We start from the raw sequence: 70,776 nt of genomic DNA, 5'->3' as shown, positions 1-70,776 counted from the left end.
TTGGCACAAATGACTTCCGGTTATAAAATATCAAAAGAGCTTGTTGACCACATGATTACTCAGACCAAGGTCTTACCATCAATGGACAATAGAGTCATGTTTACACAGTCGATAGAAATTCTTGTCGACGACACAACTGTCCACAAAATGGTAATCCAAGATTAAAGAGCCCCATTTATAGAGTATCTCAATAATCCAGTCTCTACTAATAGAAATTTCAAAAGAAAAGCCTTCAATTATTTAATGATTGGAGACGAATTATATTGTAAGACTGTGGATGGACTATTGCTCAAGTGTTTGGGACGACAAGAATCTGTAATAGCAATGGCTGAGGTTCATGAAGGCATATGTGGGGCCCATCAATCAGGGATAAAAATGACGTGGTTACTCCGTCGATATGGTTATTTTTGGCCGACTATTACCTGAGACTGCATAAGTTATGCTAAGGGGTGTGAAGCTTGCCAAAAGTATGGACCTATTCAGCATGTTCCTGCAGCCGTAATGAAACCTATTATCAAACCTTGACCGTTCAGGGGCTGGGCTATGGATATAATAGGAAAAATCTACCCCCCTTCATCAAGAAAACATAGCTTCATTCTGGTTGCTATTGATTATTTCACCAAATGGGTTGAAGCGGCCTCGTATAAGAATATAACACAAAAAACAGTGAAGGAGTTCATCGAGGAGCGTATTATTCATCGATTTGGCATTCCAGAATCTATAACTACGGACCAATGCACGATTTTTACTGGGCAGGAGGTGATTAGTTTCGCCAAGTCTAGAGGCATTAAAATGATTCATTCAACTTCTTATTATGCCCAAGCCAATGGTCAAGCTGAAGCCTCCAACAAAGTTATCATTGCATTAATTAAACGACATCTGGAGGATAATCCCAGAGAGTGGGATGTGTTATTGTCAACTGTATTATGGGCCTATAGAACGTCCAAAAAGACCGCTACCGGAACTAGTCCATATATGCTTACTTATCGACAAGAAGCAGTCCTCCTTATTGAAATTACGATTCAGTCTTTACGAGTCAGACTTCAGAATGACTTGGCCAAAGAGGAGTATGACGAGTTAATGTTTGCCAACGTCGATGAATTGGGGGAAATACAAAGCCATTCATGTTTGAAGTATCCAAAAAGCGCCTGAAATGGTTCCAGAAACCTCGAACTTCATTGCTCGAGAGGCGTGGGCAAAGCCTCTATACAAAACTGCAAGAACAAGAGGGGCCAAGGCAAGACGTTGTCCCGTGGCTAGGGCCGTGGCAATTTGCAAATAGTCCTTGCAAACTTTAAGGGCAGGACTATAGAACACATATTTTGATAGCCAAAAGAGCAAGAAAAAGAAACGCTCGTCTTGAGTAACAGGACCCGAAGCTCGATAAAATCGGGACAAGAAATTGCTATATGCCAAAGCGTCCTCAGATATGAAAGGAGCGGACGGTACGGGCAAATCCTCAACGGCTTGACCAACCAATTCAAAGCCCGCTATGGCAAAGACATCGAGCATAGTGATGGACATGTGGCCCCAAGGGAAAAAGAAACAACTGCTGGAAGAGGATCAGAAAGTGATGGCAGAGCCCAATAATCCACGTTCTAGGTCATAAGATGACATACTGACCTCAAGAGCGATGTCGATTTCAGTAGCTGTCCATAAAAGTCGAGTTTCTTGGTCAGCCTTCAACCGAATAAACCATTTGTGAAAATCCTCTTCGTAAGAAGGGAAACTTCGAAATCGAGAAGACCCCGTGGACCACACATCCGTAATAGAAGAATGTTGCAATGCCAAGGTCTCACTGTGTTTATACGGGAAGTGGAATTGGAGATTCACAGGTATATTGAGATGGCCCATGAAACTGGGGCCTAGAGAGAAACAGTTGTATTCACCCTCAACAGCTTTCAGTAAATGAAAGAAGCAATTGCCAGCATGTGGATCGTCTTTAAACTTATCAAAAGCTGCGATGTAATCGCTGGATGAATATTCGGACTTTTTGGACGCCATGAGAAGCGATCGAAAATGTTCAAGAAAGGATTTTTAGGGTTGAAAGAAGAAGACGCGACGATGAAACAAGGTTTTTACAAAAATAAAAGATGAAGAAGACTATTGGAAAAGCCAAAACTTTTCAGGGAAGATACGAGGTGATGTGTCTAATGGATATTGGATGAGGAATTCGTATAGACTATTCGAAAGGACATCAAAGGACAGAAAGGCATGATCATCGCATAGGGATTCGTACACAGACAAGGTACACATTTAAAAGAAATAAATTCAAATTTATTCCTTTTAAAAGGGGGCATATGTTGACACCTAAAATTACCCCTGGTGGGAATGGGCCGTCCACAAGTTATAGAAGATGTAAAGTATGGCCCACATGGCGAAAAATATGAGAAAGGCCGCAAATCAGGCCCAAAGGCAGTTGTCGACAGGACACGTCATAAAAGTGTTGACAAGTTTAAAATCACGAGCTTTGCACATGATGTCGACAAATTTAAGCCTTGCACGTGACATCGACGAATCCTAGATCACGAGCTTTGCACGTGGCGTCGACAAAGTTCAAAATCGCGAATTTTGCGCGAAATCATGGTAATACGAGATGAAAGATTCATTTACACGTGTCAAAAGGTAAAGACACAACCGTGAGCATCAAGAATGACAAGAAATAAAGTGACACGTGGAAGAAAATTAGCTACTACGTGATGTCCAAGGAGCGTAAGCAATATCGACAAGTCAGGAAACAGTTAAAGCACGAAACGTAAGGAAGTGGAAAACGACTTTCAAGGAACGGTTGTCAAGCTGCTCTATAAACACTCAAGGACTTCCAACGTAGAGAGGACCCTTCTTCAACAACACAATGCATCCTTTATTTAGCCTTTATCTTTAAGCACATTAGGAGTAGTATTAGTCATAATCTTCAGATTCTGTGTCGTAGATTCAATTCCGACGAGGGTCTTTATCAGTTCAAGATTGTTGATTAAATTTCGTTGTTGAGCCACTAGCTCTGGTGTCGTCGATTAAATTCCGGCACCGTGTTTGGAGTATAGCTGTTGATTAGATTCCAGCCGTATTCATTCAAGTTACGTCATTGATTAAATTCTGACGTACTTTGAAGTTGTGTCGTCGATTAAATTCCGGCATAGCTTAATTTCAACATTTGCAAGCTGTCGTTTCATGGTTAGTATTGTCGAGTTCGACATCATATCGAGTCAGGGTGTAAGATCTACATTGGGATTAATAAACGCATTTGACATTCTCTGTCCAAGCTTGACTCAAGAGCCTAGTCTCCTCTAATAAAATCCGAAACGCAGCGTTCGGTGAAAGATTTTTCGATGGAGTAACAAACCGGCGAAACAACTGGATTGAGGGTGTCCACAGTAGTTGCGACCAGTACCTTGGGGAGTTCATACCCACCCTCAAGCGGTGCATTTGCTGACAAAGCTCGGGCCGACATGGTCGGAATCATAAACTTCTTATCAAATACTAGCTCGCCATTACTAGTTAATGTGTATCCCTATTTTGCATATGCCTCGGACCCAACTAATGTGAGATTAGATTACGCTTAATTCACTGCGACTGATCCAGTGGTGCAGGATGCAACTTGAGTTACTCAAATATCCTCGATGCAACAGTGGATGCTTTCTATTGGGCCATGGAGAAGGAAGGCATAAGCTACGTAGATGCAGTGGTTTCCGAGAGCGGTTGGCCATCGGCCGGAAATGGAAACTTCACCACTCCACAATTTGCGCAAACTTATAATCAAAATTTTGTGAAGAAGTTTCTTGCCAAGCAAGGAACTCCTAAGAGGCCTGACCACTACTTGGAAGGATTCATCTTTGCAATGTTTAATGAGGATCAAAAGCCTGCGGGCGTGGAGCAAAATTTCGGCTTGTTCAATCCGGATGGGACGCCGGTTTATCCCGTATTTTCACAGAGTTCTAAACTTTATCGAGAGACTTATGAATTGACAGCAATGATGTGTTATGAATAATGTATGTTTTCATATAAGAATTCCCAGTTTTGTTTTAACTTGTTCCGATTCATTCGCTTGGATCTAGAGTTTCAAGTTAACGAGTTGTTTAGATGAAGTTTCATGCAACTGGAATATGATAATTATTTATGTATTCATATAAGGAACAATTTATTGGATGTTCTAAATCCAAAGTATGGATTGCTATTAAGTCCTAGAATTTTTAATTGCTTCAATCAATAGTCCTAAATCTTTTTTTAAAAAGTGCGATCAAGTCCTTTCAATGAACAGTAGGCAAAATTGCTAGCACTAACAATTTGCTTATGTAGAAGCCATAAATTGCACTTTGCAATTTAAATTTAACCCTCAATTGCATTTTTTTTAAGAAATGTTTGGGAGTTAATTATATCAATTGATAGATTTAGATCTCGGCAGCATTTTAAAATATTTAGAATTGGATAGCACCAACTAAAAAGTTTGGAACTGGAATGTATTCCATACATAAGATTGGGGAGAAAGACACTAGAAGTGTCAAAAGTTGTGTACGGTGCTCACTTTAGTGCTAAAAGTTTATTTGGATCATTTAAGTGCCAAATTTTTTGAAAAACGATCTTTTCAGTGTCTACTCCTATCTGTTTGGCAGTAAATCCGACATGGCCTTTTTTTACTAATTTCTAAGCCGACGTGGCTCTCCGGAGGGTCGAGTCAGCATCTAAAGCCATAAATGACATCATATAGTAGCTTCCCCAAATAAGAACTCTAAGTCGCCAAATTGAGCGAAAACCCCAATTTCAAACCCTAATTGGCCATTGAACTAAAAAAGTTTATGTGCAGACTTGGTTCAATGATGAAAATAGCGCTCGACAAGCAACACGAGATTTGTAATAATTAGAGGTGATCAGTTCCCGGTCCGATCCAACCTAAGAACCGGGAGGAGCGGTTTCTAGTTTCTAGGACTGGGGACTGGACCGGCTAGTCTTGGGACCGTGGACCGGACCGGACCATCGGTCCGGTTCGGTTCCAATGGGATCAATCACTTATTGGTAAAGACGAGAGAGAATTGGAGAAATTAGATTAGGTTTTCTATTTTTTTTCAAAAATTTTAAAAAGTAAATAAATATATATATGAAAAAATTAGAAAAATATATATTTATCGGTCCAATTCCCACCCTAGAACCGGGAACCAGACCGCCCAGAAACCGATTTCACTTTTAGGAATTGGGAACCGGACTGATATTCCCGAGAACCGGACCAAATCGGTCAGTCCGGTCCGGTCCCGGTTCGGGCGATCTATCCTGCTCGCCCTTAGTAATAATGTGAATCGTGCCTATAAGCACTTTAGGACAAATGGAAATCAGCATCCTATGTACACAGGCTGACTTGGGCATATTATCAAACATGTGGTGAGCAAATGGACTAAGGAGAAGGTATTGGTCGTTTCAATACTCGAACTTAGATCTAGACCCAAACAATCATCTAGAAACATTCGAAATCGACCACGTCAGCTCACTTAAACCCACCACGCATATGGACTAACAAAAAGAACGAGTCTTCATTTTCGGTTGGACCAATACAAGGTGGAGCAGCATGGGTTCATGGGAACAATCATTTAATACGAAGACCCATGCCTAGCTTGAAGACGGCACGGCCATAGGGCGAGTTTGATAGTCGCACAACGGCTAGGCGCCTCTCAATGTCTCCAAGCCCGGGAGAAAACCCTTCTTGGAACGACAGTGACTCGGCGCTCCCTCTTCGTGCTAGGGGTGAGTGGGTCCAGGTTCTCTATAGGTTCCACTTGGAACCTCGAACCTACTCTCGGGTACAGGTTTTTCATTTTTTGGAATCTGGAACCTACCCGTTAGAATCTGGAATCTAGAATCTATCCTGTCACAGATTCCAAGGTAGTTTATAGGGTCTAATAGATTCTTTTTTTTTATTTTATTCCACGCAACAACACTAAACAAGCTTATTATTCACAAAAAAGAATACAAACGACTAGTTTTTATGGCATTATGATTCAAATAAATACAATTAAAATGAGAAGTCATTGTGTGAATCGATAGGGGTGAGTGGTTCCATGTTAAGTTCCTCATTTTTTGGAATCTGGAACCTATTCTATCACAGGTTTTAGGTTGGTTCTAAGGTCTATTCAGGTTCCATATGTATTATTAATTGAATAATTATAATGAATCATCACCTTTAATGACCACCACTTACTGTTATGATCCACTGACCACAACTTATATTTAGACACACGAAGAATATGAAACATTAATAAGTTATAAAATGAAAGCTTATACTGGTGGTTCTAAATTATAGACTCATCATCTAATGCTATGAAACACTACATGATCACGCGAAAACATAGACCAAGAAAAAACACAAAAAACTTGTTTAGGTTTCAGGTTTCAGGTTCCAGGTTCCACCTACCTAGAACCTGTAACCTATCTATAGAAATAGATTCCCCAATTTTTGGAACCTGGAATCTACTCTGCATATCTTGAAACCTGGAACTTACAGGTTCCCACTGGTTAGATTCTCAGATACAAGGGTAGAACCTGGAATCATGCTCACCCCTACTTCGTGCGACATCATTTTGCCCAAAGGAGAAAGATGGTGCGGCGTTATTTTGCTTGATCGAGCCACGTAGATTGTGCAACGTCGTTTTGGACGTTCATGTGGACAGGAGTTTTTTAAAAAATTGCTAAGTCATGTTATAATTTTAATTATAAATGCCACGTAATCAATTTGGCCGGAATTTCTCGCCGTTGGCACTAAAGTGATCGTTTTTCTCTGATTTGGTACTTAAGTGAGTTGGCAAAAAAATTTGGCAATAAAGTGAGCGCCGTACACAACTTTTAACACTTTTAGGGTCTGTTTAGTAACGTTTCTGTTTCTTTGTTTTTCTGTTTTTTTGTTCCCCGGAATAGAAAAAGAATAGAAATACGTTTAGTAAGGTCATTTAATTTTTTTGTTCCCCAAAATAGAAAAGTGGCCAAGGAATTGATTTGGAACAGAAACAAGAAGTAAAAAAAATCTACTTCTTGTTTCTGGAACAAAACTGCGAAACGATTTTTTTACAAAGTAAATAAGATAAGCTCTCTATCTTTCACAAGATATTCTCATACTAAACCCTAAACCCCAAACCTTAAAACACTAAAACCTTAAACCCCAAACCTCGAATCCCTAAAACCCTAACACCATCAACCCAAACCCTAAAACCCTAAACCGCAAAACCCCAAACCCTAAACCATAATCCCCAAAACCCAAAACTCTAAACCCTATACCCCAAACCCATAAACCAAAACCTGAATCCCTAAAACCCTAACCCCAAACCCCTAAAACCAAACCATAAAATCCCAAAACCCGAGATACTAAACCTTAAACCCCAAACCCTAAAACCATAAACCCCAAACCCTAAACCAAAAATCCTAAAATCCTAAACACTAAAACCCAAACCCCAAACCCCAAAATCCAAAATCTGAAACACTAAACACTAAAACCTAAGCCCTAAACCCAAACCCTAAAACCGCAAAACCCCGAACCTCAAACCCTAAACCCCAAATCCCAAACCCTATACCCCAAACCCTAAAACTTGAATCCCTAAAATCCTAACCCCAAAACCCAAACCCTAAAACCCCAAACCCAAAACCCGAAACATTAAACCCCAAAACCCTAAATTGCAATTTCCTCGACCACCACTTGGTATTTGCTTTGTCTATAAGGAGTAATTTTCTTTATGATTGTATTAAGGTCATCCAAGTCCATATCATAAAATATTTTGATTCTATTTCTAGTCTAGTTTTATCTAAATATGAATTGTTAAGTCTGCATTGACATTTTTATAATTAAATGAAAAAATTGGGAGTAGAAATTTTTAGGGTCGTACAAAACGCATTTATGTTCTTTTTCTATTCTGAGAATAGAAATTTTGTACAGTTATCAAACGCGTTCTTTTGCTCAGAAACTGGTTCAAGGAATAGAAATAGAAAAAACTATTTATAAACAGAAATTATTTTTGTGAACAAAAACGTTACTAAACAGAACCCTAGTGTCCTTCTTCCCATGAGATTGAGTATTTTCAGTGTAATATTCTCTTGATTTTATACGGATAAAGAAAAGAATGTGCTTTGGGGTTGACTCGGACAATATTTTGTTTCAATAAACTAATTAAATGCAATATGATGAGGTAATGACTCGAATGTATTCTCCTATGATTGAATGCATTCCATATATACGGCACAGAGTTTGCGCCAACTCGATAGGTGTTTGCTAATGAACCTTTATCAGAAAGCTATCACGAACTTCTTAAACGGAATGGAATATCCAAAATTTGGTAAGGTTGATTGTAGGCTCTTAACATTGATCTTTTTCTCTACCAAGTCCTCCAGTTTCTCATTTATCAAGAAGGTCCTTCGACTTGTGCAGGAAATGTAGATTTAGTCTTCCGTTGATCCTACTGTAATGATAAAGTCAAAGAGTTCATAATTTTCCTCACATTTTTTTATCTTTCAATATATATTATTCCCACCTTTTGAGGTTATCAATAAATCCTCACCAGTCGAAATCACATCAAATCTATCGCTGGATTCCCTCCAAAAATTACATTCAATTGCCTTTTTGCCCTCTTAAGCCTTACATATTTATGGCATTGCAACTAAGACTATGTTTTTTAGAATAGCCTGATTTTTCCTTTTATATTCATACAAAAAATTCCAAAAATAATTAATAAAATAAAAATGGCTGATATGCAGCCAAAGAAATACTATGCTATTGACAAAATAAATAAATATTTTCCCTTGAATTATACATCTGTTAAATTATTCTCCCTTGAATATCCTTTCTTGAATGATAAAATTAGATAATCTTCTTTCCTTTGTGACAGAATTGGAATTTGAGAAGAAATCTAAAAGGTTATGTGCTCTCACAGATGATGTTAAAGGGATTGGGATATATTTAAATTAAATTCGAAAGGTATTTTTTTATAAGATTAAAAAGGTAAGATCAAATTAAAAAATTAAGCTCATTCTATAGATCGAATTTGATATTGGCATCCAGGATTGATGCCCACTGACCAAGTCACCGGACCATGCAAAATGACCTTGAGCTCACTTCGTCATCCTCCTTCGCTTGGTCTCATCCCTGCCGTCGCCAACTTGGCAAAGACACGATTTGCCGCCGTTTGAAGCAATATCTAGGGTTCTTAACTCGCGAACAAACAAAACCCAATTCAATATCAACCCGCTTTTGATTTTCATTTTCTGGTTGTTTCCTTTCAGCTTTCCTTTTAATCTCTTTTAACTTTTTGTCTAAAATGGCTGACATTCGCCGGCTCTCTTTGAGGAAAACAATATAAAAATGCCACATTATCATTTTTCATTACTTAAATTGGATGGAATTAATAGAGTTACTCGATAGCATCAATTTGACAAATGTAGGGCTCGATTGCAGTTTTGCAAAACGTTTAAGCCTTTTGGTGCATTTTTCCTTAAAAAATGCAAAATGTCAAATTTTTCAACAAGAAAAATTATTGAATACACTCAATAAAAATTATTATGATTAAAATGTGCAATAATAAAGTCAGATACCAACATGTACCTCGTATGACAATTTCAAAACTTCGACTGTTATTTTTTCATTTAGAAAGATTTTGTCCGTGGTAATCTCAATAGCGGTATCTCTTTTAGCCAATGTCTAGTCTAATCAACATGTTTCAAGTTTCATATACTTGGATGGATGGTGAGTTGTTTAAATATCTCCTCATAAATCTTCATAGTACTCAATAAATTTGCTATAATAAAAAGTTTCAATTCCCCTGGCTAGCTGTATTTTATGGACAAAAGAACCAAAGTAATCAAGGATGATGGCTCCTTGGCCCAAAGCAAAAAGAAAAAAAAAATCAATGCCCATGGAAGAAGATGGCTCATCTACGTGTAGGACCCCACAAATACACCCAAGGGAATGCTCACTACTGAGCTTATGGCTTTTCTTTTCCTTCTTCCATTACATCTTTTCAAGACATTAAATATGATGAATCCTTTGATTGGTGCTTATGTGTCCTAAAATCTAGAGCCACACACACATTTTGCAATGGATAGTCATAACTACTGAACATCTAGAGATATGAATAGAAAGAGGGAGTGATTAAAGTGGTGGGATCATTGGGTAGGTGGGACAGAAGGATGAGATCTCATTGTCATCATTAAAATTGGATGCTACGTGTCCCCTTGGACACCCTACGAGCCCTGTTCATATTCCACTGAGTGAACTAAAGACATCCTCAGGTTCTAAGGTTGGTCTCAAACATGGACCCCAACATTGACCCGGTTTAGTTCGATAGATCCCCACTCGCCTTTACTTGTGGACTTATTTGAATTGTACAATCAAAAGTTTTCGTCGCCATTGCTTCTCCATAGAGACGAAACACAATTTCTTTCCTAGATAATTTCGTCGTCACAATCCAGTTTTCTTGTGGTGCGAGGCAAGGGGCTGTGGTCGTTACTTACCAGAATCATGTTAATAAATCAAAAATAAGTTGCTAATCACAAGTAACATGAAAAATCGATTGCATACATCTTACGACTCAGAGGAACTATTTGTAATAAAAAAAAAAAATCTCACATCAAAATAAGAAGATTACAAAATACATGGCACCCATGTTTTATAGAAACTTCTATTGACATTGCAATTCATGTAACTGAGTGGCATGGCATAATCAATAATGAATTGATGCTGAGTTGCTGGGCAATGACTCAACACCCAGAGGAGTCCTCTCCGGGCATTTTTAGTGGACCCCTAGATAAAAGCCGGGCCATAAATGTACAAATCATCAAGAGCTCTCGATATTGTTTTCTCAATCGATAGAAACTCTTATGGTCACGTCCAAATGTATTGCTATCAATTGGTCGCCATCTCTTTACGCTTTCATCTCACTAGGACTCCTCCTCGAAACTTAAATTCCAAATCGATTTTAGGTGCAACCTTTTACTACAGCCACCATCTCAACACCTAAATTCCTCTATCACCATAATGATTTCATTAAGAGGGTTTGACATTGGGTGCTCTGTTCCATCATCTATGGCAGCTAGAGGCTCCTCTCGAAGCCACATTTCATCAAACTCTTTGGTTTGTGTTGATTTAGCATTTGATATGTTAGAAATATATTACCTAGATTATGTGTATCGGATCGTAATCTTGTAAATCTGATCGATTGTAATTTGTATTGTAATATTATGTTACTAAATATAGCCATCCTATAAAGCATATAAATATCCTTATGTATTTTTAATTAGAATATACAGAAATTCCACAACTTTATTTTCTGCTTTATTCTTATCGTGATCGTTCATTCTTCCTCACATTTGAAGCTTTTCTGACGTCGAGTTTGTGTCTGGACCGTTCAATTAATAAGCCGTCACATTAGAGATCCACACGAAGCCATCACATTAGAGATCCACTTGTTTATTAGGGACCAAAGTCTATTGCGATGATCTCGAAGTTTTTGTCACTCCTTTTCAGATGTAGAATATCAATCGTCCTATCCACGTTATAGATTTACTAACCCCAGTCCGTTTAAGAACTTGACATGAGGCATGAATCAAAAGAATAAGATACGAGAGTCTCAGATTGCCATAAAATATCCTCGTCAACCTACGGCTACTTGCTTACATAAATCATCATCGTCAGCTCTGGTAAACTGTGTCCATTGGTGCCTCCCGCAGGACCAGTTGCCTCATTCCATGTATACATTATGTAGTATATACTATAGTTAAATAAGACCGATTCCAAATTCGTGACTTTATAATTGGGAATTTAGCGCATCTCTTATCAGTCGTTGGATTCGAACATTTGAATGTCAGCCCTCGGATTGTGTCATATTATCGGTGTTAAAGTATGTCACAACTTTGAGTTTGCAAAGATACTCTGGTCTGAATAGAAATCTAAGTCCGACCAGAACATGTAATTTGACGACTCAACAACAAGCAAAATTTTCATGTTAGGTCCAAGTCGAGGTGGGGTCGGTCAAAGAATTTCCTATATAAGAACATAAATATTTCATGTTCTGGAAATGTCCTTTTATGCTTGTTTTGTCGTACAAGAAGATTGGTCTTGGAGCCTTGTATGTGCATAAATTGTTTGCGTGAGATAAGAGAGTCCGTTTTTTTTAATTACACTCTAAAATAATAATAAAAAAATTAACTCAAGTAAACTGGCGGGTAAGATTTTATATATTGTTATGTAAGATTGGGAAAATTATATCACGAGAAAATGTGAAGGCTAAACATCCTATGAGTTATTTGATTAGAAAATGCTGAGAGCATTTAAATGACTTATGTGACATCCTCAATTCGGACCATATTTCGGCAAGAGAAGTGGCTTAAACTGTCAATACACTAAAAGCAGGGTTAGACCATGAGTCGATTCACGAATCGTACATGGGTCAACTATTCAATTAAGAAGGGCAATTGAGGGTCGCTCGACTAGAGTACTCGACCATGGAAAATAGCTTGACCATAAGGATCGATGCGGAACGATCTTATGACGTCACGGGTCAATCAGTGAAAGGTTAGGAATCGATTCGATGGAAGTATATATAGTCGGATTACGGGTGATTCCGCACGATCATTATACTAAACCCGAACGATCCTAAGCTAATTTCACAAGACTATGTGCCCCGGGTAAATAAGTCAATTTCGCATGATTACATGACAACCGAGAATGATCCACAGATTAACAAGACTCGAATATTGATTGATTGATGAATCAACCATAGGTCACGCAAGCGACACCCAAGAGGCCGCCTAACTCGAATAGGCCGTATTAGGGGCACTTCCCATTGAAGTATAGCCACGAGCCTTGGTCCGGTTATAGGTTTTCGATTAAGGATAGTTTAGAAACTTTCCTTTCCATGTTAGTCGAGGTAGACCCCGGAAATAGTTTTGGGCCTCAAAACTTTGGACAAAGGAATTATTGGGCCGAGAAAGGAAGCCCCCAAGTGGACCGAGTTGGGCCTCACGCCCAAGGTTAAAGCCTAATGGGCCCAAGGAAAGCCCATTAACCTTTTCAAGCTCATTTATCTTCAAATTGGGCCCGTTCAAGCCCAAGTTTGTTGGCCCAAGCCCAAGTTAATAGTGCTCGCGAATAGTGTCATGAATAGTGCCAAGGGCTGCAATTACTAAAATACCCCTTTCATATTGTCTTTATTACATTTTTGCCCTTGGATATTTGTGAAGCTTGCTTTGGAAGATTCATTTCTAGCCATTGATCTTGGCTTGTTAGGCAAGAAGTGATCTTGGCCCTCCACTTGTGCGCGCGCGCGCGTGTGTGCGTCTCTCTCTCTCTCTCTCTCTCTCTCTCTCTCTCTCTCTCTCTCTCTCTCTCTCTCTCTCTCTCTCTCTCTCCCCTTCGGCCGCCCAGTAGCACCGCCCCCTTGGCTGCCGTTTTGCTGCCATGGAACCACCTGCTGAGCGCCGTGACCATTTCCCCTGTCGTGCGCCGTCCGTCCGAGCCGTTTCCTCATTGGTTCACCTCCACCGCGAGCCAAACCAGCCCCACAGAACTACTAAGCTGTTGTCCATGCCATCGTCGCCACCTCGTGTCGTTTCCGGACTGAGCCACGCGTATCCCTTGCCACCGCCATCGTGCCCGTGTCGTCGGAATCGTTAACGGGTGAGTTAATGCTCTAATCATTTGATTAGTACGTTAAATTTGGTTAGGATTAGTTTATATTAAGTTAATTAGGTGGTTAGTGATTAATGGTGATAATTAGTTGATAGGTTATCAACTAGCGATAAGTTATCGGAAAGTTAGGCGATAAGCTATCGAAGTTTTGGTGATAAGCTATCGCCAAATAGGCGATAGGCTATCAAGGAAATGATGATAAGCTATCGTAAAAGAAAGATAAGCTATCGGCAAAATGGTGATAAGCTATCGTCAAAAGAATGATAAACTATCGTCAAAGGGATGATAAGCTATCACTAATTAGGTGATAAGCTATCGATAATTTAATGATAAGCTATCACCAAGAGACGATAAGCTATCAATATTTGGATGATAAGTTATCACAATTAGGACGATCAGTGGATTTTATATGGGTATTTTCTGCTTGATTTGAGGGTTGAATTATGCTCGTTTCATACTATTTATTGCTTGCTTTACCCTGAAAAATAATTGCCCTGTGTGAAACCTTGTTATTTAATTTTTAAAAGGGTTTTTGTGGACATATAAATAGTAAATCTCGAGGTGTCGGGTTTATATGTCAAGTTTTATAAGTTAAATAGGGTAATGATATTTAAAAAGGGAAGCATCCAAAGTTTGACGGTTTAATTGTGTGTATGTGATCACGTGTGAATTTATTACTGCATTTTTAGGCATGAAAGTTGCAGTATTTTGATGTGTAAGCACAACCACGTCTGCATTGATTAAATGAGGAGAAATGAAATTGGCTTAAGTGATTTAGGTGCTTGCGTGATCACATAATGAAAATCCTATACCCCCGTATGAGTGCGGGCGTGCCTTGAATGGCTGTGATGAGACCCCCGATGGATTTCGGGCGTGCCCTAAGTGGCCGTGATCAATATCCAGTTAAACCGAAAGACCCCTGTGTGAGGACGAGCGTGCCCTGAGCGGCCGTGATAGATGCCCGGTTATGCCGGAAGACCGCCAACCTGATATGATTAACGCGGGTTGTGCCGTAGCCCTGTGAGGTCATAGTAATCGGAACACGCGTGAAAGAGTGTGGATGCATTGTGCCTGATTATGAGATAAAATTGTGTGGCACGATATGGGACAGGCCAAAACGGTTTCACCTTATAATCGGGACTCGTGTAGATGCCTTGTGCATGAGAATTGCTAAGCGTGTTCTGATTCTATCATATGCTTGTTGCATTATGATTGCACATGATGATTTATAATGTGTAGGGCGTGTGTGCCAAAGTAAGATAAGAATGCCTACAATTGTTTAATGGCACGTTTGTTTATGCTGGGCTGGGTAGCCTGCTCGTGTGTATAGTTAAGGCAAAGCATGGGTTGCCTTGCTATTGATCTACCGTTGATGTGTTGCTGCGTGTTTAGGTGCGCCCGAAGCGAGTTGACTTCCTAACCGAGGCTTAGATCGTTAACTTACTGAGATTTATCTCACTCATTGTTGTTAACTATTTTTCAGGTGCTTGGGTATGAGTATGCGTTGCGTTCTATGGGAACTGGCTGTTTTGAGGGGAAACACCTTTTGAGGTTGTCCTCGTGGATAGAAAAGTTAGGTTAACCCCCGACCCATTTGGTTGTAATCGGGAAGGTTTGTGTGGCAAACTTGTAATATATTATTTCTCGATGTACTGCTGTTAATGTATGTATATATATTTGTTGTATGTTTTCCTGTCTATCCCTATTATTGTCGTCTGGAGATGTCGTGCTTCTGCATTTGCATAATTGAAAGTTCAAATGAATGGATCGGCGATGCGTCCTGGGACGTCACAATTCCACGACCAAGGAAGGATGTTTGCGAGCTTGAGGGATCGGGGCGTGACAACTTAAGTGTGATTATAATGCAAAAACATTTACTTCCATAATCTTCTAATTTCTCGAGCCATATGAGGAGAAACTTGAGTAAGCAGTAGATTTTTGGAGGTTTTTTTTATATTCGTTGTGTAGTATGTTTAGTAGTGGAATCTTGGAGCTGGTTATGGAGACAGAACCACATAAACCTTGTGGTAGATTTCTTGTTTTGCAATTATTGTGATTGAACGCTTGTTTTTCGCAATATTCAGTATTTAAATCAAATATTGTCAGTGTCAATCGATGAATTGAGTAGACACGCATGTTGTTACTCTCAAGCGTAACGAAGCATAACGAAAATGGCGGATAGATCCACATCTTGGCAAAGAAAGAAAACTTTCATGAACTAATCTAAAACTGACCACTTAAAGTGTTACTCTATTTAAATATTAAATTACATTTTTATCTAACATTTAGTACTATCTAGAGTATACCACAAAAATATCGAATCTCACGGTAGCGATGCTCAATGGCACTTGACAATATTGCGCTAGTGGTAGAGATTGATATTGGTTGCAACGATCACTGATCATTTTGGGAATTGTCGCAATGGTCGATGGTGGCATTGGTATATGGTGGTGGCTAAATAATTTAGTTCATTAGTTTAGCGAAAAAGTCAATTTCTCTTCTTTTATTTTTATTGTCTTCTTCAACCTTTAGCCATGGGGAGAGGGTTCGAGCTAGTCTTACCCTCCCTTCCCTCTCTTATTGATTTTGTTGGCCTAATTTCCTAAAAAACCCTCAACTTTAGCCTTTGTCCCAATTATATCCCAAACTTTTTTTTGTCTCGTAAAAAACCCCAAACTTTTATCCCAAATCTACTCAGTTAACTTTTCGTCCAATTTTTTAATATTATTTTTTATTTTTTCGATTTTTTTTATTTTTTCTTTTCTTTTCTTTTTCCTTTCCTTTTCTTTTTTTTTTGGTTCCACCTTCTGGCCGGTCGCCGGTCCGGCGACCGGCCACAAGAGAGGGCCGGCGAGGTCGGCCCCGCCGGCCGCTGGCGAGGCCGGAGTGGCCGAGTTCTCGCCAGATCTGGCGAGGCTCGGCCCCGCCGGCAACTGGCGAGGTCGGCCTCGCCAAAGAACCAGCGAGACTCGGCGCCTCGGCCAACCTCGCCGTTCTTTGGGCGAGGCCGACCTCGCCGCTGCCGACGGGGCCGAGCCTCGCCAGATCCGGGCGAGAACTCGGCCATGCCGGCCGCCGGCGAGGCCGACCTCGCCAATAGCCGGCGGGCCGAGCCTCGCCACCACCTGCGAGGCTCGGCCCGGCCGGCTATTGGCGAGGTCGGCCCCGCCGGCTATTAGCGAGGTCGGCCTCGCCCAACGCCGGCGAGGCCGAGCATCGCCAGCGGCCGAGCATCGCCAGCGGCCGGCGGGGCCGACCTTGCCGGCCAGAAGGTGAAACAAAAAAAAAAAGAAAAGGAAAGGAAAAAGAAAAGAAAAGAAAAGAAAAAATAAAAAAATTCGAAAAAATAAAAAATAATATTAAAAAATTGAACGAAAAGTTAACTGGGTAGATTTGGGACAAAAGTAAAAGTTTGGGGTTTTTTATGAGACAAAAAAAAATTTGGAATATAATTGAGACAAAGGCTAAAGTTGGGGGTTTTTTAGAGAATTGGGCCTGATTTTGTTTGTGTTTTATTGATATTTTCTTTTGTTTTTCTCTCCCGATTTAAATCCGAGAGCTCTTTTCTCCCAGTCTAGTTATAAATCTAAGAGTTTGAACTCTCCAATCTAATTTCATAACTGGGAGCTATCATCCATCGATATAGATTCACGAGTTTAATAAATATGCTTTTAGAGATTCGATACCCTTCTACTCTATCCGTGTACATATCCTATTCCAACTTCAATGGTGATTGTAGCATCTCTCTAAACTACACAAATTTGTTCTTCTAAATGTTATATATGTGTTTGTTCAACTTGTTTTGATTGTCTCCGTAAGGCGATGATATAGAGAAAGCCGAACCTAAGCACGCGCTGCCAACTGACAATGCCATAGTTATTGGAGAAAGAGTTTTCGACGTGTACTTATCATTGACGAAGATATGAGATCCGTTCTTGTATAACGAGTGTGTGTTTATCTTTACTTGTGCTCAATTGATCCCCCTTGTTTTCTAGATTTAACTTCATTTTACAGTATTTTGGGTTTTGCTCAATTTCGATTTGCTTTACCACGAAATCAATATACTTATCATTTATGTTTTTGAACAATGAATATAATTTTCTTTAAACCAAAAAAATGACTTATAATTTTTTAATTGGAAAATGAATTTATACAGTCAAATTCACTGAGTTGATATTGAAATTTTTTTTTAATAGTAGATACTTAATGGTGTGATTTATGAAGGGGAATCACCCAAACTACTGGACTATATGAGTTACAAATCACATAATTTTCCATATATAGTAAGCTCAATAGGAAAAAATTGACTATATATATTTTTATCTAGTTCACTAAAAATTCTTGCTCGATTCGTGGGCACTTTTCCCATCACAGCTAGCATCTCTTCATCAAATCACACAGAGAGAATAGGGAAAAAGTAGCTCCAAGTTCCAAGGGCGTCCCCTCAAATCGTACGTAGTCATTACATTCTCTTTTGCCCTGCAATGATAGACACACGAAGAAGCTCTCGCTTTAGTCAAGTCTCTATGGGCATTTCGAGTTAGATGACAAATTGGAAAAAGTAACGCGGCATGTTACATGTTAGAATTAAGGAAAAATTTTATATAGGAGTCCGAAATATTCTATTTTTTTAAATAAAGACCTGAAATATATATTATTTTTAAAATAATTAATATCACAAAAAATTTAAAACTGATATACCTGTAATAATTTTACTCAAAACTAATTTTTTGATCACCAAAAACCCCAAACTGATACACCTGTGACAAATTTACCATCCGTTAAATTTTACTGTCAAATTTTTAAGTTAGATGACACGTAACAATTAAAGGGTGTACCGATTTTGGGTTTTACCCCTCCATTATTCACAGGTTTATCAATTTGTGATTTTTCATGATATTAATTTAATTTAATGGAGGGTAAATTTGTCACAGATGTACCGGTTTATGATTTTTTGTGATCAAAAAAGTAGTTTGGGATAAATTTGTTATAAGTGTACCAGTTTAAAATTTTTCGTAATATTAACCCTTTTAAAAAAGGAGACGGAAGTGGTCATGCCAATCTAAAATAAGGGCTTGACTTCGCCGGCTTGCTAGTTAAGGGCATTTTCGTCCATTGACAATTATAATTTAAATTTTAATTAAAAAAATACAAATTCGAAATCGGCATGAATTTATATAAATATGATGTACATAAATTTCATATTTTCATTAACAAGTATATAAAATCTTTCGATGCTAAGACATGACATAATCATAGAAATCGATTGTGATACGTAAACATGAGATTGAGCTGGGAGACAAGGAAAGAGAGGGAAGACCATTGGTGTCAAAAGGACGTGTACTTATTCATCAAAAGAATTTGAAAATCCAGGAAAGCGTAGGGAGGACGAGACGTTTTAAAAGCAGGCTTTGTTTTTTGACCGCCAATGGGGTCACGAAATTCAGAAAAGAGTAGCAAGTGGGAATCAATCAAGCTCGCTCTACAACTTTTTGCATTAACTTTTTAATTGGCAATTATTGAGCACACTTAGTACGATAACCGTAAGTGAATGGAAACATGTAATTTTTCTAATATTGAAGTAAAGTATATTTAAATATCTTAAGTATAAAGGACCGACGTGTCAAGAAGAGCCATCTCGCTCGGTAGCAATTTAATTTCAACATGTGGAGCATCTCAAGTTTCTATAGAACGATATTATAAGGATTTTCTTCATAATATCTTAATTTTCCCTCTGTCTTTATAGTAACGGGGAACTTATCCTCTTCGTCAAAACACTAATACTAACCCCATGTGTCCTCAACAATGCGCACATCTTAATGCTTTCCAGACTATAAGAACATCCGTCATTAAATTCCTCCGACTTGAAATTCGTAGAGGCCATATATACTGTTGGCTAGATAATTTCTGAAAAAAAATCAAATCAACATAACAAGTTAAGGGCTTTGATATCAATTTGATAACGAGATCGTGAAGGGTGGACAAAACATAACGCAGAGGATTCCCATGATTTAACCCGGTTAGACCCGAGATTCTCCGAAGAGTGAAAAGAGTGCTCTCTCTGCCACGCAAAATATTCAATTAAGTCTATAATACAGTTAATTAGTCCAGGAAAGAAAGATTTACTGATTAACTTTTCCAATAGAGAGATCATTAATGGAATTTGTGCGTCTGTGCTTTTCAAAATTCTCTAACACTTTGGTGTTTGATTTTCAAACTCACACCTCAATGCTGCATTTACATTTTATCTCAATAGTATTTTCAATTTCACAACTTAGTGCTTTTCAAAATTATCGTCCAACTCCATGTCAGTATCACATTTTCTCCTCCGCGTCGTTATTTCATTGAAAGTTCCCCGTCATCCTTTGATAAGCTTTTTCAAAATTCTTTTACCAAAATAATTAACAAGTTGTAACATTTGGATTTAGTTTAGCATATATATGAATGTTAAATTCTGTTTTTTGTAGCACAAAGAAGAAAAACTTCTAACAGAGCAGCAAAATGTCCAAGTATGTGTACATTTAGGCCAAAATGGTATTTCTTTCGTCTTTGTAGCAAAATTCTCAACGAGCAATAGCAGAAAGAGGGGCAACTGCAAACACCTAATTTGTGACATGAGAGTTGAACAAAATTGATAGAAATTATGACTTATTTAAAGTTTGATCAAAGGGTACAATTGAGTTATACTCATCAACAGCTTTATGATGGTACCCGGTTTGTTCAAATTGGATGGTCAAATCTTAAGATACACATCTTTTGTTTATGGTCGTCCAAACGTGAGATGTTTGGAATTTTATGATTTTGCATGATTAAATCAATTCCGCCTCAAAGGATTAATTCATAAGCTTTTCAACGGCTGTAACCATTCGTTCGACCTGATTCCCGAAAACCCATGATCCTGACACTTTTTCCAAAGTTGAGCCTCATTTTCTAAAATTTCGGGTCATTATCTTTTCGTGGGCGTATCAGATAATCAGTTGTCGGACAGAAAGATTATGATCGGTCAAAATTTAGTAAAATTTCAGAAAAAATATTGCCTTTTTCAAAAAAGAAATTATGATGTCAGCATACCACTGACCGATAAGCGACCGCCATGTGCCACTTCCAGTGCCGGGCCGGCTTGATAGAGCACCAGCTCGGCTATGGACCAACGATGGCCCTCGGCTGGCCAAGTCGTGGGCTGGGCCACATGTAACCAGCGCAAGACTGGGCTCAACTACGGCGGGACATTTTATAATCGCTATAACGTAGACTTAAATAGTTTTTTGAAGACTTGGGTTAGATAAAAGTCAATTTGTAAGTGCTGCAAAATTTGAAAATACAAGTGAAACGTTAAAGTAAAAGTTCGAATAGATGAGGTTTTTATTGATCGGTTTATGTGTGCCAATGTATTTTCTTTTGATTGAAATTGAAAGATAGAGAAAAGAAAATTATATCCTATATTTTGGCCACAATAATATATCATAATGTTTGGATATATTATAAATGATATGTTTCATTTCTACAACGAATGAGGTAAAGCCTGACTCGTTGCTAGTTATCACTACAAGACGGACTGTCATCACCGTGATGGTGAGCTTAGTGGTGTAAGACATACTTTCAAGTAGACATAGATTCTCTAGGTTCGAATCCTCCGGCCGCTTCTCGACCTTCGGAAGCCTTGATTTGTCACTCCTTCGCCTAAGTAAGTCTTGGTTCGTCTACGACTTATACTCGATCGTGCCATGGCCTAAAATTTGGCGGGATTTACTCTCGCTAGCATCAAGATATGGCGACGTTGACGGACACACTCAAACTATGCCTCAAATTAAATAATCCATCACAATTATTGAAATTTCTATAAAAATATCGACCTCTCCATCGTTCCTTCCTTCGTTCCTTCCTTCGTCTTAGTTGCGCAAATCTGGGAGTAATTTTGGAATTCTCTCGTCGCTGTGTTTTCGTTGTTGAAGTAATAGCTTTTACTTGGCCAGTACAACAATAGCTGGCTCCCATGAAATGTCCTTTTACAAAAATAAGTACATAAACTATAATGCCGACCGTGCGCCGCCGCTTGGGAGGCGCCGTAGAAGAGGAAGAGGAGGAGGAGGCGATGCGATGCACATGTGTTGGGACTTGGAGTGATCACGAGAAAGATTTTCTTTTCCTCTTTCCATTATTGATTTCTAGGAGATGGGATGGCCTCGTTTGGAAGAGGAGAATAGGCTATAGGGTAAAAAAAACCCTTTGACAAGCAACAGTAGAGCTAAATTGAACAAAAATAAAATTCAGTTGAGATATAAACTGTAATATTTTCATATCATGTTGGGAGCTAATAGACATGCGATTCTACTAGTAAAGATATTGAGGGTGGATATGCAATTATCATAGGTATAAGGTTCAATTCCCGCGCTCTGTAAAAATAGAGCAAAAGTCAGAACGAGGAGAGTTAACAAATCACCACTTGAATATTCTTTTTCGGGGTTCCCACGCTATTACAGAAAATCCTCTTGCAGAAGAAAACAGCGCAATAAACGTTCATTCTTGTCATAAAATACTACTAATAACCAAGTTAAAAATGAGCTTATGAGCAAGACATTCACGTACTAGATCATAAGGAAATAAGAGGACTAATCTGTACACCAGCTCATCTGAGCGCAACATGCACGATCGACAAGGACATTGCTCATTGCATAGATGGATAGTCCCTTGCATAAGGCCATCTTTACGAATGCCAGTTGTTCATAGTCGACTTACTGATGATGTCAGAGGTTGCTGCTGATTATGGTTCATGTTAAGCACATATGTGCAAAAAGAGAAGGAACATGAACCTCATCGAAGCCGTATGCCTTCTTTTTTTTGGGTGCCGAGAGTGAAAACAAATTGTCGTTACCGTGCCACGCTGCCCGCGCATCCATTTTTGTGGCTTAGTCCTTCCATCAATGGATGAAAAGCGGGGGGAATAAGAGAACAGGAAAGATGAATCATCGAACAACCGCATCCGCGCTTTGGACAGAATTGCCCGACAGAGATGTCGGGGTCCAATTCTTACGCTCAAAGGCAAAAAAAGGTTCAGATTCTTGGTTTGCAAGGTAGAATCGGATGCTGCACTAAGCCATCGACTCGATCCCTATATAGGTTATGGTATGTGCATCATCACTTTCGGGTTAAAAGCGACAATATCTTTCACCTCTTGAGCTTTGCATCTTGTTCTTCTATATCCTTTGCTTTCTGTTGGCGCATCAAATAATCAAACGTCGGACAAAAAAAATATGACAAGTCAAAGTTTGGTCGAAATTTTACGATGTAAGACCGCCACCGACCAATAAGCGACCGCCACGTACCACTTCCAGTGCCGAAGCCGGTTTATTAGAGGGCCAGCTCAGCTGTGGACTGACGGCGGCCCTCGGCTGGCCTGGTCATGTGCTGGGCCACATGTAACCAGTGCAAGATTGGGCTCAAATTTAAATTAATTATGGGGACGAAAATATTTCCTCTTCGCCGAGTTACTCTTTCTTCTTCTCCTTAAATTTTCATTTTACGTGTAATTTAAGAAAAAACTGACAAACCACCCGCCTGGGTGGCGCTGCTGGAGCGCGCACTCTTCCTCTCGCAAAAGGTTGAGTGTTCGAATCCCGGGCGCCGCAGGGTGACTTAACCGGTGGCACGTGTGTGGTGGCTAGCACGTGTCGCCCCCAGGGTTTACTCCCCGGCTGTCGGCCGTGCGGGAGTTCCCTGGGTTACCAAAAAAAAAAAAAAAAAGAAAAAGCTGACAAACTTTACTCATACTATAACTTTACAAAGTAATCTCACAATAATCTTCGTTTAAAAACATTCGCATATATGAAAATTGACTTAAATTAATGCATTGAGAGAGAAAACAAATTCAAATATGTAAAATTAATATAGGAAAGAAATTTAAATGATTGTCATATGAGGGAGATTTGAATTCAATAATTGGAGCGGTTAAAATATATTGTGATGGCTCTATTGCTTTTTACATAATTAGCTTGTCTAAGTAAATTGGCAATTAAAACATATATAACAATCTTATCGATTCTTTTATAACATGTATGTTAACAATGCGTGTTCATAAAATTCAGTTATGAAAGTTTGAGACCGAAATAGAATGTGCAATTTTTTTGGTCGAAATAAAATTTAATTGCTCAAAAGAAAACATGAGAAGTACATAGACTTTCATGGCAGAGCAAATCGAAGCAGAGCAAAGCCCATAATACAACAAAACAAAGCCAAATCCAGAAAATAAGAACGATCAACAGAGCATCGGCAGGGTTAAGCACATACTCATTCCATAAAAATGGATCTATTAAGCAAAAGATTGGCAATCGATCATTAGATCTCGTAACATCATCAATAATGAGTACACGCCGAAAATTCCTTCTCCAATAACTACGGCATTGTCAGTTAGTGGTGTATGCCTAAGTTCGGCTTCCTCTACATTATCGTTGTACGGAGACAATCAAAACGGGTTGAAAAAATACAAATCTAACTTTTAAAAAGGCAAATCTTCATAATTCAACGAGATGTCAAAGCTCATGCGATCATCATTGAAACTGGAGGCAAAAACCTGTACACGAACAAAGCACAGGGGTATCGAATCCCGAAAACATTATTAAACTCTCAGATCTAAATTGGGAGAAAAAAGCTCCGAAGCCTACAACTAAATCGGGATAGTTCAAATTCTCATATCTAGAATTAGATCAGGAGAATAGAGCTCCCAAATCTAAATTGGGAGAGAAGAAAAAACAAGAAAAAAACAAAAAACTCAAACAAAATCAATAGGAAGAGAGGGTGAGACTAGCTCAAACCATCCCCTATGTCTAAAGCTTGAAGCAGACGATGGAGATAGAAGAGAGAGGGAGAGAAAAAAACTTTTCGGCTGCTCATAGAATGTGCAGTTTGATTGATTAATATCATTCTCGTGCTATTATTTACTTAAAATTTTAATATTTAAATGTCCTTACATAGATAATTAATCATTTCATATTTTGGTCAGGATAATATATCGTAATGTGTTTTTTTTACATTATAAATGAAAATTTTCATTTCTATGACAACCAAGGTAAACTCGGTTCTTTGCCAGTTATTACTAAAACACGGACTGACATCACCGTAATGGCGAGCTTAGTGGTGTAAGACATACTTTTGAGTAAACAAATATATCCAGGTTCGAATCCTCCGACCGCTTCTCAGCCTTAGGAAGTCTTGATTTGTCACTCCTCAGCCTAAGCAAATCTTGGTTCGTCTGCAACTTACACTCGATCGTGGCATGGCCTAAACTTTGGCAGTTACTCTCACTAGCACCAAGATGTGGCGACGTTGACAGACACGCTTGAACTATGCCTCAAATTAAATATTCCATCACAGTTGTTGAAATTTTTATAAAAACATCGACCTCCCAATCGATTCTTCCTTCATCATAGTTGAGAAAATGGGGGAGTAATTTTGGAATTCTCTCTTTGTTGTATTATCGTATGCGAAAGTTACAAAAAATTCCAAATTATATCTATTGCGACATATTTACTCTAAACTCTTTTTTTGTGATATCAAAAACCTAAAACTATGCCCATTGTGATACATTTATTATAAAATTTTTCTTGTCATATAAAAAACCTTAAATTTATATTTATGTGACACATTTATCCTCTATCAAAGTTTTATCAAATGATTTTTCAGTCAAAGTAATGTTTTTTTTTATTTCACTTTAACAATGTTTGCTTTCTAGCATCAATGTAAGCATATTGTTAAAGGTCTTCATTGATGAAACTTTTACGAAGAATAGATAGGTCATAAAGGTGCAAATTTGAAATTTTTTGTATCACAGCAAAAAAAATTAATATAAATATTATTTAGTAGATACAATTTAAAGTTTTTGATAACTTTTATCTTTTTGTTATTCAAGTAATAGCTTTCATTTTCCAGCACAACAATAGCTGTCTCCTGCGAAATGTCCTTTTGCAAAAATAAGTACATAAACTATAATGGCGACCGTGCGCCGCCGCTTGAGGGGCGCCCGTAGAATAGGAAGAGGAGGCGATGCACATGTGTTGGAACTTGAAGTGATCATCACCAGAAAGATTTTCTTTTCCTCTTTCCGTTATTGATTTTTAGTTTAGATGGGATGGCCTCGTTATGAAGAGGAGAATAGGTTAGGGTAGAAAACCCTTTGACAAGCAATAGTGGAGCTATATTGACTAAAAACAAAAAATACAGTTGAGCTACGAATTTTGGATAATGGCACGCACCCAGTGACGTGATTAGAGCAGATTCTTTGATATCGAGAACGAAAGAAAATATGGGTTATATTTTTTTGATTAATTGCTGTGGTCAAGCTTTTTATTTGTTGCTTGATTATGATTATAATCATGCTTAAATTCATAAGATATAAAAAAGAATACAATTTTCTTGTGGCTACGGCATATTAGGAAAGGAAGAAAATAGGGCTAGTATCATAGTCAACTTTGTCACTCATCTCTTCGTTATGATCGAAGTCAAGCTTAATTTGTTAAGAAATTGAAAAATTTATGGTTTTCTAGTGACTACGTGTCATCGACGGCGAGACTAAAACTTGATTGCACATATATGAAAAGGTTCCTAAGGCAATCGATGGAACAATTTAATCTCCAGGTATCAATTCATATCGCACTTATCTCTCTAAAAGAACCATCTACCTTGGAAACTTTGGATGATACTCTAAACTTCAACCTCTCCCACAGTGGACCGTGGTATGTACCCACTCGATAGGCAATCGATTAATGTTACCATTAAGTGTTGATGCGACCACTTGGAATTTGCCAACCACAAGCACAACATCCCAAAATAAAAACAAAATATCAATCCTGAATCTTAAAACATTCTATTTTACCATTCACTTCAATGTTGCCTTTGATAATTTCACTCCTTGATAACAGCTCTTATATAGTTGGATTATGAAGCCATTCTATATATAAACATATACGAGTTGTACTATTAGAGATGAACATTTTTTGGAGAAAGAATCTTGTGCAGTTGCCCTACCTAGGGGTGATCGGTTCCCGGTTCGGTTCGGTTCCAAGGTGGAACTGGGAACCGGACCGAGAGAACCGGTTTCCAATTTTGGGAACCGCGGACCGGACCGGTTGGTTTTAGGACCGGACCGGTTGGTTTTAGGACCGGGAACCGAACTGGATCGCCGGTCCGGTCCGGTCCAATAGAATCGGTCACTTAGAGTTTAGTTTTTTTTTTTTTGGCTAAACACTTTGGTTCATATTTTACTAATTTTTGTCAATGAATTTATGTCAATGAAGTTCACTTAGGGTTTAATTCACATTTTACTAATTTTTATCAATGAATTTATGATAATGAAATTCACTTAGAGTTTAGTTTACATTTTATCAATTTTTTTAAAGAAAAAAATAACAAAAATATATATTAAATAGTCGATCCGGTCCGGTTCCCCCTTGGAACCGGGAACCGGACCGCCCGGAAACCGGTTCGCTTTTAGGAACCGGGAACCGGACCAAACCCGTCGGGCCGGTCCGGTCCGGTCCCGGTTTGGGCGGTCCAAGTTGCTCACCCCTAGCCCTACCGTTACCCCGTGTCATGGATATATTAGAGGATTCTTGACATTTAAAGTACGGAAAATTCCATTTTTCGTCCATGAGCTAACGTAAGTTTTCAGTTTAATGCTTGAAATTTAAATTTATCCAATCAAATTCTTGAAATTGCATAACTTTTCTCATTAAGTCCGTTCGGTTTCAAATCTGGTCAATTGAAGTTGACGTGTTTGTTGGAATTCTCAAGAGTTTGACGTGAAAAGTTGGAGGAAAGCGCTCATAAGGAGAAATTTCATTATCATCGAGATTTGGTTGTGGTTAATTCTAAGAAAATTTTAGTTCCATGCATTAATTTATAGTTTATTGTGGCAAAAAAAAAATCACATTGGACTCTGGCTAGCTTTGAAGAACGCCTCAATGCTAATTAACCTGACATGGAGCGGGAAGGATCTGATTAGAAAATTTATGCGAATTTAAAGAACTTGACTAAAGAGATTGAAAGTTTGAGAACTTGGTTGAAACAAAATACATAAACTAAAGCGCCAACAGCCGAGATTTACCTTTTAAAGTACAAAAATCAATCCATGCTACAAGTCAAAATTTTCTTTTCTTTTTTCAAAAGCAAAATTAATTTCAACTATTTGAAGGACAAAAGGATTCAGGAGCTTAATATTGCAACATACTCATAAAACATAAGAATCTTGTGATTCGTAGGTGGCCAAATACGATGTGCAACCATTCTGGGCCACTTTAAGATTCAGACCTTGATCGTTTCCCCTCAACGTCATTGGTTAGGCCAAACAAATTCATCAGCTCTAAGGTCGATCCATTCAATGTGATTTCTCTCAACTTTATTAGTAATAGCATATGCATAGATTGATTCGACCGCCTTTCACAATAACTTTAAGAAAAATAGAAAAATTAAGACATAGTCTAAGCAAACCCAACTCAACTTGACTTACCTGTTTGACACCTCTACCATTGATCTATTGAGTGACGAATCTAATCAGAAGAAGAACTGTGGATCGTTTGCGGTTTGCATGCACAGAGCATGCTAAGTACATCAATCTACAACGGTTAACGCTGAAGAAGGCGGGGAATGTTGTACCGAATGTACGTAGGTCGGGGAAAGATAGCTTACCATTTAGGTGATACATAAGTAGAGATCAATCCTCACAGCCCGCCACTTGAATATTCTTTTTTGGGGTTCCCACGTTATTACAGCAAAGCTTCTTGCAAAAGAAAACAGCGCAGAACACCTCCATTCTTGTCATAAATTACTTGGAATAACCAAGTCAAAAATGAGCATATGGGCAAGAGATTCACGTACTAGATCATAAGGAAATAAGAGGACTAATCTGTACACCAGCTCATCTGAGTGCAACAGGCACGATCGACAAGGACATTGCTCATTGCATAGATGGATAGTCCCTTGCATAAGGCCATCTTTGCGAATGCCAGTTGTTCATAGTCGACTTACTGAGAATGTCAGAGTTTGCTGCTGATTATGGTTCATGTTAAGTACATATGCGCAAAAAGAGGAGGGAGAAGAACTAGCTCGTCCACTATTTGTTTGACTAATGTCTAGAATCCTCATCGAAGCTTTATGCCTTCTTTTTTTCGGGCGGCGAGAGTGAAAACAAATTATCGTTAATGTGCCACAGTGCCCGGGCATCCATTTTTGTGGCTTAGTCCTTCCCTCAGTGGATGAAAAGCGGGGGAATAAGAGAACAGGAAAGATGAATCATCGAACAACTGCATCCGAGCTTTGGACAGAATTGCCCGCCAGAGATGTTGGGGTCCAATTCTTATGCTCAAAGGAAAAACGGTTCAGATTCTTGGTTTGCGAGGTAGAATCTGATGCTGCACTAAGCCATCAACTCAATCCCTATATAGGTTATTGTATGTGCATCATCACTTTCGAGCCACAAGCAACAATATCGTTCACCTCTTGAGCTTTGCGTCTTGTTCTTCTATATCCAGCTTCTCTGCTTCAAGTTAGCAGTCTTCATAATGGTATGAAAGACCGCTATGATATGATTTGCATTTTATTCTCCAATATTCTTTTCTGGTTTGATTTCTTCATGTCTTTGTTTTCCTCGAGTTCTCATAAAGCTTTTTATCATTAATCCTCTTCCCTTTAACCAAGACACATCAGCTAAAATCGTTTTATTTTAAAAAACAATCTTGTGGGTAGGTGTTATAACTCGACGAGGATCATAATTTAAGATGCCACTTGGGCTCAACATGGAGCAGTCTCCCCAAACTTGATTGACGATACCTCAAAGTATACGATCATATGATTGAAGATTAATAGAATGAAATATGAACAACCTATCGTCCGCATAGTTCTTCTTGTGCTAACTCATGAACTCATCAATCAAATTACTCAGAATAACACTTTAACAATAAACTGAGATATTCATTATCCTCACAAAGAGGCATGAAAGCATATAACTAATGTTGCAGGACAATTTGGTTAGACCATGGCGAGGAAATGGTGGAACTAGCTGGGACGATGGGACTTACCATGGCTTGAGGGAGATCACAACTTTCCCCTCACTCTATTTTCCACATGAACATATTTTTGAGGATAGAAGTGAGAAGGTGAAACAATTCATAGAAGTTGGACCATGGCGAAGAAATGGTGGAACTAGCTTGGGCGATGGGACTTACCATGGCGTGAGGGAGATCACTCTTGAAGAGAATGGAAGTGAGGAAATAGAAGTCGGACCATGGGGAGGAAATGGTGGAACTAGCTGGGACGATGGGACTTACCATGGCGTGAGGGAGATCACTCTTGTTTTTGGCCATTGCATCGACTCGATCTGCGTGGTTTATGATAAGAATGGAATGCCTGTGGCAGCAGAGAAGCATGGAGGTGCTGGAGGCAATCAAACAGCTGAGGTTAGTTCTATATTCCAAAAACTAAACCACTGCCAACAATTATTCATGCAACTGTTGTAGAAGAAAACTTGACATAAATTATCTGGGATGGCAGATTAAACTGCAGTCCCCGGACGAGCATTTGGTCAGCGTAAGTGGCTACTACAGTCCCATGGTTCGTGGAGGCAGTCCGGTCGTTAGATCGCTCACCTTCAAGAGCAACACAAGAACTTTTGGGCCATTCGGGATGAAACACGGCACACCATTTTCTTCCCCGATGGACTGTGGCCGGATAGTCGGATTCATGGGACGAAGGAGCCACCACCTCGATGCTATAGGGTTCCATGTGTCCCGAGCCAAACCGCCCAATGTAGTTCAGCGCACCATTTGCTTGCCCAAGTGGCGGGATAGCCATATTCAAGGGACGAATCTGGCAGCACCTCGATGCTATCGGGATCCATGTGTCTTAACCGACAAATCCACTCCATCGCCAGCACCACCGCTTCAGAACTTCTGATGGCGGAGAAGGACGGAGTGTTGAAAATTAAACTTGATTCATGAATCTAGGTGCATTATTATCCATGTACTTCTTCCTAGGTGCATTAATGTAGTTCATGTACATGTCATGCATTTAATTAGTCCATTAGATTTTCAAGATTCATGTACTACAAAGTTCTAGGAGTTTTATGAGGTCTTAATAAATGCATACAATGTACTAAGGGTCTTCATGTATCTATAAAAGGGCTTGCGATTGAATCATTTAAAAATAACCAAGCCACAAAAATATCAAAGAGTATTCTAAGTATTCTCCTGTGTTCCTTTCTCTCAACTTCCCATTTTCAACAAAGTGGTATCAGAGCTACGATTGAAGATGAATAGCTCTTTTCCTTATGCCGTTCTCAAGCTTTCAAAACAAAATTATGGGCAATGGTGCATTCGCATGAAGGCATTGCTTGGCTCACAAGACGTGTGGGAAGTTGTTCAAAAAGGCTATGATGAACCGGAGGATGAAGCAGCTTTGAATCAAAATCAAAAGAACGAGTTGAACAAGCTTCGTAAAGGTGATCAACATGCCCTCTCTATTATTCACATGGGCTTGGATGAAGCCATGTTCGAGAAAGTTGCTTCCGCATCAAAGGCCAAAGAAGCCTGGGATATTTTAGAAAATAATTTCAAAGGAATTAAATAGGTGAAGAGGGTACGTCTTCAATCTCTACGTGGTGAGTTCGAATCTCTACATATGACGGGGTCCGAATCCGTTTCTAATTTCTTCACTAGAGTATCCTCCGTAACCAATCAAATGAGGCAATATGGCGAAAATATTGACGATGTTCGTGTTATTGAAAAGATTCTTAGATCGCTTGACTCAAAGCTTGATCTTGTTGGCGTTGCCATTGAGGAATCCAATGACTTGAAGACTATGACCCTTGATCAGCTCATGGGGTCATTGCAAGCATATGAAGAAAGATTAAAGAAGAAGGGAGAGACGGCGACCCAAGTACTCCAAACTAAGGTCTCTTTGGGAGATCAAGTGAAAAAGCAAGAATGGTCTCATGGGAGAGGTCAAAATCGTGGCCGTGATCGTGGTCATGGTCATGGTCATGGCCGTGGAGGAAACTTTGGTCGTGGTCGTGGAAGGAGCGGAGACCAACATTCCATCAATGAAAGGTCAAGCTTTCAAACAGGAGGATGTGGAAATTATGGCTACAATAGAGGTGAAAGGAGAAGGTATGATAAAGCTAATATTCAATGTTATCCCTGTCACAAATTTGGGCACTATACTAATGAATGTAGGAGTGCCACTACAAACAATGAAGTGAAGGTCAATTATATTGAACTTAAAGAAGAAGAAGACGAGACATTGTTGTTATTGGCAACGAATGAAGAAAGAGAGAAAGGAGAATGGTATTTTGACACCGGTGCCGCAAATCACATGAGTGGCAACATAGAGTCATTCTCAACTCTTAATGAGGCGGTGAATGGCAACATCATCTTTGGAGATAATACTAAAGCCCCAATCAAAGGAAAAGGTGATGTCTTAATCCGTGCTAAAAATGGAAGTCATTTTTTGATATCTCAAGTTTATTATGTTCCTACTTTGAAGTCTAATATTCTAAGTTTGGGACAACTACTTGAGATGGGATATGATATTCACTTGAAAGATCGTTGCCTTCTTTTGAGAGATGATTCTCATAAGTTGATAGCAAAGAGGTGCCCATGGAGAAAAATAGAATGTTCTTGCTCAATGTTCAAGTTGATCATCCAAGGTGCTTGAAGAGTTGTGTTGAAGATACTTCTTGGCTTTGGCACTTGAGATTTGGCCATTTGAATTTTGGTAGCTTGAAGACTTTGGCGAATGAAGATATGGTGCATGGGTTGCCCAAAATCAATCATCCCAACCAACTGTGTGAAGGATGTCTTTTTGGCAAACAAGCTAGAAAAAGTTTTCCTAGGGATGTCACTTCAAGAGCATCGAAGCCACTCCAACTTGTTCACGCCGATGTGTGCGGACCCATCAAACCATCCTCACATGGTAAAGCTAATTATTTCCTACTCTTTATTGATGATTATTCTCGCAAAACTTGGGTCTATTTTTTGAAAGCCAAAAATGAAGTTTTTGGAGCATTCCAAAAATTCAAAACCCTTGTTGAGAAAGAAAGTGACTATTATATTAAAGCATTAAGGACCGATCGAGATGGAGAATTCACTTCTGGGGAATTTGAAACTTTTTGTGATACCAATGAGATTCGTCATTTCTTGACTGTTCCAAGGTCTCCACAGCAAAATGGTGTCATAGAGCGGAAGAACAGAACCATTCTCAACATGTTCCGAAGCATGCTTAGAAGCAAAAAGATGCCAAAGGAACTTTGGGCCGAGGCCGTTGCATGTGCGGTATATTTGTCCAACCTATCTTCTTCAAGGAGTGTTCGTGGCATGACACCTCAAGAAACATGGAGTGGTAAGAAACCTAGTGTTTCTCACTTACGTGTTTTTGGAAGTATTGCTTATATTCATATTCCAGATGAGAAGAGATCTAAACTTGATGAAAAAAGTGAGAAGTTTGTCTTCATCGGTTATGATCCTAAATCGAAAGGCTACAAGTTCTACAATCCTTCCAATGGGAAGATCGTGATTAGTAGAGATGCAGAGTTTGATGAAAATGTCTTATGGGTTTGGAATGTTGCTGAAAATGATGAATATGTCATTTGTCCTTTACAAGAGGGAGAATCAAGCCAAAGAACACATCAAAATGTTATTACTCCACCTCCGTCTCCTACTTCTCAAGGTTCCCATGATAGCTCCTCTGAAGAGCCGGTGCGCAAAAGGAATCTTATCAAGATATATGAAGAAACGGAAGTTGTTGATACTCCAAGTTTATTTTGTTTCTTTGCTGACATTGAACCATTAAACTTTGAAGAAGCGGTGCAGGATGCAAAATGGAGAGATGCAATGGAGCAAGAAATTCAAGCAATTCAGAAGAATGGCACATGGGAAGTAGCAACCCTTCCTAAAGGACAAAAGGCAATTGGCGTAAAATGGGTGTATAAAGTGAAGAAAAATGCCGATGGAAAAGTGGAAAGAAACAAAGCAAGACTCGTTGCGAAAGGCTACAGTCAGAAGCATGGTATTGACTATGATGAGGTATTTGCTCCTGTAGCTCGTTTGGAAACTATTCGTTTGATTATTTCCTTAATTGGCAGCTCAAAATAAATGGGAAATTTATCAAATGGATGTTAAGTCCGCTTTCTTGAATGGCTATCTTGAGGAAGAAGTGTATGTTCAGCAACCTTTGGCCTATGTTGTCAAAGGACATGAAGATAAGGTCTTGAAGTTGAAGAAGGCTTTGTATGGATTAAAGCAAGCACCAAGGGCTTGGTATAGTCGTATTGACAAATATTTTCAAGATCATGGATTCATCAAGTGTCCACATGAGTATGCTCTATATGTCAAAGAAGATCAAGCTGGAGGTTTTATGCTCGTATGTTTGTATGTCGACGATTTGATCTTCACCGGCAACAATGTAAAAATGTTTGAAGAATTTAAGAAGGTGATGGCTCAAGAGTTCGAGATGACCGATATTGGGCTTATGTCATACTATCTTGGAATTGAGGTGAAGCACTTTGATGATGGTACTTACATTTCTCAATAAGCTTATGCAAAGAAAATTCTCGAGAAATTCAAAATGGAGAAATGTAAGCCGGTGAGCACTCCCATCGAATGTGGAGCAAAGATGTCAAGGTTTGATGAAAGTAAGAAGGTGGATGCGTCTCTTTATAGAAGTCTTATTGGAAGTTTGAGGTATTTAACTTGCACAAGACCCGATATTCTCTATAGTGTTGGTCTTGTTAGTCGATACATCGAAGCACCTACCGAGAATCACATGAAGATGACCAAGAGGGTACTTCGATACATAAAAGGTACTCTTGATTACGGTTTAATTTATTCTTCCGCTAGAAACTTCAAGCTTCATGGATATTGTGATAGTGATTGGGGTGGTGATGTTGATGATCGAAAAAGCACCACTGGCTTCTTATTTTTCTTGGGTGATACTGCATTTACTTGGAGTTCAAAAAAGCAGCCAATTATGACTCTTTCAACTTGTGAAGCCGAGTATGTATCTACTGCATCATGTGTATATCATGCAATATGGCTAAGAAAGTTGTTGAAGATGCTTCACATGCCAGAAGAGGTTGCTACCACAATTTATGTTGATAACAAGTCTGCTATTGCTTTGGGAAAGAATCCCATTTTTCATGATCGAACCAAGCACATAGAGACAAAATTTCACTTCATAAGAGAGTGCATTGAGAAGAAAGAAGTGAAGCTTGCATATGTGAAGACCAATGATCAAATTGCCGACATCTTCACTAAGGCATTTAAGTTTGAAGAGTTTGCAAGATTGCGTGCTTCAATTGGAGTCACTAGATATAATCAAGTTTAAGGGGGGAGTGTTGAAAATTAAACTTGATTAATGAATCTAGGTGCATTATTATCCATGTACTTCTTCCTAGGTGCATTAATGTAGTTCATGTATGTGTCATGCATTTAATTAGTCCATTAGATTTTCAAGATTCATGTACTACAAAGTTCTAGGAGTTTTATGAGGTCTTAATAAATGCATACAATGTACTAAGGGTCTTTATGTACCTATAAAAGGGCTTGCGATTGAATTATTTAAAAATAGCCAAGCCACAAAAATATCAAAGAGTATTCTAAGTATTCTCTTGTGTTCCTTTCTCTCAACTTCCCATTTTCAACACCATTTTCAACACGGAGAGGGTAGAGGCCCTTGAAGTATGCCTATGCATAGATGGATAAATAAGCTGCTATACAGACTGTCCATTTTCTCCTCTGGTTGTAGTAAAGAGTATGAAGTTTGTCCGACCGTTATTGTGTTCCAGTTCGAAAGAGATCTATCACACATATGACTAGCAAACATTACGTATACATCCACATATCCGTCGATATCTAACCAGTCTAGTTTCTTTTTCCATGCACCGCGGACCTACCCTGACTAATAGAAATTGCTCCCTCCAAGACAAACTTCGCTTCAGCTACTCTTTTCGTTCAAAAAGTAGAGGCTTTCTGCGACTCCCTTTCACTTCCGTAAGCAAATATTTCTTGATTAATGAGGCTGTGGAAGCGCTCATACAGCAAAAGGAAGTTTGCTAGGGGACGAAGATGCTGCTAGATTTTGCAAAAAGGTACTCAAGACGCCATTCTGCGATATGCGGTTCACAGAAAAACTACACGCAAGGAGCATTTTCTGTCGAAGAACATGAGGTCGCTACTAGGTTCAGTTGTTTTACTTATAACAACTTTAATAATGACCAAGCCGATGAGTAAAAGGGGATACAATTACAAACCAAATTTGAACTTGCACAATTGCTATAAAATTGTAATGGAAATACACAGGTGAGGTACGGCTAACCAAATCTCCTTAAGGTGATTAGTTTCTGCAAACGGTACTAAGCAGCTTCACGAAGTATGCCTTCCAAGATACAACACCTCAAACCCATTTATATTAGAACTCTACGAACATGACTCTGTCGAACACTTCTCGAAATTGACATATCTAAAGGACTACTTGCAAGAACTTAAGAGACATGACTCGAGACACATCTTCTTAAAGACCAAAGACCCCGTGAACTAAAGAGACGTCTATTAAAACTGCTGTAGAAAACTGAAAGGATGTGAACTAAATAGTCATGTCAATGAAGCTCACATTTGTTAGTCCATTAATTCATAATTGCAACAATTAACCCATAATTGCAACAATTAGGATATGATCCGAAGAGACATGACTGTTGAACGTGAATTGTAGAGACGTCTCACTAATGTTGAGACATTAATAATCTATAATTACAAAAAAACTTTGATCCTCATATAATTTATTTGTGTTTCAATTTTTTTGGGACAATTGGGGTAAGTTGAGAATGCATGTTGCTGAGGCCAATTTACTCGAACATAAATAGCATATGCCATGTGACATCTCCTGATTCTATGCCTATCGAATTCAAGTGATTAATTCAAGGATTAATACCATGAAAAACCTCGAGCTGTTACACCTATGATAAATTTACTCCAAACTAATTTTTTAACCACCAAAAACCCAAAACTAGTACACATATGACAAATATACTCCAAACTAAATTTTTTACCACGAAAAACACCAAAATAGTACCTTCTGTTAAATTTGATTAGTACCACAAAAAATCCCAAACTAGTACACCTGTGATAAACGGAGGGTAAAATCCCAAACCGATACATTTATCAACTGTCATTTGTTATTCAACTCAGCAATTTGACAGTACAATTGGTAAATTTGTCACGGTTGTACCAGTTTGGGTTTTTGGTGGTCAAAAAATTAATTTGGGATATATTTATCACAGGTATACCAGTTTAGGGATTTTTGTGGTATTAACCTTAATTCAATTTGGAAAGTTGATTGCTGCTTGGTCTTGTATCATTACGACGAAATGACTCAACCAAATGAGTGATAGGTTCTTTACTATTGGAAATATGCACATTGTCGCCCACATGCATGATGAAATGTCTATGTGAATTTTCGGCTATGATTTTCCTATTAGTTGCACGGGAATCTTTAGCGACGGTGACTAGCATAATTGTTTCGTCCAGTTGAATCTTTATTCGAATTAGCTTAATACTCGACGTGAGGAAGAGAAAAGCTTGAGCTGATCATGAACTGTTGAGACAAGTAATTCATTCTTCATGGCTTGGTCAGAATGTTCTTGATCTGCTGCTGGATGTGAAAGTTTAATACGCCCATTGAGACGATAAGTTGCATTCGAAAAATACATAGGGTGTAAACTGCAACACGTCAAAAGGAGGAGAAGTTTTGTGTGTTCACGTGTTGCTAATTGAGGTGTGAATATGGGTTATAAATTCATTTTTCAACTCACTTATGTGGACTAGGTTGCATATAGGTCACTTAAAATTTTACCAATAAGTGAAAATGAGTCTAAAGCCCAAGCCCATTTCATGATTTATGCATGGCCCGGGCCAGACTCTCCATAGCCGACCCCCAAGCTCACTCACTAACTCAATGAGTTCGTCCATAGAGCCATCTATTCTTCAAAGGCAACAATTTAAAAAGAAAAAATTGAAAAAAAGAAATGGATCACGGGTCGGGTTGAGTATGGGTAGTCAAATTTGTACTGCATGTAAATGGGTCAATTTAGGTCGGACCATTCACGACCCGATCCAATCCCGGCTCACTCGTTTAACGGGCTCTGCCTGAACCCACAACAAGGTTGCGGATTGGGTTGTAAAGATCCAAACCCAAGATACCCTTCCTCTTAGCTGGGTTCCTTATTGGCCTCATGCCCTTTGGGATTTGTTACGCTGAGCCGCCCACTTGGTGTACTTATCAGCTTTTTCAATATGAATGAAATATCCGACCAAAAAAAATATGAGTGAAATGGTACTTTCTACCGATCAAAACAAATTAAAGGATATGCATATTCTATGGACATATATGCGCAATTTAAGGAAATACGAAGAAATATTATTGTACCGAATGCTCAAAATGGCATCCATTTCATGTACAACAAATATTCTTGTCTTGGAAATCATGCATAACCAGGTTAAATGCAGAGAATCTCCAAATTATATCCAACACAACTAATGCTCGTACTGGAATCCCATTCATGTACAGAATAGATTCTTGTTTTTGAAATTATTGCCAATAAATAAAAGGTCTTCTGTTCTCAAGGACAAGTCGTTTTTGTTTCCATTGATCAAAGCTCTCCTGTAAGTCTTTACATGTTTCTCTCTCTCATAGTAAAGTTTGAGAAAAAAATCTTTCTTTTTTCTTATTTTTCATGTCTTAGAAGTTCTATATGCCACACCATTTAAATGTTTTGCACTATAAAGGGAGGGCATACTTTAACCATTTAATTTTCCTAAGAAAATTAGGATCAAATTGAAGGTGGTCCATATCATGAAACGGTGCAAGTCTAATATCACATGTCTTCATTCTTATTTTATCTTTCAGATTACTAACTAATGATAATTTTCATGCTTTTGAAGTAGGCATCTCAGAGATGGCATCAACTTTGGTGATCCTCGTTCTATCAATAGTAGCATTGCGGCACTACCATATCGGAATCACAATGGCCCAGCTTGACATCGGTGTGAACTACGGAATGGTCGGCGACAATCTCCCCTCTCCGGCGACGGTGGTCCAACTCTACAAGAGGTACATCATTGGAAAAATGAGACTTTATGACCCGAACCCCGACGTGCTCAATGCACTTCGGGGCAGTGGAATAGATGTCACGCTAGGCATAAAGAACCAAGACTTACCATCCATAGCATCAAGTGCTGATGCGGCTAAGACATGGTTCGACACCAACGTGCAACCCTACGTAAGCGACATCAATTTTCAGTATATTACAGCCGGTAATGAAGTCGTTCCCGGAGATTTGGCTCAATATGTATTACTGGCTATGCAAAATTTACAAACTACTATAAGTAATTATAAATATACTGGACTGAGGGTGTCCACAGTAGTTGCGAGCAGTACCTTGGGGAGTTCATACCCACCCTCGAGCGGTGTATTCACCGACATAGCTCGAGCCGACATGATTGGAATCATAAACTTCTTGTCGAGCACTAGCTCCCCATTACTAGTTAATGCGTATCCCTATTTTGCATATGCCTCAGATCCAACTAACGTGAGATTAGATTATGCTCAATTCACTGCGCCCGGTCCAGTGGTTCAGGATGGCAACTTGAGTTACTCGAACTTGCTCGACGCGATTGTGGATGCTTTCTACTGGGCGATGGAGAAGGAAGGCGTGAGCAGTGTGGATGTGGTGGTTTCGGAGAGCGGTTGGCCGTCGGCTGGAAACGGAGACTTCACCACTCCGCAGCTTGCGCAAACTTATAATCAAAATTTTGTGAAGAAGTTTCTTGCCAAGCAAGCAACTCCTAAGAGGCCAGACCACTACCTGGAAGGATTCATCTTTGCAATGTTTAATGAGGATCAAAAGCCTCAGGGCGTGGAGCAAAATTGGGGCTTATTCTATCCGGATGGGACTCCGGTTTATCCTGTATTTTCGTAGGGTTGATTAAGAGAAGTGGACTATATAAGTAGGTATCCACAGATTTGTTTTAACATCGTTCCTATTCATCCACTTGGATCTTGTTTCGAGTCAATGAGTTGTTTAGATGAAGCTTCGTGCAACAGGAATCTAATAAATTTTAATTTTGAGGAACAATAAATTGGAAGTTCTAAATCTTATGTATTGACTTCAATTGGCTTCTAAATTTTCCAATTGCTTCACTCGATAGTCCTAAAATTAAATCTCACGCGTGGATTAAAATTGGAAGTTCTAATCCTCACAGCCAAGCACTCTCTAGAATTCCTTCTCCATCGCCATTATAATGTGCATGATCGCATTGAGAATGTTCGTATAACTAAAGTTGCCATCTTGAAGCACCGGACAAGATGCAATGAATTGAGCGTAACCTAATCTCACATTAGTTGGATAAGAGGTGTACACAAAATACGGATACACATTAATTAATGGGTATGAGCTAGTACTTGATGAGAAGTTTATGATCCCAACCCTGTCAGCCTAAGCTTCATCGGAGAGTGCACCGCTTAAGGTTCTAGCACCGTGCTAAACGTGTCCGAAGAAGAAGAGCCATTTATTTGCCCAGAAGTTGTCCGGCCGCTGGTAAGAACTCCAGCGGTGCCAGACGAGATTGTCACAGCAACCCTCACTCCATCATATTTATAATTTACTTCAATCGGTTGAAGATTTTGCGCTGTCGGTAATACATACCGAGCTAAATCTCCGGAGACAACTTCGTTACCGGCGGAAACACACGGAAGACCGACGTTGCTCCTGTTGAGTTGCAAATTGGTGCCGAACCATGTCTTGGCCGCATCGGCTCTCGTTGCTATGTTTTGCGAGTCTTGGTTTCTCATGCGTTCTCCCAATTTTTGTACTTCTTGTAGAGTCGGACCACTGCAGCTGGAGTAGAGAGATTGTCCTTGTGCCCTCTTCAGCCTTGAATATTACAATTAAGATTATGTTTCTTTTAGACTAACCTAATTCTTTTTCTCTTCATACCAAAAATTCCAAAAAAATATTAATAAATTAAATAAGGCTGATATGCAGCCAAAGAAATATTTTCCCTTGAATTATGCATCTGTTAGATTATTCTCCCTTGAATATCCTTTCTTGAATAATAAAATTAGATAATCCTCTTTCCTTAGTGACAAAGTTGGATTTGGGAAAGAAACTAGTAGTATATTTGCTCTCACAGATGGTGTTAAAGGGACTGGGATATGTTTGAAACAAACTCGAAAGGTATATTCTATAGGATTAAAAAGGTTAAAATAAAATTGAAAAATTAAGCTCGCCCTGTGGGCCGAATTTGGTATCAGAATTTAGGATCGATGCAGCCTGACCAAGTTCACCAGACCATGCGATACAAACCTTGAGCTCGCCTCGTAGACCTCCTTCACTTGGTCTCATCTTCGGTTAAGTATACTGATTTTACATTAACTTGATAATTCGTAATTATTGAGTACACATAATTCGATAACCCTAAGGGAACGGAAACGCATAATTTTCTAATATTGAAGTAAAGTATGCTTAAATATCTCGAATATCCAGAACTAATGCATCAAGAAAGAGCCATCTCGCTCGGTAGCGATTTAATTTCAACATGACAATATTATGAGGACTTTCTTCGGAATATCCACTTTTACCCTCTTCCACTGTAACCAACATAACAAAGATTACCAACGCTCCAAATGACTTACCCTCGAGTGTTTTTTAACCCGGTTACACTAAAGATCCTCCGAAGAGTGAAAAGAGTGTGCAACTATTCTGGGTCACTTTTAAGATTCAGTCCTTTGATCATTTTTGCCCTCAACATCATTGGTTAGCCCAAACAAATTCATCAGCTCTAAGGTCGATCCATTCAATGTAGTTTCCCTCACCTTAATTTAATGATATTCACAACAGCAACGAAAACAAAGGAAAAATTAAGACATAGCCAAAGCAAACCCCGACTCGCCCATTTGACACCTCTACCATTGATCGATTGAATAATGAATCCTATCAAAAGTATAACTCCGGATCGTTTGCATTCTGCATGCATGAAGCATGCTAAGCACATCGATCTTCAATGGTTAACAGTGAAAAAGGCGAAGAATGTTTTACCGAATGCACGTAGGTCCTAAAATGATCTCGCGTCTATTATGCCCATGCACTATCGCTATTCATAAGAAAGTACAAGTAGAAAATAAGACAGCCGAAGCAATGAGGAAAGATACGAAGCAATTAGGCACCTTACATGTAATCTAACTTTCTGCATATATTTGGTCAAGAAAGCATGCACAACTGTAACATCCTAATCCCATATCGGAGAAAGATAGCTTGCCGCTTAGGTGATACATACATACAGATGAATCCTCATAGCTCACCGCGTGAATATTCTGTTTCGGGTTTTGGCCCAGCGGGTTGCGCACGTTGTTACAGTAAAGCTTCTTGCAAAAGAAAACAGCAAAATACTCCGACATTCTTGTTATAAATTCTAGGAATAAGCAGAAGAAGACAGCTTATGAGCAAGACAATTCATGTACGAGATCATAAGGGAATAAGAGGGCTAATAGAAGCGTGAGATTTGAACAATCTACTAACATCTCACTCTCATGAAAACTTTTATTCACAGTCACTTGTCTGTTGGGTTCAGTCAACTAATCTATACAACAGCTCATCGAAGAATAATAAACATCAGGCATCAAACGGACCTGACCTCCGCATAAGGTTATTCACAAAAACATCATCCGCAATCTCCAATTCTAGTATGCTACAAGAGATATCAGCTTTCGACTTTACCTTTTGCTTTATGGGCACTGAAGAATGCCCAAAAAGAACATCAGGGCAACTAACCAGTGAGAACTCCCTCGCATAAGTGAGCCTGTTGCAGAAAGAAGAGAGACGTTGAAGATATGATTCAGCCTAAGAAAAAAGTCTCTTGACTGATGTTTTTCTTTTTTCTTTTTTTCTTTTTTTTTTTTTTTTGCTTTTTGGCCAGCTCTTGATGGATTTTATTCAATAAGCAGAAACTGTGACTTTCCCCTTGTCAATTTCTTCCACGTCAAGACTGCACTTCTCTGAAGAAGTCTTGTTTAGTTTTTTACGCCTGTGCTTGGACTCAACTAAGTAAATTAATCATCTTTAGCACAAATGAAACACATTAACCTTTGTTAGTATATCTTACACTCTTCACTAGGGGCAAGAGTTGTTCTTGCAATTCAGAGAGCTCAAAAGCCAATTGAGTTAGGGACTTTGCTTAAACCTTACCTCGAGACCCATCACTGTCTGCCAAAGTGGGTGCCAAAGCAGTATTATTTGAAGATGAAATCCCAAGATTCAGGCAATCCATTCCAATTGCACCTTCAAAAGGAATTACTAATTAGACTCACCAACATTTGGCCCATTAGGAAAACTGGAAATGTTAATCCTTAGAGAACAACTATTTCTCTCAATCACTAACTTCTGGAAAACAAAAACAGAAAAACTGTTCCTTTCCCGTTTAGAGAAAAATAATTGAGGACTTACATTGTGTGTAGCACGGGAAAGGAGTGAGATTGAAGAGATTGTGGTAGCCCTCATCACAAAGGCAACTGTACGAGATAATTGAAGTCATGTTACAGGAGCCGCCTCCGCAATCAACCCAATGACAGGCTACAAATGCAGAAGGCAACCAAATTTAGCATGAACTTATCTACAAACCAGCATAAAGCAACTTAAGACATCAAGCAGATCAAAGGTAAGTAGTTACGGTTCAAAATTGATTCGTTAGCTTGTTTTGTTTTCTCCTCAGCTGAAGCAGGGGATTTCATGCAAGAGTAATTGAGGGTGCCTGCAAAAAATGAGGAAACAAGGGAAATGAGTATCAGAGCACCAACCAAATCATATAAAGTTAATGAACAAAAGAAACAACTATTAAAGTAAAATCTTTAAGGTTAAATATCGGATATTTCATTCTTGTATACATCTTGGCACATGAAAGAAATTATTGCCTCAAGTCTAGTAGATCCCAGTAAACTGCAGTTTCAAACTCGTATAGATAATACTTACTAGGACATCTTGCCATTTAAAACAACTGGACACATAGAAAAGTTCTGTGATCTTGACACTACCGATCTTTATGACATTAAATGGAATCTTCTCTCTCATTTGGCTAACAACTAGTGAAAGCAAGTCTGGTAATATAAGTTCTAAGAAGATCAGTATCCATCAAAGTTTTTCGTTTTGCCATTATTGATCAATTTTGAGTGTTGGTTTCACCATAGACATGTAATCATAGAGAAGTTAAACCTATGCTAAGTCTAGTTGAACAGTCAGAGCTCGGGGGGAGAAAGACTGGTTGAGAAAGTGGGATTGTTAACGAAGGCTCAAGCCAACACGCATTAAGACAGTGAATTTATAAATCTTTCATTTCAGCAATCACAAAAGTCTCTGTCTTATAACCTTTTAGACAAGAAATCAATACTAGTATTCAGAATATCCAAATTTGAGTCTTATTAGGTGGAGGAATGAGAATACACTTGTTGACATCAGCTTAGGTATCGCGTCAACATCACATTTTACAGTTGCTTGTTTAACTTTGTTTCTAACTGTGAAACTATGCCACATCGCTTGTCTATAGGACTATATGAACCTTATATCCTAATAGCTGAACTTTTTTCGGTTGGCTTTTTCACATGACATCAAAGCCAATTTCGCCCTAGATTTGTCTCGAGTGTGAGGCTTCCCATTCATCAATTCGACGTGCCTTTTCATGTAGTCTCTCTCCAACTAGTAGCTCAAATTTTTGGGCTGGACTTTTGTTGCACTAATGACGTCAGACAAAATCTCAGAGTAACACGAAACCATAGACAAGATAAGAATTTGATTGACCTCCATTACCAACTCAAGCTAAATAATAATTTAGAAATTGACGACTATGACACGTTCTTCTTTAATTATTTTAGGGTTCGTTTCACCTTCAAAGTATCAATAACAATCAATCTAGGACTCCCTTGTTCAATTAAATCCATAGAGAATCCACCAGACAAGCTGATAGAAACAAAGCAGAACGGAGCAATTAACACTAAATTATAGCTTAAACAGATAACCAGTCAAAACTGTTGTGTTCATAGACTCATACTTGATTGTGCCCTACAAACTGGTTAGATTTTCTTGTATTTCATTTAGGACATGCTGCGTACTAATAATTCCACATATGGTCCACCTGAACTCATTTGGAAGGATGACTAGCTGAAAATAAATTATCAACAGATAGATCAAACAGACAAAGGATAACCCCAGCTTATAAAGTCTCATTTCTGTCTTCTTCGGCAAATATTGGAAGCATTCGTCTATGCACAATATGAAACTAAGTCGGACGTACTTTGTGACAATCTACGCAGTATGACAGAAGTTGATCTATCCCGTAGCAGTAATTAGTAAAGTCTTCTTATGGAAAGTTAGCTGGTATGAATCATCCGTTACCAGATCTTAATTCGCCATACAAAACTACACGCCATGGATTGTAAAACCGGTAATACACAGAGAGCAACCCAACAGAAGACATCAACCGGGATCATCGCATCACATCAATGCACTCTTATCTCAAACATCTTATCCTGAATAGTAGCTGCACAGAGAGAGAGAGAGAGAGAGAGAGAGAGAGAGAGAGAGAGAGATTACAGTTAGGAATTACACAAGGCAGGAACTTGAGATGACTATCGGTGCTTGAAAGAGTCTGCTTCCATCCAGGGTCGCATTCACATTCATACAAGAGAGTGCTGTTCCCACTGGGCTTGCACGCTCCTCTCCCACATTTCGCTTCTTTGCACACCTCATCTGCAACATCGAGGCACCCAAAAGAAACCAAATGAAAAAAAAAAAAAAAAACAAAATCGAACTGCAGTCGAGAAACACCCAGTTGGCCAAATGTCCTAAAAAGGACAGCCCCAGATAAAAACCCGGCAATCCCTCTCCGACCCAAATTGCCAAACACCATAAGAACAGTAACCGAAACAGAGGAGCATCTTTCAGCGGGAAGCAACGGCGCGAACCGGCGATGGGCGTAAGGACAGGGGACAAAACGTTGCCGAGAGCAGGCGCGGGCAGCTGAACGGAGATCACGGCGAGACAAACTGCAGCAGCAGCAGCAACGACGGCGGTAGCCATGGCTGATCGAGAAGGCGAGCTGAGCAAAGCGCGTGGCGATCGATGACCAAGAACGGAGATCGGAGGACCCGCTTACGTTCTTGGCCTTTCACTTGTCCTCAGGAAGTTCAACAATATTCGGAATAAACTTTTGGGTTTTTACTTCGGGTCGAAGTGGGGACTTTCTGCAACGAAAGACAGGGTTGCTGAGTCAAACTGAAGTCTATGCTGAGAGATTTTTTCTTGGTTGAGAAAGTGAGGAAGAGATTGTTTTGCTTACACGTGTTGTTGAGTCGTTGGATCTTTCTACATGCGGCGGCATTTGCCTTGAATCGAGTTCAAATCTCACCCGTTGATTCAAATTTCATTTTTCTAAATTTTGCATCCGAGTAATGGCAAGATCTCTCTATCGTCGTCCATGGCGGTCGAGACCCCCGTCCTTCGTCGTGTTGAGTCCTGAGGCGCGGCCCTAAATCTGGAAGCTCGGCCCTCTCCCTGCGGCCATGGATGCCGAGCCTCCAGAACCGAGCGTGAACCGGAGGTTGTGGAGTGTGGATCTAAGGAAAGGGTCGAAATAGAGCCGATCGTTAAACTGGCCCCGGCCAGGCCGGCCCGGAGGTCGAGCCTATAGTAATGCCTAAACCCGTTCGTGATATGTATTTTCAATTAGAAGTATTCGGGCCAAGCTCAAGCCGTTGCCTAAGCCCGCTCATTTGCCTTTCGGGCGTGGGTAATTCAAGTGAGCCACCCGTCGTTGAAGTGTCGTTGATAACTTTGGGGTCGCAATTTGGGATTTGATCTGACAGTGGTGAGCACAAAATGAAGCGGTCCCATATTATCATCTCGTCGCATCGATAATAAATGGTATCAGAATAGGAGATTGGGCGGATCACTATCACCTTTTGAAAGGTTCCCTAGCGCGAATTATTCCGATTCGTTATTCAAAAGCTGAGGAGTTTGAATTGAGTGTTGTGTAAGCTATCTGATGAAAGAGGCCAAGGTGGAAATAGTTATTTCCTAGGGAGAGATTAGACAGCCGACTTTAATCCCCAAAAAGTGGGAAGGGTTATTTTCGTGAAAAATATGGAACCAAAATTCAATTTTATAAATCTGGACAAATAAATTGTCAAACATAGGAGAGCTCAAAATCAAGATTTAATCAAACAAGTTTCAATAATTGGAAAATATTACTTGTTACAAATTAATAAAATATGGAAATTACGTGCAGTTCATGAAAACTGTTTAGGGTGACTTTCACTTTTAATTGTTTTTGTGCATTTTTTGTAATTCAATTTTATTTAATTCGAGATAAATGAAACCTTGTAAAAGTTTCAAACATGAACATGCGGAATGGTGTACGATTTTTTCTCGAAATTTTCCGAAATTTACGTAATATTTTCTATTCTTAAAATTTGGGAGGGAAAAGTGACAAGTTGTCACGGTACTCAAAATGCAAATTCTATTCCGGTGCCTGTATAGATTCATATGCTTGACACGAGTTGCGTACCCCTAAGTCTGTCATCACCGCAAGAAATCTTAACCTCAAGAATCTCATGAGAAAATAGATGTTCATAGCTCATTAAGATGCTCTTAAGATAGCCGATTACGTCGAATCTCAACTTTAGGATCCACGATTACTGCAGCGAAGGAGATTAGATCCTTTAATCCTTTCCATGGACAGAGTGGCATATGAACTGGCAAATGTGCTCGCGCATCGCTCATACGCAAGAAATTGGCATTTAAAAAAAACAGGACCATCTTATTATAAAGGGTTAATATCACAAAAAATCCTAAACTAATACACCTGTGACAAATTTATTTAACCCCAAACTGGTGTACTTGTGACAAATTTACCACAAATTAATTTTTTGACCACAAAAAACCCCAAATTGGTACACTTGTGATGAATTTACCTTCCGTTAAATTGGATTAATATCATAAAAAATCATAAATTTTGTAAATCTGTGACAAAAAGATGGGTAAACCGGTAAAGCAATCAGCTGCCACGTGTCATCCAACTCAGAAATTTAACTAAAAAATTTAACGGAAACTAACGGAGGGTAAATTTATCACAAGTACAGGGGTTTTTAGTGATCAAAAAATTAGTTTAGGGTAAATTTGTCACAAATGTATCAATTTAGAATTTTTTGTGGTATTAACCCTATTGTAAAATATTTGAATCATTAAGTAATGGAAGAAGTTATTGATGAATATAGACATTATAAAAAAAATTTATATAAAAATATATATGTGCAGATAGAGAAGATTATTAAGAGAGAGAGGATTCAACTTTTATTATTGAAACGTGTCAGCGATAAATAAAATGATTAACTAATACATTTGTACAGTGGATACGATATTTGTCGAATAGAGACAATCAAGCACGTTTTTGGAAGGGAAAAAATTACCGAGATCCCTTAAAAGTGGGAGGTTCTCTTTACTTTATATAATTATATAGATGGTGTACATAGAAGTAGAACACTGAGGAGCAAACAAAAATCGATATAAAAGGGTCTTCACTAGGGGTGATCAGTTCCTGTTCCGATCCGATTCCACCTTGGAACCGGAAACCGGACCGAGAGAACCAGTTCCCAATTTTGGGAACCGTGGACTGGACCGGTTGGTTCTAGGACCGGGAACCGGACTGGACCGCCGGTCTGGTCCGGTTCCGGTCCGGTCCAATGGAACCGGTCACTTAAAGTTTAGCTTTTTTTTTTTTGGTTAAACACTTAAGGTTTGATTCACATTTTACTAATTTTTGTTAATGAATTTATGTCAATGAAGTTCACTTAGGGTTTAATTCACATTTTACTAATTTTTATCAATGAATTTATGATGATGAAGTTTACTTAGAGTTTAGTTCAAATTTTATTAATTTTTTTAAAGAAAAAAAATAAGAAAAATATATATTAAATAATCGGTCCGGTTCCCCCTTAGAACCGGGAACCGGACCGCCCAGAAACCGGTTCTGCTTTTAGGAACCGGGAACCGGACCGATAGTTCCAAGAACCGGACCAAACCCGTCAGTTCAGTCCGATCCGGTCCGGTCCCGATTTGGGCGGTCCAAGTTGCTCACCCCTAGTCTTCATAACTCAAAAGGCAAATTGAGAGGGTCAAATTATCACTTAGGATCACATGACATTTTCTAGGGAAAAGATCTAACGGCTATTGTAATTAGCATCTCAACGACTCATTGCCAAGCTGAAATCCTCCCTCTATTTGACCCAAATCAGTTTTTAATGAAACTAAATTTTTTGTCAAAAAAAAAATCTGGGCGTGCCAACACCGTCGATCATGACTTGTCTCTTCTTGAATGTCTCCATTGCTGTCGATCATCGGTATTAGTATTGGGCGTATCGGTTTTAGGTGACGTCGATAGGTCATAGTCATTAAATTGTGCGGCTGAACCAACTAAAGTTAAGGATTTTATCGCACTAAACTCACACGATTAAAATTAAATCCATAATGTAGAGGATCCTCTCAACTTATAGGTGCAAATTAAGAGGGTATGACACATGATCAAGAAAAGATCAAACGCCTATCATGATTAGCATTTCAATTACTCGATTAATTCCGACCCAAAAAAAAAAGAATACTCGTTTAATTTAATTTTCTGCCAAAACTCATACCACCTTTGTTTTTCACTTTAATATAGAGTCGGTGGCTCTATCTAGTCCTAGACAAGCAGAACTCATTTAAGTGAGATTTGATTCCTATGGATCATAGCCATTATTTTTAGTTGGGTTTTATCCCACTTTAACTATATTTCACGCGTGCCGAGAATTTTATTTCTCTTATAGGGATACATGCACGAACCGGGCACGTGTGATTCCAAGTCAATATTAGATGCATTATGTTCAGGTGAGCTCGGTAAACCACAACCGCTAAATCGTATAAATCTCACATGGAACCTACTAAAACTCCAAACTTGTGATTGTATTAAGCTCACGTGGACCCACCCGATACATTCAAGAATTCTTGGTCGATCACGAAGTATAGAACTTCATCTTCTTATTGTCTCGATTTTTTTGTTTCAGCACACTGTGGCCAAGCGACAGAGTCAACGGACAATCCTATTCTTGATTTGGTACCTACAGACACACGACTCATGTAGAGAGGGAGAGAGAGTTTGTGATTTCAGACAAATCATTGTCTTGTCTCTCCGTAAGTTACACTCTTGATGACATATCTTCAACTCTGCTTGATGCCCAAAAAGTTTGCTTATTTTTTCACTTGAGTGACCCACCCAACAAATTGTGAATGAAAATGCACCATGCTTTACATGAGAATCACCAAGAATCATAGCGTTCCACCATCATAGGGTGGACAGCTTTGAACAAGTGTGCGGTGCTACATTCAAAGTGGATGCGGAGACTAAATGGTCCAGCATGCCTAGAGTTGAGTCATAAGGTTTGTGGCCCTTTTTTGGCCAGGCCATTAGCTATTGAATGGCCTTTTTGCTTATAACCCAGTCACCCTTTCTCATTGACAATTTTCAGCTCTAATGGTCGGTTGCTCTATGTTGAGAGTTTGAGAAGACGTTTTATGCAGCTGTACATGTTGCTTATAAAACCAAGCCTTTACAGAACCTGATCATGCTATGTGCAATAATATCTTTCTGGCATATTGTTTAGCCATCATGCTGAGTTTATTCGATCTAATGTTTTTTAGCTGAGATGTCTATTGTGTGACTGTTATCTCTACTGGTAATTTAGACCAAAATAACTTGGAGCATGCTAGTTCCCATATAGAAATTGAGTTAGCACAACGCCTTATGAAGGGTCATATGAACTTTAGTAACAGACAATGAAAGAATGTTTGATGTTAAGGCTAGAGCGGCAGTCAAGTTAAGCTGTCAACGGGAACTTGACTCGTGCCGATACAGACTTAATATGAAAGAAGATAGAGGAAGCTGTCAATACCATAACTAATGTCAAAGTGCGGATAACAGAGAAGGCACTTAGCCTGGCCTTATTTTTCTGGTTGCAGAGACCTCTTTTAGTCCTTTGCATCAGCTATGCCTCCTGGTGTTATCTGAAAAACGTGTGTTTGTTAAGTTTAACACACATGTAACAAATCTCAGTCTTCCCTTATTGACATGGCGAGCTCTTGGTAAAGTTTCTGAGGAAATCAAGCAAAGATATTGACAGATGTGTGTTCTGTACATAGCATCGGCTGTGCAGCTAATCTACCAGTCCTGCTCAGAGGAATTCTCAATATCATCTTTTTTTTGTTTAATTCCTCCGCACAAGATACTAAGTCTCCAAGCAACATCAAGTATACTGTAAGTATCATCCATAAAATCTGGTCTCCACCTATCCATATGTAGACTTAGTATCGATTTTCTCTCCGATTTTGATATAGAAATTTAGATATTTCATTTGGTTTCTGCAGTATAATCTAGTAAATTTCAATAGAATAAAGTGTATAGCTAGACGAAGATCCGGTCAAAAAGGATATAGCTTCAGCTTCAGGTAGGTTTGGGGCATCAAACACCTTGCAAACACGCTGCTCACCTTTGCCTTTCCTAAACATCAACCTAATTGTGGCTGCATGAGCCAGAACATGCCCACCTGCGGGTTTCTTTGGGTCTGATATGAATACGCCACCACCTGGATCAGCTACGACTGAAACAAATAAACCAAAGACAAAGTTATCAAAAATCATCTTTTTTTCTAACTCATGGATTGCAGCTACTCTATGTATCACTGGTGAACACTAAATAGCTAGTTCTTGAGATTTCACGAATTAGTATGAGCTTAGTGCAGTCCCCAGATTGCTATCTTTCAGAGTGCAACCATCAAAGGGCTAAACTGGATAAGATCTTTACATGGATGCACGACTATGTGGGAGAAATGATATGTGATGCAATACCTTGGTTGGTCATGTAGACTGCAACGTTAAATTCCTCAGCTATCTTAATTAAACGTGCAAGCATTTGCGCCAATTTTTGCTGCAATTCGGAATCTATAAGTGTCCAACCAAATGAGCTGAAGAATCACAACTCGAATGATTTGATAGTTTCAGGATCAACCTGGCGCTCTGCAAGTTCTCCTCTTCCAGTAAAATCCACTCGGAAGAGAGCGATCACTGAATCCACAATCTGAAAATGGTACTCACCTAAGGTCAACCATCCACATCTCATAAAATCCGCACTGTTTGATTCTCGAGCAGTGTCTTACCAGCAACCTAAATGGTTCTTCAGACATTTTGGCAGCCAAACCAAGAAGCAAGTTGTATTGATGCTCATAAGTATAGGCACGGGCATAAATGATCTGAAATTCATGGAAAGACTAGATTATAGCAAGTACACTAGCCAGAAAAGAAAGATAAGTTGCCACCAGTATAGAAAGCTTAGCTTACATTATCTAGGACTGCACCAGGATCCATGCCAAATCTCTCGGCAATTGGTACTATTCGATCAGGACGACTGCAGGTGTACTAAGTTAAGAAAGTGCACATGCACTTACATGGACATAAGACGATTATGAAACAGAAGCAGCTTTGTAGAGGTCAAGAAAAATACAGACAAATTATAATAGGATACAAAGTTCCTTCTGTGTCGATATAAGCTACCTTGCCATTTCCTCCTCTCATGTGAGTTGGCAGCTGAAAATTTTTTACGAACACGGAATCCACAAACCATTAATAAAGAATGATTAAAAACAGGGGTAAATACTGTTGTAGGATTTGCAAAAAAAGTAGAGTATCTTCAAGCATCACATTCGACTAATGATCAACCCGAGTCCGAGTCTGACAATAATTAAGGCTTTTACTCGGTTATGACATAGTACAAACTCCTCTGGCCTTTTTCCTACTTGGTTTGAGCCACTGTATATGCCTTCCAGTATACTGATTGTAGATTACAAAAAGTGAGAGTGCATACTTCTAGAATCACCTAATACACACGTTCTGATGCCAAGATCACCCACAGCTTAATTCTTTGTAGAAATTCAATCATTATGTTACTATTTGGCATTGTTCATCAGAACAAAAAATGCAACAGAATTTAACTACAGAAACGTAATATCCAATTTAGACCGACCTGAGTAGTAACACACAGGGTATGTGCAAGTTGTGTTTTCCCAGACCTGAGGTGACGTTAGCAGCATTTTCTGAGAAAGCCAACTAACAAAACCAACTAAAAGTTCATCAAAGGTAATGTTTTTGGACTGTGCTTTTCACCGAAATTCGCCAAATGCTTCTGTAATTGCCAGAGTTTCAATACCACCTGTTTAACATTGCATAACGGTGAAATGTGTTTTTGTTGAAATGCATGAAGAATAAGACACACAGTCTGCAAAAGAAAGTCTATTACCGCATAATAGCTCATCGAGGGCTTGGCTTCCAGTTGTGATGCGAACAACTGACTTCCTCTGGAAACAAAGACATTAAAAGTACTTTGTTCTGTAAGGTCACTAGTGTTTAGAGCCAGTGCAACTTCATACAGTCCGTAAAGATAATTTGCAGGCTTTACTTCAAAGGTCAATGACTCATTGAGGTATTCCAAACCATTTTAGCACGAAGTTTGCAGAATTAAGAACTTACTTTGAGCAGAGCGTCACTTCCAGTAATATAGCCAAAATTCTGATGAAACAAAGGGAAGTCAATGCGAGATGCTTATAGAAGTTCAAATTGATTGGAGACACCATCTCAGGATAAGAAGAATTTAAGCTCTAACCACTATCTTTTCAGCTGCTTCGCATATCTTGTCAACTTTTGCCTCAGACAAACCTTTGATTCCAGTTAAGTGCTACAAAAAAAAAAAAAAAAACAAAGAAAAAGGAAATCGCCTTAACCCAATAAGAAGAGGTACCTCAATTTTATTCTCAGAACTGAAGATCAGATACCTTCTTCGTGTGCATCATCAAGCCATTGCAAGTGTAGATTCCTGCATCCTGCAACTTTTTCACATCTCCAGCATTGATTCCCTGAGATATAACTGCAAACAGAAAACAATTCAAAGAAAGAAAATGAAAACAACTCACCATCGTGTTAAACTCTATGTTTTCTGGTGAATGTAGAATGTCAGGACAGAATCATTTCCTAGTCTAATGACAATCTACTAATCTAGTGTTCCAACAGTGATTATTGATGAATTTAGCTGAGGACATTCATTACTAATCCAGCTATGTCACAAATACATGGAAAATAGACATACAATGGTGCAATTCCAATGCCGCGCAACATAACAAAGGCTGAAGAATTTGTGACAAAAACTAAAACTATTGTACGCACGGAAAATCACAACAAGTTCAAGAAAACATTTCAGAGAAAGAAAATGAAAACAACTCACCATCGTGTTAAACTCTACGTTTTCTGGTGAATGCAGAATGTCAGGACAGAAGCATTTCCTAGATTAATGACAATCTAGTGTTCCAACAGTGACTATTGATCAAATTTAGCTTAGGATATTCGTTACTAATCTAGCTATGTCACAATTACATGGAAAATAAGACATACAATGGTGCAATTCCAATGTCACGCAACATAACAAAGGCCGAATTTGTGACAAAAACTAAAACTATGGTACGTACAGAAAATCACAACTAGTTCAAGAGAAAGGTTGAGATGTACAAACACTAACGGACTCACGGTAATGTTCCTGGAAAATCGAGCTGAACTGAGCAACCAAACTGAAATTGAGCTCATCCGCTTAGCAGTATTCAGAGTCACTTAATATAACCTAAAACTATTGGTGCAATTCCAATGTCGCATAGCATAACAAAGGCTGAAGAATTTGTGACAAAAACAAAAACTATTGTACACACAGAAAATCACGACAAGTTCAAGAGAAAGGTCGAGATGTAAGAACACTAATGGATTCACGGTGATGTTCCAGGAAAATCGAGCTAAACTGTGCAACCAAACTGAAATCGAGCTCATCCGCTCAGCAGTATTCAGAGTCACTTAATATCGACATTCAAAGAGATTTTTGCCGTTATAGCTCCATCGGACCATTTGCATTTCATTATAGCTTCAGAACAGAGACGCGAACAAACTAGGTCGACTTTCAAATACGAGAAAATCGCGATAATCATCCCAGCTTCCAACAAATTAGCGAAGTCAACAATCGACTCGGTGATCAGAAAATCACGATTATCATCTCAGAATCAAAGCGAATCTTCGCTCGCAAAGCCTAAACATGACTCTGATTATCAGAAAATCATGATAATCATCTCAGAAAACCATGACTCTGTTTCGCCTTAACTTATTACTGACTGTCGATCGTATTCAGAGTCACTTACTATTGACATTCAAAGAGATTTTTACAGTTATAGCTCCATCGAACCATTTGCAATTTCCATATTAACTCCGGAACAGAGACCGAACAAAGCTAGGTCGACGATGAGAAAATCACGATTATCATCTCAGAATCAAACCGAACCTTCGCCTCGCAAGCCTAAACACGACACACCGAAACTCATTACGAAAGCGATGACACGAACACAGAGCAGTTGCCTACACTCCGTTTGGCTCTAACTTACGCTTGTCGATCGTTTCGAAAAGGTCTTCCTCGTCGCCGCCGACGTCTTCTCTCTCCACGATCTGCAGCTGGCTCTGCTCCTCGGCTCTGGACATCGACGAGAGAACAACACGAGCCGAAACTCAGGAATCGCCGCCGGCGATCGCATCGCGGAAAAAAGGACACGAGGAATCGAAATCTAGCGGAGGAGTGTCGTGAAACTCACTTGAGAGACGAAAGCATCTTCGGCGACGGAGCGCGACGATCGGCGATGAAGTTCCGTGCGTCTCTGTGTGTGCTCGCAGGTTGGCTTCTTGCTCTGCGAAGAAGAGGAGAATTTCAAAATTTTCGGGGAAGGGAGACGATCGGAAATGGGAGGGGAATCTGTTATATATAGAGGCGGGAAGCGGGCTAATTTGTTTTTTTTTTATTTTTAAAGCGAGAAAAAGGGCTCGCGGCTTTTTTTTTCTTTTCTCTCTCTTTTTTTTTTTCTAGAAAAAGAGGTTTGATTGAGTTTTGTCATTCTGAAATAGATATTATAAATTGAGGTTTAATGGATCTTATAATTTCTTAAAATTTCCTAAAGAGGGAGAGAGAAATTTTGGTTTGATTTTTTTTTTTATTTCGCATCGTATAACTCAGTTCGATTTGGTTCGGTTTTATACTCACCTTAGTCCCACACGGTTTACAATTTTCGCAAATTGGACCGAATAAAGTTTTTCTTAGAAAAGGAAAAGAATCGATCTGCATTTTGGTCAATTTTTAGTTTAACTATATCATGTTCAAACTCTACACTTCTACTCGTAATGTCATGAGAATACGAACCAACAATTAAGTTATTTGGAACGGCTCGCTAAACACTTGCCCGTGACTGGTTTGGTTGTGCTGTGCCCAGGCCGACAACCATCCTAAAATTCGTAACTTGATGATTTAGTAAAAGGTGACGGGCATAGAGCACATTTAATGCCTAAGATTCGATTAATCTAAAACTCTTTACAAATGTGCAAATCAAACTTAGAAGTTAAAATCATCAATAATTTGTTGCGTACTTTTCCTAAAAAAATTATTCTTTTACGTGAGTTTTTGAACATATATATATAATAAGAATAGATTTGACCGTCTTCAAATTACAACATACAGTGCTTGAATTCGACATGGTTCAATTTATTTCTTTTACTAAACTTTATAATGACTTTAAATCGTGTTTTTCATGTGATCTCAAACCCCAAGATTTTATAGATTAACACCATTTATAAGACCCTCGATCTCTTTTGATTATTTAAATCAAAATATCATTTCTTTTTTTTTTTTTGATAGAATCAAAATATCATTTCTGTTTTTTTTTTTTGATAGAATCAAAATATCATTTCTATTACGACGAGAAACGCAAAAACCAAAACTCCGAGCGAGCTGGTTCCGTCATTACGGCCCATTCCCTCTTCTTCATTCTCCGCACAAACCACGCCTGAAATCCCAACCGGCTTCTGTTGAAGTCAAAACTGATGCTGATCGAGTGATCCAAGAGAGGTGGTCATCGCGCATTTACGGTGATCTTCTCCAATAATTTCGTCTTGGGCTCTTGCTTTCCCCGTTCCGTTGCACGTAAGCTGTTTGATTTCTGTCCTCAGTGAGAGGCATTTGCTTTTCTTGGGCTCGTTTCTTGAATTTGGAGCAAAGCCATATTAGCATGTCGAGATGACCCGTCTTCGATTCATTGGTAAAACCGTGGCTTCCTCGAATGAATGGAGTGCGGCAAGAGAGTTTGGATGCTTTGTCACCTCGCTAGTGCGTTCGCCTACCGTGAGAAGAAACTGGAGTCTTGACGCGGTTTTACTTATCGGGTCGCAGCGTAGATTCATGACCACTAGCAAGAGAGTGCAAGATAGGAGCAAGAACAAGAGAGTCCACGATCTCGAAATCGCCACTGAGAAACATAAAATGGTGTCTAAGGTGTTGGTTCTGATGGAAATGTTGAAGAAGGAACCCGAGATGATAATCCCCATGAGGTCGCTGGATCGATACTGGAAACAAACCACACACTATATTGGATTTTATTTGGAAGTAGCCGAAACTGTTTGAATTGTATAAGGATCAGAAGGGGGTATTGTGGTGTCGAATGACTATAGAAGCTGAAGACTTGTTAGAGGAAGAGGAGAGATTGATTAGGGAACGCTCTGGCACGGCTGCTGAATACGCGACTAGGATGTTGATGATGTCGGTCGATAAATGGCTTCCACTGGACAAAATTTGCTCATTTCAGGAGAGAATTTGGTTTGCCAGCTGATTTTAGGAGCAAGTGGGTGCACGAGTATCCGCAGCACTTCAAAGTGGTTAAATCTCCAGATGAAGTTGATTAACTCGAGCTCGTATAGTGGAATCTTGCTTGCGCTATGACAGAGTTGGAGAAAGCCGTATTGGGGGTATCAGAACCAGCATATGTCCCAAGGTTTCGTCGCATTTGCATTCATCTTTTATATTTTTCACACGACTCACTTACTGTCAATACAAGGATAAAAAGGATAAAATTTTGATTAGATGTGATCTCTGTTTTGATTCCACCAAACAGAGTCAATCTAGGTTATTCAGTTGAGTAAAAATTGCGGTGTGTTTTTTAACATTGGCAAGAATCGACATGAATCATGGACACGATTAGGCATTCCAAACCAAATTGCCAGCCTAATTGCCATGTGATCACTGGTACACAGCAAAATCATCTCCGTCGTCTTAAGTAATTCTTTTTTAGCAGTTCACTATCTAAGTCACTGATATTGCCAAGCAAAATTCCAGTAAATTTTCTGGGCTTAATTCAGACTTATCGATCATGTCTAAATTTCTTGTTTCTGCAGGTTCCGATTACAGAAGTTTTGTAAGAAGCAGTTCTTTACATCAGGTCCCTTGGAGAAGAGACGGTAACGTTGGAGAAGCTGAAGATGTCATCGGGCCAAGTGATAACCGACAGCACGTCGATTGGCGTCACTTTGTCCAACAGCAATCGCACTTGCTTTGCGATAGCGTCGTCGATCCGACGAAACTTGGTGACCGGCGTAATTAGTGTCTTTGACCGACATTGAGCAGAAATTCTTGCCTGTCACATTGTGGCTCACAAGGGAGTAGGAGGATGACGTTGACGGCTGCAGTGAATGATGTCGAAGACTGCGCTGTTGAGAAGATTAAGCAGGACATTCTGGTAGTATGTAGCATATAATGGTGTCAATTTCGCATCTTCGACTAGCATCTCGAGTTTTTCCGCAGATATATAGAAGACAATAGGGGAAAAAAGAATAATATCTGTATGAGTATGATAATAAAGAAATACTAATTTCTTCTCTATTTGGTGAAAGTCCATCTTAGACAATTTCAATTGAATGTTTATCAAGTTGCATATGAAAGGTTAAAAGCCGTACATATGTTTTCTTTTGCAGAATAAGAACAATTAACCAGCAATCACTGAACAAGTATGGAATAAGCAGCAACTCTTTTCCATCTGGAACACGAACCAAGCTTTGATTTACCATGGACCAAAGATAGCTTCGGAGCAACTGCTGCGACGAAATTCCAAATGGAGTTGCTTGTGGATGAAATTCCACCATCAACTAACCCCAATGTTGGTATCTTTTTGAACTGTTTACAGAACCCCAGAGACTCGTTAGCGGGGCTTCGACTCCATGAGTTTGGAGGAAGAATGTATAATTCAAGAAGATCCAATCAAGAAGAACGTAACGGTACATAACCATTGTAGAATGATCAGACTGATGTATCAAGACCCGGGACGAAGCTAAGCGTCCTTGCCATTTCATGCAAAGCATGAAGGCTTCGGTCATGCCTCCCTGGCCGGTAGAATTGCTCGACTTAAAAACCCAGTCATTGAGGAAGTACAGGAGGGCCAATCGCTCGTGTATTGTAGGATTTGCAGTGGCTACATTTCTGCCTGATAATGTGGAAGTAAACTTCAGTAGTGTCAGTTGCAGTCATTGCACTGCAAATTCCATTTGGTATCTTACAATCACTTCCAGAGAAAATGAGCTTACCATAGCAGAGCATGCGATAGAGGCATTCCATACGGGTAACAGATAGACAGACAGCGGAGCAATTGTACTCACATTTCGAAAGCGACTGCATCATTGTTCTCAAATGTAGCAGATAAGATCACAACTAATCTTATAAGATCCAAGACAGACCAAAACATAGGCTTATTTAGGAGATACCCATAACTCTAGGATTATAATCAGAGGAATGACAAAGCAACATAGACTCGAGATTGTAATACAGCACTTCGCGCAGAAAATGTTACTCTGCGACACGAGGACAAGATGGTCGGAAAGGACAAGAGCTCTCGCCTTCTTGTAGCCGTATTCTTCAGCCATCAGAGTTGCTTGTATCTGCTCAGAATGTCAAGATTAAGCGATTCATGAAGATCAAATTTGAGATTGTTATAAAGATGTAATTTCTCCTATTTGCCCTATCAAGCGCAGCATCACATATCAATTTATCTGAACATATTGGACAGCAGCGCCTGGTGAAGGTAATGGTTTCAAATCCAATAAACCAAATAGCGCGAACGGCTACACCGTGCTCTCCTCGCTCCTCCTATTCATCAACAATGCGGGCAAGAGCGGAGTGCTGGCCTCGGTGATGGCAAATAGGAGTCATGCCGCCACGGCCGTCAGGGCTATCGCCGGCCACGAGGGGAACCCACACGTGCCAATGGGGGAAAGTGTGCAACGTCTTTGACAAGTCCAGTGACCGTTTGGCCATCTCTATCATCTTGTCTCTGGGTTTTGGGCCAACGTGCCGTTCCAAAAGCCTCCTCTAGCTTATTGCATGTTTCAACATTTAAGGTTCTTGTCTCCATGTTTTGGTCTTTGATGTTGACAGGGTAATGAGATGTGAAGGTGGGTCTTGGCAAGTATTGCTTCTGTAAGATGTTCCTTATCTTTTTGTTTATAAGAAACTGCCTCTTCGATATCAATAAATTTGTGTTCTATCAATTGATAAAACATAAAAATTGCACCATGAGGCCCTTGAAAAATCTGTTAATTTTCCTAAACTCGTTGATTAAGACCGCGACAAAGATTAAGCGGAACTCCACAAAACCTCCCGGTCTTGCCGAAGTTTGGCGGGCTCAACTTTCTCACGGAAACCCATCGGCCAAATCCCTACATCCGCCTTCCGAGCCTCTCGGCCTAAGCGGGCCGCCCTCCCGTTGATCATCTCTATTTACGACGGGTGCCATTGGCACGGGTCTCTTTGGTCGTCAATTCCATGTTGAATAATGAGTTAAACCATTTGGTGTTGTCGTGTGTGTTTTTTTATTAGAAAAGCAGCACACGACGTGCCAAGAGGTTGGAAAATACAGAGAGGGAAAAAAGCATTTGCAACAACGTAAGCCCAGCCGACCTTGCATGTGCTTATAGACATGCAGACAAAGAAGGCCAAACAGGTCCTCCATATTTTTTATACAATCATATGCACATGCATTTAACCACTTCTAACATTTCGACCAAAAAAAAAACCACTTCTAATATAGTCCATCCGACGTACTCTCCAAATTAAATATAAAAAACATTTAATCAGAACATCAAATTTTTAATATTAGTACTCTGTGAATAGTGTGTTCTCACATACCAAGCTGTATGCCTATGCTTATGTTCTGTCTGCAGTTTTTATTTATTTTATAAAATAACATAAGTTATCTCTAATTTTCTTTTATCTCACCCTTTGTATCACCTACTTTTAGAATTTGCACTTTGCACCTTTGAGCCTTTAAAGAATTTAGGGATATGTTCACTGGAAGTTCGTAAACTTGTTATGAAAATGCAATTGAGTCCTACAACTTGCAAAAAATACAATCAAGTCCTAAAACTTATCAAATTAGTACAATTGAGTCTTTCCGTTAACTTCATCCAACTTAACTCAACGAAAAAAGCTGATGTGACTTTTTAAATATTTTTCTCTCATATGTGGCGATGACATGGATGTCGTTTTGGTCCAAATCTGATTTTTAATACATATTTTATTTAAATTAAATTAAAAATATGCTAATTTTTTTTTAAAAAAAAGGAGAGTTAGACCAACCCTAGCTGCTGCCACCCCACCATTGCTGGGAAGGGGGGGGTGTTGTCGGACCCCGGCCCTTTTTGGATTTGCAGCCCTCGCTGCCTAGTCCAACTCTCTCATTTTTTTTATTTTTTTTATTTTAGCTTATTTTTTAAATTTAATTTAAATAAATTTTGTATTAAAAATCGTATTTGGACCAAAACAACGTCGTTTTAGCCTTATGTTTTGTGTTTTAGCCACGCCATCACCACGTAGGGGAGAGAAAATATTTAAAAAAAGCCACGTCAGCATTTTCTGTTAGCCAAGTTGGACAAAAGTAACGGAAGGACTCGATTGCACTAATTTGATAAATTTTATGACTTATTTGCATTTTTTGCAAGTTTTAGAACTTAATTGCACTTTTTTGATAAGTTTGAGGACTTTCGCTGTACATACCCCAAGAATCTATATTACACCTTGAAGTCTAGGAAACTACTAGGATGTATGGAGGGTGTGAGTTATACATTTCTAAACCTCATGGGCAAAATGTAAGACTAGTGGAGTAGAATTATTTGTGCTTTTATTTAAAAAAATTACGGGCTTAAGAAGTTTAGTGGGTCTAGTTGTTCTTCTAAATGACATGGGGTCAAATTTAGTCGATTAAATTGGAAAACTAAAAAAAAATTAAACTAAAATCTAACCAAAGAAAAATGGCAGCGGTAACCATCGACGCCCCTGCCTTTTACACTTTGCGAAGGACGTGCAAAATTTATCTTTAATGAGATTACTTTCTTGTCTCAGACGTTTTTGCCTTCTACATCTTCAATTTGCAGTTTTCGAGATTTCACGGCAATATGCACATGCAAAATGACAAGTCAAATAGGACACAAATATATTGAAAATTTGATCTTCTAACCATGTTAATGATCTATAATAAGACGTTTAAGACATTTATAACTTTTTCGATAATTTTTCCCTACTTTCTACTATTAGATTGAAAATGCTTCAGCATAATTTGTCCTACATATTTTATATCTAGTTAAGAGGAAGCCATGATGATGTAGTTAAGGGACTAGACAAAGTAGAAGCGACAAATCTCAATAGTCGCGGTGTTTCCCTAAGCAAGACACCGGGTCAAAGGATCGAGAAATGAACACGCCACGTGATTGCCAACTAATCCTTTCCACATTACAGAAAATCAATGTTGATGATAAGGTGAGACTACTTAATCGTTCCTCCATGATTGATTGTTAGAGGACAAGGACAGCACCACATTTAGGGTTCAATGCATTCAATACAATAGAGTTTCCTAAGTTTTATTTTATTGAGCTCTCGTACAAGTTTAATTTTTGTTCCTATGTGTCTTTTTTCTTGGCAATTAAAAGGGACCAATTAATGGGGAGGAACGTAGCAAGTGGTGTTGTGGTAGAAGAGCTAAGTGCAATAATTCGACTAGGTTGTTGGAAGCGCCATAAATTGGTATCATAATTGGAGCAGTTAATATATCTTGTTGGATGATAAGCGAAATTATTTAATTTTTTGAGTAATGAAGTCGAGTTTGTTTGAGTAGGACTAGGGTGATTTTACGATGATGAAGACCTTGCGTAGTACGGTGGACATAGACTGATTTGCCAAACCTTGGATATCACTTTGTCTTCCTTTATTTGTTGATGTGCTTCGATTGTTTATGTTGTTTTCCTTATGCTCTCCTTTGGTTTTCGTAGCAATGACTTATCTCTCGACCGATTATTTGCTAGTAATGCTTGGTATACTAAGACCGACATATTAATATACTAATAAAATAGTTCGGCAGTTGTCCCATAAAATCTCACAATATGAAAGTATGAAATTAAGAATGAAACTATAGCTTCTCCAAGATCGAACATGTCCTAGGGACGGAGAGTTCTCCAAGATATTCATGGTACCTGCAGTCGAACCCAAGCAGCTTATGAGGCCAAGTACTTGGCCGCATAATAACTTGTGGTAAAATCAACATCAATTTATTGAAGAAAACTATACCGGACTCTAAATCGAAAGGCGATTGAACCCGTTAAACCCGGTTGGAATGATTGAAGTTCGGAAAGTGAAATAGCGAATTAAGTAAAATAGTCAGCTCGATCAAGTTGCTTAAATAAGCAATTGCGTTAGCATTCATGCATTGGACCTTAAAGCCGAAATCAGACTAGAGAAACAACTTACGGAAATGGGTTATATATTATGTTTACAATTTCTCTGAGTAGGCTCTGATGAAGGGTGAAGATGACCTTGCACGGAGGAGAGAACAGAAAAGGAGTTCAATTACCCAGATATCTAAAGAAATGACGAATGAAGTGCAGTGAGCGGCTAGTGCAGCTACCCCTTTTGAGCGTCATCACAGTGGTCTCACACCCGCTATAGACCACTATAAAATATTCGAGTGAGATCATACATACTTTGTACATAACAGATCGAAATATGAAAATCTGAGATTGAAGAGCCTACCACAGCATCTCCATCAGTGCGACACGAGTAAAAAGACTCTTCACACGAGGCAATTAATGGCCAAGGCATAAAGCCGATAAAAGGGCTCTACCACGGCATCTCCAGCAATGCGACACGAGTAAAAAGACTCTTCACACGAGGTAACTAATGGCCAAGGCATAAAGCCGGTGAGAAATTGACCCACGACATCGCTTGAATTCATGATCTCATGGAGGATATTGTGATCATTTTACTAGCGAGCTACCGCGCTCAGTGGTCCTTGAATCTTTCATCATTCCCTCTCTCACTTTTCAAACCATCATTTCTATTCTCTGTTTGTCGATAAAACTACTTACTTAATTGGATCCTCGCTGAGGAGCAAAGATGAGAGTCGCATGACGTTTATATCGTTGGTGTAGTATACACCTCGTGCACGAGGACACTTGCAAAATTAAGAGATTGCAATCGTGTAAGTACCATAGTCCCAACTCCCAAGGGCTAGGCTAAGTTGGTAAAAAAAAAATGAATTGGGGCTTTGTACCTTTTCTCTTGAGTTCTTATAAGTTGATGCAACTTTCTTCAAATCAGGTTCCAACAAAGTAATTCATCACGAATCCTCCATCCTAATTTGATCGGATCAAGGAAATGGACGTTTATGCGCAAAATTAATCCTAAATATTGTTTGACTAGAAGACCAGAAAAATCCTCCGACTATCGCAACAAGTATCATGTAGTTTCGGCTTAAATGTATCGCCGATCTTGGGTTTCCCACTAATACCTGTTAGAGCTATGGAGACGGACATATCTAGTGGGCGGTTGTTGTTTCGTTGGTGTCTTAAACCTAACATTTTAGCAATGGGCGAGGTAGGTCCGAACCCTGTCTAAATCATTTTATTTATGCAAAAAAAAAAATCATGTGGAACATTCAAGTTATATCCCGTCTTTAACAATGAGTAAAACTATTCAATCCATCATCAGTAGGGAAAAAATCTTCCTACCAATGGTTATTAAGATATTATCGTGTGTACAGTTATAACAATTCTCTCATAAATTAATTTCCAACCGCTTACATAATCAAATCTGAACATCCTCAATTCTATATAGTCAAATCTTTGGGAATTCTCGACCAAAAAAAAATATCTTTGGGAATTATAGGGTAAATTTGTCCAAATCCCAACAAGTATAAGACATAATCCTCTTTCCCTTTTTTTCCTTAGGCTCCGTTTGTTTCGGCGAAAATGGATGATTTGCAAAACACTTTTTTAAAAATAATCGTTTGTATCACTTCCAAAAATGAATAAACGAAAATTTTCATCTTTCACAAAAACATCTAAATATATATAATTATCAATAATTAAAAAAATAACGATTAATTATTTTAAGCGATTATTTTCAAAAAAATATTCTTCAAATGAACGAAATTTAAGTTGAACAAGCTTCTAAGAACCAAGTAGAATCTGCAAGGGATAATAACACAAACAGTACCCGAACTTTGGCTCAATGTGCAATTTGATCCCTGAACTTTTAATTTGTTCAATGTAGTCCCTGAACTTTTAGTTTAATGTTCAATGTAGTCCCTGGACTTTTAATTTATTCAATGCGGTCCTTGAATTTTGGTACATGTTCAATTTAGTCTCTGAACTATATGAAAGTTTACAATATAGTCCCTGAACTTGAATTAATGAAAGGACAATATTGAACATTTTTATAAAGTTCAGGGACTGAACTGAACACATACCAAAAGTTCAGGGATCACATTGAACAAATTGAAAGTTCAGGGACCACATTGAACAAATTAAAAGTTCGGAGATCAAATTGCATATTAAGTCAAAGTTCAAGAACTGTTTGTATCATTTTTCCAATCTGCAATGACATCTGTGGATAGTGAGCGATTCGATGCTCACGCATATTGGACTTTTGATAGCTACAGAACATACTGAACTCCATCGAGCTAAACCCCATCTGAAATTCTGAGCCACACCATCTATTGCAAACAAAAAGTGGCTTTCCCATTTATTATTCATGTCGAAGTGAAGAAGGGCCAACCGTCAGATTGTACCCTGAAAGGGTCCTATTGCCTTTATCCAAAGGATGAAAAACGTGGAAGCTTGGGGAAGGCATTGATTTGGCTTTGCCTCCCCAGCCACTGCTCTCCCACGTTGGGTCTTCCATCTCCGTCGCTTGGCAATGGCTTCCCTGCACCAAGGCATTATGCCTAATGGACCCGCTTCTGCTCTGCACCCAATGCTAAGCTGCAAACGGTTCCTAGGAACATTATTAGTAAATGCCAAGTTATTTGTGGGGATTTCTCTAATTTTTTAGAGAGCGGCCGGCATCGAGCGGGAAGCAGGGCTGGTGGGGGTGACGGAATTGAAGACAATTGAGTTAGGGTTTGGACAGTAGATGTAAGAAAAGTTTCTTGGAATAGAAAAGTGACATGGATGTTTCGGAAAAGAAAGTGATTGTTCGGTAAATAAACTCGCATGTGAAGTCTAATCTAGAGCCTCATTATAGGTTGAAATTTTAAAAAATGGAGGACGCAAAGTGATATTCCGGTTGAAGTGAAAAAATAGAAGAGTTTTTGAAATACTCCCGTAATCGATAATTCAAGTCTCCAAAGGTCAAATGTTTATCTAGACACGGTAGGTCTTATGTCGTAATCGCATTGTTTCCTAATCAAAGTACTTTAGGACGCCATATCCGCCACCATGTGAGTGCAGACATAGCCGATGCACATAAATACATCGGCTTTCATGCATTCGCGAGGATTGTTCGAGTCAATTCATGTTACAACATGTCAGTTTGCGTATCCAAATAAGGGCTCTTACTATAAAGAAACAAAAATGACCGACATATATCACCAAAGGCTTAAGTCAATGGGTGATAGAAGCTCCTTCTTAGCACTTTCAACACTTTAACACAACTTACCCACATGATAAATCCAACCCCTATCTCAGTCCTACAAGGTAAAATTGCCTTTGCCCATTGGGGGATTACTTTGCTTCTGCTCTTTAGGGAAGTGCATGAACAGAGAGAGAGACGCAAGGGTGTGAAAAGATGACTTGGTGGAGGGTCATAGCATCTTGGCCACTTTCAGGTTTTGGAGACAACATGGAAAAAGCCCTTCACCTCAAACTCGAAAGTACACCTCATCAGGCAAAAGACCCCCTCTTCTTCTTTCTACCAAACCGTTGCACATCATGGGTGCAAATGAGCCTGGTGGATCTTGGCCGTCGAATCGCATGCATCTCATATAGGAACCGGCTTCATCCAACGGCAGGGATTCGCCGGGCTTGTTTGTGCATCTGGTTCGGGCAAGTGTTCCTCCTTTCTTGCATTGCATCTGCGCATGCGCGCTTTGGTCGAGCACGTGCAGGCCGGGTTGGCAAACCCTCCAGATTAAGGGACCATTGCCCCTTACTTACATGCCCGCCCCCCCAATCCCACAACCCCAATGTCTCTCCAGCTATTTTAAGTCCTTACAAATATAAATATAAATAAATATATAGGAAAAATAAATAGTTAAATAATAAATAAATAAGGATTAGAGCTCTTGATGCAATGATCCCCATGATTTATTTCCCAAGTGGGACAAAATGCACATCTTCCCCCCAAATCTTTAGAAATGAGTATTTTACAAGGATTCTCCATGTTCTTTGACGCATTTCCACATGGCCCCTCTGATCCACCACCCCATGCCTCAATTTCTCCAAATTCGCCTCGGAAAATTACCTAATCGGCCCCGGCGGGACTAGCGAGGACGAGGGTTTGGGCGAGGGGCGAGATGGGTATATAGGAATAGGATTGGGTGAATATAAAATGTGAGAACCATAGTGAAAAAACTATTGGATACCTCAGTTTAATCTGTAGTGCAGAGAAGATGGCATTTATTGAAAGTAACTCAAAGCTTATAAAATAAGTGCCGTGTGATTACTTTGCAAAGAATGTCAATGCAAGGTAAGGTATCACACAACTCACCATCAATTCATCATCAGCTCCTAGGGATTGGCAGTGGCTTGTGCATGTTGCTTCCTCTGAGCTTCTCTCACCCCCCACCACAGGACAAAGTACTCTCTAGACTTGTGCTGCCAAGAAGACCCTAAATAATTCTTCTGCATACGGTGGTTGTGTAGAGAGAGAGAGAGAGAGAGACAGAGAGAGAGTAATGAGACAGTGAGATGAGGCTGTCAAAGCATGAAACAAGAAAAGAAATCTTGCAGCTGAGTTGTGCTTTATAATAAGAAAGACTATTGTAGTAGTGCTCCCAACAAGTGGTCAAGCATTGCCTTCAATCGTTTTCCTCCTCCCCCTCCCATGTTCTTGTTGGCAATTGAGGAGGATTTGAAGAGAGGACAGGGAAATGGGAAAGACAGGAAAGTGGCTCAGGCACTTCTTGACGGGCAAGAAAGACAAGGATCACAAAGAGAAGGACAGGAGCTCAACCAATCACACCCACAATCCGCCCTCGATTCTGACCGAGAACCCGACGACCCCGGTCTCGTTCCTGCCCACGACTCCAAAGGAGAAGCGGCGGTGGAGCTTCCGGCGATCGTCAGCCTCGCCGGCAACTCCTTCGAAGGACCTGAATTCCTCGGACCTTGTTGCCGCTACTACTGCACCGCCAGCCCTGTTGGCCACCCTAGACTCTGAGAATGAGAAGAAGAAGCACGCGATGGCCATGGCAGCGGCAACTGCTGCGGCTGCTGACGCGGTGGTGGCAGCTGCACAGGCTGCGGCTGCCGTGATCCGGCTGACTGCAGCCGCCAATGGAAGAGGCAGCGCCATCGAGGAGGTCGCTGCAATCAAGATCCAATCAGTGTTCAGATCTTACTTGGTAAAAGATGCCAGTTCCTCCTACTCCTAGAGATCTCAGATTAAAGTAGATGCGGCATTCATTGAGCCATGGACGAGTAGCCCATTTCAACAAGAGCCAAGTCCACAGGATTTGTGTGATCTGATCTGTTTTTTCGATTGTCTCTCAGGCGAGGAAAGCGCTTCGCGCGTTGAAGGGGCTTGTGAAGTTGCAGGCTCTGGTGAGGGGTCACCTGGTGAGGAAACAGGCCACGGCGACTCTGCGGTGCATTCAGGCATTGGTGACGGTCCAGGCCAGGGCCCGCGCGAACAGGCTACGCGGCGCCGAGGTCCCAAAGCCCACCAACCCAAGAATCTCGACCCACCGGAAATCCACTCAAGACAATCGGTACCGCAACATATACCATGTAAGATCCAATTTCCTTGGCCATATAAACTAGTCCAGCATTTTTAGTCACATAACATGATGGAACTGATGGAACAGTGACATCTAATAGTTGATATTGATCTTATTGGGAAATAATGAGTAAATCTTTGATTTATGCATTTAGGAATCTGAGAATGTGATAGAGGAGAATATAAAGATTGTAGAGATGGACTTAGGGGAATCAAAAACAAGCACAAAGAGCAGGAATAGCTACTCCACTCATCCGCAGCCCGAGTGGATCGATCCCAAATTCTCAGGGCACCGGGCATACTCCAAGCCCGAGAACAACCAGATTTCCCCGGCGCCGTCGGCCCTTACGGAGCACAGCCCGAGAACCTGCAGTGGCCATTTCGAGGATTACTCCCTCGGGACGACCCAGAGCAGCCCGCAGTTCTGTTCGGCCGTGTCCAAGCCCGACCCCGCTCAGATACCCTTCACCTTCCCGAGGTCCGAGTACACGGAATCCCTCTCTTACGACTATCCATTGTACCCGAACTACATGGCCAACACTGAGTCCTCCCGGGCCAAGGCCCGATCCCAGAGCGCGCCGAAACAGAGGCCAGAGAACTACTACGAGAGGCCGCCGAGCCGGAGGAGGCCCTCAATGGAGGGGAGGAACGTGCCACGGGCGATGAGGATGCAGCGGTCATCGTCACACGCTGGGTCGGCGGTCCAAAACTACACGTACCCCTGGTCAATCAAGCTGGATAAGTCGACAGTGTCGCTTAAGGACAGTGAGTGTGGATCCACCAGCACAGTGCTCACACACGCCAATTACTGCAGATCCCTAGTTTCATTTGATGTGAGTAATGCTAACTCTAAGAATGGTAAAGACTCATTAAAAGAAAAACTCAATTATGCTAAGTAATGAACTGTTTTTTGTGAATGCAGGTTCATGGAAACAGGTACTGATTGAGCTTCTTTTAGTGAGTGCTTTCTTTGTGACCGCTGTGGAAAGGAGCTGCTATATCAAGCTCAATGCCTATCTTCAAAAGCACAAGTGTGATTGAAGAGAGCCTAGAGCTAATTTTCTCATGAAGTCAACAACTAAGTTTTCTGACAATTTCCCAATTCTCCATCTTTTCTTTTCTTTTTCGAAAAATAGTAAGCACCTACTTGATGCAACCTAAGTGTAGAATCTGCATTTCTCTCTTGCCTCTTGACTTTCTCATTTTGAATTTGTGTAGCTGAGTATGTCCCTGAAGAAAGTTTGGTCCCCCTTTAGCTTAAAGCAGACTCCAATGTATTTATCGAAGGGACAGTCATTCAATTGTTACTTCATCTTGTCTATGAAAGCTGTTTGAGTCAATTTCATGCCCCATATGTGATACACGCGACGCCTCATTCTCGACATTGTACAACGTGCGAAAAATAATGGCGGACAACGAAAATTCCGTGTTGTTTCCATTGGCATTCTTTTGATCGAAGTCAAAAGAAATGGAGACACATTCATGTTTGTGTTCATAGCTCAAGTGTTGCTACTGAAAATGACAGAACAACGATGTTCTTGAACCAAAAAACACAGAGACTTCATGCACAAGTTTTGATGACAAGAAAGAACAGAAGCAAATGACAGATCGGTTGGTGGGTGTTCTCTAGGATAGCAACCCAGTTGTGGCATTATTCATGAGGATCATGAGATCAAATGAAGTTGAGCAGAGAGGTTGACAGCTTCATTTAATCTTCCCACTTTCTCAGTGCTTGAAGTTAAAATGGACACAGACAATTGACTATGGGCCTAAGCACATTCTGTGGGATTTCATATTGAACGGGCTTTCTATGGGATACTTATG

At 39.5% G+C, this 70,776-nt stretch overlaps 7 protein-coding genes and 2 pseudogenes across 10 annotated transcripts; 6 read left to right on the top strand and 3 right to left on the bottom strand.

The window, feature by feature from the left end:
- The window catches only part of LOC115693242 (probable glucan endo-1,3-beta-glucosidase BG4), a 23,948-nt pseudogene extending 19,960 nt beyond the window's left edge, over window positions 1–3,988 (top strand).
- A 25,164-nt stretch (window positions 3,989–29,152) lies between these two features.
- Window positions 29,153–35,517, top strand: LOC115693240 (jacalin-related lectin 19-like). The gene is made up of 4 exons (XM_030620219.2): window positions 29,153–29,199; window positions 29,653–30,090; window positions 30,185–30,605; window positions 35,347–35,517. Exons 1-3 carry the CDS (start codon window positions 29,197–29,199, stop codon window positions 30,584–30,586), a joined length of 843 nt encoding a protein of 280 aa, XP_030476079.2. The 5' UTR covers window positions 29,153–29,196; the 3' UTR covers window positions 30,587–30,605; window positions 35,347–35,517.
- On the top strand, window positions 31,310–32,344 carry LOC130140279 (uncharacterized). The gene has a single exon (XM_056319290.1). The coding sequence runs from the start codon at window positions 31,310–31,312 to the stop codon at window positions 32,342–32,344; it is 1,035 nt and encodes a 344-aa protein (XP_056175265.1).
- A 3,119-nt stretch (window positions 35,518–38,636) lies between the features above and the next one.
- Window positions 38,637–39,659, top strand: LOC115693239 (probable glucan endo-1,3-beta-glucosidase BG4). The gene has a single exon (XM_030620218.2). It carries the CDS (start codon window positions 38,637–38,639, stop codon window positions 39,657–39,659), a length of 1,023 nt encoding a protein of 340 aa, XP_030476078.1.
- A 2,580-nt stretch (window positions 39,660–42,239) lies between these two features.
- Window positions 42,240–45,947, bottom strand: LOC115693247 (uncharacterized). Its single transcript, XM_030620224.2, has 5 exons — window positions 45,318–45,947; window positions 43,405–43,485; window positions 43,182–43,307; window positions 42,924–43,016; window positions 42,240–42,537 (listed from the first exon to the last, which is right to left on the bottom strand). The coding sequence occupies exons 1-5, from the start codon at window positions 45,631–45,633 to the stop codon at window positions 42,464–42,466; spliced, it is 690 nt and encodes a 229-aa protein (XP_030476084.2). The 5' UTR covers window positions 45,634–45,947; the 3' UTR covers window positions 42,240–42,463.
- A 4,545-nt stretch (window positions 45,948–50,492) lies between these two features.
- LOC115693238 (meiotic recombination protein DMC1 homolog) lies at window positions 50,493–55,599 on the bottom strand. The gene is made up of 14 exons (XM_056319255.1): window positions 55,475–55,599; window positions 55,271–55,356; window positions 53,633–53,724; window positions 53,464–53,535; window positions 53,331–53,369; window positions 53,101–53,158; window positions 52,968–53,013; window positions 52,828–52,873; window positions 52,330–52,391; window positions 52,146–52,212; window positions 51,965–52,057; window positions 51,817–51,885; window positions 51,657–51,735; window positions 50,493–51,409 (listed from the first exon to the last, which is right to left on the bottom strand). Exons 1-14 carry the CDS (start codon window positions 55,489–55,491, stop codon window positions 51,183–51,185), a joined length of 1,053 nt encoding a protein of 350 aa, XP_056175230.1. The 5' UTR covers window positions 55,492–55,599; the 3' UTR covers window positions 50,493–51,182.
- A 1,048-nt stretch (window positions 55,600–56,647) lies between these two features.
- LOC115693245 (protein WHAT'S THIS FACTOR 1 homolog, chloroplastic-like) lies at window positions 56,648–58,801 on the top strand (annotated as a pseudogene).
- On the bottom strand, window positions 58,551–60,215 carry LOC130140202 (uncharacterized). 4 transcript variants are annotated; one of them, XR_008818215.1, is made up of 3 exons: window positions 59,727–60,017; window positions 59,277–59,627; window positions 58,551–59,176 (listed from the first exon to the last, which is right to left on the bottom strand). XR_008818215.1 is itself a non-coding variant. In XM_056318970.1 (2 exons), exons 1-2 carry the CDS (start codon window positions 59,368–59,370, stop codon window positions 58,842–58,844), a joined length of 429 nt encoding a protein of 142 aa, XP_056174945.1. In that variant the 5' UTR covers window positions 59,371–60,015; the 3' UTR covers window positions 58,551–58,841. The 4 variants fall into 4 exon arrangements, 2 of the variants coding, with proteins under 2 accessions (XP_056174945.1, XP_056174946.1); XR_008818214.1 differs by having other exon boundaries at window positions 58,551–59,195; window positions 59,277–60,215; XM_056318970.1 differs by having other exon boundaries at window positions 59,277–60,015.
- A 7,099-nt stretch (window positions 60,216–67,314) lies between these two features.
- Window positions 67,315–70,267, top strand: LOC115693244 (protein IQ-DOMAIN 19). Its single transcript, XM_030620221.2, has 4 exons — window positions 67,315–68,578; window positions 68,727–68,963; window positions 69,108–69,785; window positions 69,875–70,267. The coding sequence occupies exons 1-4, from the start codon at window positions 68,105–68,107 to the stop codon at window positions 69,893–69,895; spliced, it is 1,410 nt and encodes a 469-aa protein (XP_030476081.2). The 5' UTR covers window positions 67,315–68,104; the 3' UTR covers window positions 69,896–70,267.
- Window positions 70,268–70,776: the final 509 nt, after the last annotated feature.

Source organism: Syzygium oleosum, unplaced genomic scaffold (assembly GCF_021117445.2).
Source record: "Syzygium oleosum isolate NSW1041296 unplaced genomic scaffold, Sole_v2.1 Sole_v2.17, whole genome shotgun sequence".
Classification (NCBI taxonomy): Eukaryota; Viridiplantae; Streptophyta; class Magnoliopsida; order Myrtales; family Myrtaceae; genus Syzygium; species Syzygium oleosum.
The sequence above is the reverse complement of the archived record's forward strand: the minus strand, read 5'-3'. Positions and strand labels throughout refer to the sequence as shown.

Excerpts from the sequence above, each read along its gene's own strand:
- LOC115693247 (XM_030620224.2), bottom strand. The coding sequence starts at position 45,633 with ATGGTGTTTGGCAATTTGGGTCGGAGAGGGATTGCCGGGTTTTTATCT. Across the intron at positions 43,486-45,317 it reads GCCTTGTGTAATTCCTAACT|GCACCCTCAATTACTCTTGC; the intron begins GTAATCTCTCTC and ends CATTTTTTGCAG. Across the intron at positions 42,538-42,923 it reads AGACAGTGATGGGTCTCGAG|GCTCACTTATGCGAGGGAGT; the intron begins GTAAGGTTTAAG and ends TTTCTGCAACAG.
- LOC130140202 (XM_056318970.1), bottom strand. The coding sequence starts at position 59,370 with ATGATGCAGTCGCTTTCGAAATGTGAGTACAATTGCTCCGCTGTCTGT. Across the intron at positions 59,177-59,276 it reads CTATCGCATGCTCTGCTATG|GCAGAAATGTAGCCACTGCA; the intron begins GTAAGCTCATTT and ends CCACATTATCAG.
- LOC130140279 (XM_056319290.1), top strand. The coding sequence starts at position 31,310 with ATGACGGGGTCCGAATCCGTTTCTAATTTCTTCACTAGAGTATCCTCC.
- LOC115693244 (XM_030620221.2), top strand. The coding sequence starts at position 68,105 with ATGGGAAAGACAGGAAAGTGGCTCAGGCACTTCTTGACGGGCAAGAAA. Across the intron at positions 68,579-68,726 it reads CAGTGTTCAGATCTTACTTG|GCGAGGAAAGCGCTTCGCGC; the intron begins GTAAAAGATGCC and ends ATTGTCTCTCAG. Across the intron at positions 68,964-69,107 it reads GGTACCGCAACATATACCAT|GAATCTGAGAATGTGATAGA; the intron begins GTAAGATCCAAT and ends TTATGCATTTAG.
- LOC115693238 (XM_056319255.1), bottom strand. Across the intron at positions 53,725-55,270 it reads TTTCGAAACGATCGACAAGC|TTATATCTCAGGGAATCAAT; the intron begins GTAAGTTAGAGC and ends TTCTGTTTGCAG. Across the intron at positions 51,736-51,816 it reads GAGAACTTGCAGAGCGCCAG|CAAAAATTGGCGCAAATGCT; the intron begins GTTGATCCTGAA and ends TCCGAATTGCAG.
- LOC115693239 (XM_030620218.2), top strand. The coding sequence starts at position 38,637 with ATGGCATCAACTTTGGTGATCCTCGTTCTATCAATAGTAGCATTGCGG.
- LOC115693240 (XM_030620219.2), top strand. Across the intron at positions 30,091-30,184 it reads GAGGCAATCAAACAGCTGAG|ATTAAACTGCAGTCCCCGGA; the intron begins GTTAGTTCTATA and ends CTGGGATGGCAG.